Source organism: Electrona antarctica (assembly GCF_951216825.1).
Source record: "Electrona antarctica genome assembly, chromosome: 10".
NCBI lineage: Eukaryota > Metazoa > Chordata > Actinopteri > Myctophiformes > Myctophidae > Electrona > Electrona antarctica.
This window is the reverse complement of record NC_136791.1, coordinates 335,872-407,960: the sequence shown is the minus strand read 5'-3', so window position 1 is coordinate 407,960 and position 72,089 is coordinate 335,872. Positions and strand designations below refer to the sequence as shown.

General features: G+C 45.9%; 2 protein-coding genes across 5 annotated transcripts in view; both read right to left on the bottom strand.

The window, feature by feature from the left end:
* lrrc73 (leucine rich repeat containing 73) overlaps positions 1 to 8,794 on the bottom strand; it is a 13,339-nt gene extending 4,545 nt beyond the window's left edge. Inside the window, exons 1-5 of the mRNA XM_079512354.1 lie at positions 8,625 to 8,794; positions 7,136 to 7,315; positions 6,721 to 6,881; positions 3,828 to 3,950; positions 3,520 to 3,620 (exon numbers count right to left, since the gene is read on the bottom strand). Of these exons, the coding sequence (XP_079368480.1) occupies positions 3,520 to 3,620; positions 3,828 to 3,950; positions 6,721 to 6,881; positions 7,136 to 7,315; positions 8,625 to 8,716 (657 nt within the window). The 5' untranslated portion in view covers positions 8,717 to 8,794. The remainder of the gene's footprint in view (positions 1 to 3,519; positions 3,621 to 3,827; positions 3,951 to 6,720; positions 6,882 to 7,135; positions 7,316 to 8,624) is intronic.
* Positions 8,795 to 16,689: 7,895 nt separating this feature from the next.
* Positions 16,690 to 69,108, bottom strand: yipf3 (Yip1 domain family, member 3). 4 transcript variants are annotated; one of them, XR_013791000.1, is made up of 11 exons: positions 68,818 to 69,108; positions 67,004 to 67,096; positions 64,931 to 65,071; positions 62,798 to 62,904; positions 59,139 to 59,184; positions 52,234 to 52,326; positions 38,343 to 38,474; positions 36,687 to 36,800; positions 33,222 to 33,345; positions 19,335 to 19,760; positions 16,690 to 19,282 (listed from the first exon to the last, which is right to left on the bottom strand). XR_013791000.1 is itself a non-coding variant. In XM_079512615.1 (10 exons), the coding sequence occupies exons 1-10, from the start codon at positions 68,890 to 68,892 to the stop codon at positions 19,624 to 19,626; spliced, it is 1,062 nt and encodes a 353-aa protein (XP_079368741.1). In that variant the 5' UTR covers positions 68,893 to 69,108; the 3' UTR covers positions 16,690 to 19,623. The 4 variants fall into 4 exon arrangements, 3 of the variants coding, with proteins under 3 accessions (XP_079368741.1, XP_079368743.1, XP_079368742.1); XM_079512615.1 differs by having other exon boundaries at positions 16,690 to 19,760; XM_079512617.1 differs by lacking the exon at positions 68,818 to 69,108 and adding an exon at positions 68,763 to 68,792 and having other exon boundaries at positions 16,690 to 19,760.
* Between the last annotated feature and the right edge of the window lie 2,981 nt (positions 69,109 to 72,089).

Sequence of the window (72,089 nt, the reverse complement as noted above, 5' to 3'; positions counted from 1 at the left end):
ATTCCATAGGGTAGGAGCTACCACAGCGAAAGCCCGGCGGTCACCCTTCGTTTTCAACTTGGACACGGGTATTTTCTAGCAGACCTTTGTTGGAGGATCTGAGGGGTCTGACATTGGTTTTAGGAGGTAGTAGGTTGGAGGATCTGAGAGGTCTGACATTGGTTTTAGGAGGTAGTAGGTTGGAGGATCTGAGAGGTCTGACATTGGTTTTAGGAGGTAGTAGGTTGGAGGATCTGAGAGGTCTGACATTGGTTTTAGGAGGTAGTAGGTTGGAGGATCTGAGAGGTCTGACATTGGTTTTAGGAGGTAGTAGGTTGGAGGACCTGAGAGGTCTGACATTGGTTTTAGGAGGTAGTAGGTTGGAGGATCTGAGAGGTCTGACATTGGTTTTAGGAGGTAGTAGGTTGGAGGATCTGAGAGGTCTGACATTGGTTTTAGGAGGTAGTAGGTTGGAGGATCTGAGAGGTCTGACATTGGTTTTAGGAGGTAGTAGGTTGGAGGATCTGAGAGGTCTGACATTGGTTTTAGGAGGTAGTAGGTCGATGATATACAGCGGGGCCAGCCCATGTAGAGCTTTAAAAGTAATTAAAAGTATTTTAAAATCAATTCTGGCTTTAATAGGGAGCCAGTGTAGTGCGGCTAGTACTGGAGTTATATGTGCCCTGATAGAGACTGATCTGGCGTGAAGCTCCCCCCCCCCCCCCCCCCCCCAGTGGAAGTTGCTCAGTGGCGTTTTGAAGCACCCGGAAGGACCGTCTACTTCCGCCTTTTTTCGATTTGGGCACCAACATTTGGTGCCCAAAATGCGGAAGTGCAAACGTGCTCAACGTTAAAGCCCAGCTGCACGGGGTTTCCTCGCCATACTTCCACGGGTCCGCCTGCAGTCCCTCCTCTTACCGCTAGGGCCGAGCGCCTCAACGTTAAAGCCCAGCTGCTGCACGGGGTTTCCTCGCCATACTTCCACGGGTCCGCCTGCAGTCCCTCCTCTTACCACTAGGGCCGAGCGCCTCAACGTTAAAGCCCAGCTGCACGGGGTTTCCTCGCCATACTTCCACGGGTCCGCCTGCAGTCCCTCCTCTTACCACTAGGGCCGCCTGCAGTCCCTCCTCTTACCGCTAGGGCCGAGCGCCTCAACGTTAAAGCCCAGCTGCACGGGGTTTCCTCGTCATACTTCCACGGGTCCGCCTGCAGTCCCTCCTCTTACCGCTAGGGCCGAGCGCCTCAACGTTAAAGCCCAGCTGCACGGGGTTTCCTCGCCTGCAGTCCCTCCTCTTACCACTAGGGCCGAGCGCCTCAACGTTGGAAAGCCTCACTGGCCCCTTGATGTAAACTTATGTTGTCTCATGCCAATAAAGCTGTGGTAGGATTAGAAGTAGTAGTAAGATCAATTAGGAGCCACAGTGCCATCTAGTGGCCAGACTAACACACTGCTGCTCAGCCTTTATTTGACCTGCTGAGGGGGAAGGGGAGTGAGACATAAGGACAGAGAGACGTGCTGATTGGTCAGCCGCCGTATAACCCCCAAGGGCCGATAAGGCATCTAAACCAATCGACAACAAGCTAAAGCCATATCTTTCCCTATGACAGACAGCTGACAAATCGGTGCTCGATGAGGTCATTGGTTTGTGAACTGTCCAGGGCCGGATCTACCATATGGGCACTTTGGGCACGTGCCCAGGGGCCCTTGGGCTCCAGGGGCCCTTGGGCACAAAAATTGTCCCCGCTAATCCAAATGAAATAAATGGTGTCTAAAAAAGATTAGTGTTTTATTGTTGGTGAGAAGGCAGCTGAAAAGTGCAATTGTGTGTAAAGCAGCAACAATGCGTTAGATTGGCTGTTGTTCAAGGTGGGCGGGCCCACTGGGCTGTGTGAGGTCAGGTGATTGGCTGTTGTTCAAGGTGGGCTGTGTGAGGTCAGGTGATTGGCTGTTGTTCAAGGTGGGCTGTGTGAGGTCAGGTGATTGGCTGTTGTTCAAGGTGGGCTGTGTGAGGTCAGGTGATTGGCTGTTGTTCAAGGTGTGCTGTGTGAGGTCAGGTGATTGGCTGTTGTTCAAGGTGGGCTGTTTGAGGTCAGGTGATTGGCTGTTGTTCAAGGTGGGCTGTGTGAGGTCAGGTGGAGAGGTGGGCGGGCCCACTGGGCTGTGTGAGGTCAGGTGATTGGCTGTTGTTCAAGGTGGGCTGTGTGAGGTCAGGTGGAGAGGTGGGCGGGCCCACTGGGCTGTGTGAGGTCAGGTGGGGAGGTGGGCGGGCCCACTGGGCGAGTGATCTCCAGAGGAGGCGAGACGCACGTTTCCGCCACACAGAAGCATGGCTTCCGCCTGGTCACAGAAGGGGGCGTTCAGTCGGCCAATCAGAGGCAGGTTTCCTCATGCCAATAAAGCTCCCTTGGAAGTCCCGGAAAAGACGCGCTGTGATTGGCCAGTAGTCACTTGAGTTTTTGTCTTTAGAAGACATTTGTAAAGAATCTGCCTCAAAGTGGGTTAAGAACTTTGATTGGTTGCTAGGTGGTTGCTATGGGGTGTATCTACCTGTCCTGATTGGTTGCTAGGTGGTTGCTAGGGGGTGTATCTACCTGTCCTGATTGGTTGCTAGGTGGTTGCTAGGGGGTGTATCTACCTGTCCTGATTGGTTGCTAGGTGGTTGCTAGGGGGTGTATATACCTGTCCTGATTGGTTGCTAGGGGGTGTATATACCTGTGCTGATTGGTTGCTAGGTGGTTGCTAGGGGGTGTATATACCTGTGCTGATTGGTTGCTAGGGGCTGTATATACCTGTGCTGATTGGTTGCTAGGGGGTGTATATACCTGTGCTGATTGGTTGCTAGGGGGTGTATATACCTGTGCTGATTGGTTGCTAGGGGGTGTATATACCTGTGCTGATTGGTTGCTAGGTGGTTGCTAGGGGGTGTATCTACCTGTGCTGATTGGTTGCTAGGGGGTGTATCTACCTGTCCTGATTGGTTGCTAGGTGGTTGCTAGGGGGTGTATATACCTGTCCTGATTGGTTGCTAGGGGGTGTATATACCTGTGCTGATTGGTTGCTAGGTGGTTGCTAGGGGGTGTATATACCTGTGCTGATTGGTTGCTAGGGGCTGTATATACCTGTGCTGATTGGTTGCTAGGGGGTGTATATACCTGTGCTGATTGGTTGCTAGGGGGTGTATATACCTGTGCTGATTGGTTGCTAGGGGGTGTATCTACCTGTGCTGATTGGTTGCTAGGGGGTGTATATACCTGTGCTGATTGGTTGCTAGGTGGTTGCTAGGGGGTGTATCTACCTGTGCTGATTGGTTGCTAGGGGGTGTATATACACCTGTGCTGATTGGTTGCTAGGTGGTTGCTAGGGGGTGTATATACCTGTGCTGATTGGTTGCTAGGGGGTGTATATACCTGTGCTGATTGGTTGCCAGGTGGTTGCTAGGGGGTGTATCTACCTGTGCTGAGTGGTTGCTAGGTGGTTGCTAGGGGGTGTATATACCTGTGCTGATTGGTTGCTAGGTGGTTGCTAGGGGGTGTATCTACCTGTGCTGATTGGTTAGTGAGTCCGGTCCCCTCCAGGTCCAACACCTCCAGGGTTCTGCTGGACGCCACGGCAACCGCCAGCATCCCTGCTATCTGGTCTCCTAGCAACCATATAAACAATACAATCATCTACCTAGCAACCATATAAACAATACAATCATCTACCTAGCAACCATATAAACAATACAATCATCTACCTAGCAACCATATAAACAATGTTACAGTCAAACCAAACCACAGGTAAAGACGCACGCGTGCACGCGCACACACACACACACACACACACACACACACACACACACTCTTACCCAGTGGGTTGTAGTCCAGGTTGAGCACTCGGAGCTGGGAGCTGTGAGCCACGGCAATGGCGAGGCGAGCCCAGCCTTTGGTGCTGATTCCTGGGTTAGCGCTGAGGGTCAGCTCCCTGAGCCCTGGAACACACAGTTAGCACAGAGTTAGCTCCCTGAGCCCTGGAGCACACAGTTAGCACAGAGTTAGCACAGAGTTAGCCTGTTAGCGCTGAGGGTCAGCTCCCTGAGCCCTGGAACACACAGTTAGCACACAGTTAGCACAGAGTTAGCCTGTTAGCGCTGAGGGTCAGCTCCCTGAGCCCTGGAACACACAGTTAGCACACAGTTAGCACAGAGTTAGCCTGTTAGCGCTGAGGGTCAGCTCCCTGAGCCCTGGAACACAGAGTTAGCACACAGTTAGCACAGAGTTAGACTGTTAGCGCTGAGGGTCAGCTCCCTGAGCCCTGGAGCACAGAGTTAGCACACAGTTAGCACACAGTTAGCCTGTTAGCGCTGAGGGTCAGCTCCCTGAGCCCTGGAACACACAGTTAGCACACAGTTAGCACACAGTTAGCCTGTTAGCGCTGAGGGTCAGCTCCCTGAGCCCTGGAACACACAGTTAGCACACAGTTAGCACACAGTTAGCCTGTTAGCGCTGAGGGTCAGCTCCCTGAGCCCTGGAACACACAGTTAGCACAGAGTTAGCACAGAGTTAGCCTGTTAGCGCTGAGGGTCAGCTCCCTGAGCCCTGGAACACACAGTTAGCACACAGTTAGCACAGAGTTAGCCTGTTAGCGCTGAGGGTCAGCTCCCTGAGCCCTGGAACACACAGTTAGCACACAGTTAGCACAGAGTTAGCCTGTTAGCGCTGAGGGTCAGCTCCCTGAGCCCTGGAACACACAGTTAGCACACAGTTAGCCTGTTAGCGCTGAGGGTCAGCTCCCTGAGCCCTGGAACACACAGTTAGCACACAGTTAGCCTGTTAGCGCTGAGGGTCAGCTCCCTGAGCCCTGGAACACACAGTTAGCACACAGTTAGCCTGTTAGCGCTGAGGGTCAGCTCCCTGAGCCCTGGAACACACAGTTAGCACACAGTTAGCCTGTTAGCGCTGAGGGTCAGCTCCCTGAGCCCTGGAACACACAGTTAGCACACAGTTAGCCTGTTAGCGCTGAGGGTCAGCTCCCTGAGCCCTGGAACACACAGTTAGCACAGAGTTAGCCTGTTAGCGCTGAGGGTCAGCTCCCTGAGCCCTGGAACACACAGTTAGCACAGAGTTAGCCTGTTAGCGCTGAGGGTCAGCTCCCTGAGCCCTGGAACACACAGTTAGCACAGAGTTAGCCTGTTAGCGCTGAGGGTCAGCTCCCTGAGCCCTGGAACACACAGTTAGCACACAGTTAGCCTGTTAGCGCTGAGGGTCAGCTCCCTGAGCCCTGGAACACACAGTTAGCACACAGTTAGCCTGTTAGCGCTGAGGGTCAGCTCCCTGAGCCCTGGAACACACAGTTAGCACACAGTTAGCCTGTTAGCGCTGAGGGTCAGCTCCCTGAGCCCTGGAACACACAGTTAGCACAGAGTTAGCCTGTTAGCGCTGAGGGTCAGCTCCCTGAGCCCTGGAACACACAGTTAGCACACAGTTAGCCTGTTAGCGCTGAGGGTCAGCTCCCTGAGCCCTGGAACACACAGTTAGCACACAGTTAGCCTGTTAGCGCTGAGGGTCAGACATACTATTGGTCCGACTGTCATTAGACCGACAACCTATACCTCAGACCCTAACCTAACCAGAACCGCAGCACGGGAGCAGCGCCTGGAACCACACAGAGTGTTAAAGATGCTGCAAGGGCTCTGCTTTGGTTGAAACTACATGTTTTGGTTGAAGAAGCATTAGCTAAAGCTCTATATTCATTAGCTAAAGCTCTATATTCAGGTAGTAATCATTAGCTAAAGCTCTATATTCAGGTAGTAATAATTAGCTAAAGCTCTATATTCAGGTAGTAATCATTAGCTAAAGCTCTATATTCAGGTAGTAATCATTAGCTAAAGCTCTATATTCAGGTAGTAATCATTAGCTAAAGCTCTATATTCAGGTAGTAATCATTAGCTAAAGCTCTATATTCAGGTAGTAATCATTAGCTAAAGCTCTATATTCAGGTAGTAATAATTAGCTAAAGCTCTATATTCAGGTAGTAATCATTAGCTAAAGCTCTATATTCAGGTAGTAATCATTAGCTAAAGCTCTATATTCAGGTAATAATCATTAGCTAAAGCTCTATATTCAGGTAATAATCATTAGCTAAAGCTCTATATTCAGGTAGTAATCATTAGCTAAAGCTCTATATTCAGGTAGTAATCATTAGCTAAAGCTCTATATTCAGGTAGTAATCATTGCTACATATAGAATTTAGAGTCTCCCAGTCTCTCCTGCTCTTCAGTGAACAAAAAGTACATTCACAGGTGGATCACCAACTTCAATTACAACCGCCTGTTAGTACAGTATATAGCAATGACACCATCAGATTATAGTGATATTTAACACATGTTTCAGGTGTGTCTCTGATAACGTGTCGGGTCTACCCAGCAGTAGTAGTAGTTCTATCGACTTAGCTCCATCGGGCGGTAACATCCCACAGATGTATACGTACCAGACTTGGCCCCTTCGGGCGGTAACATCCCACAGACCAGACTCAGGGCCTGGTCTCCCAGTACGTACCAGACTTGGCTCCATCGGGAGGCAGCATCCCACAGACCAGACTCAGGGCCTGGTCTCCCAGTACGTACCAGACTTGGCTCCATCGGGAGGCAGCATCCCACAGACCAGACTCAGGGCCTGGTCTCCCAGTACGTACCAGACTTGGCCCCGTCGGGCGGTAACATCCCACAGACCAGACTCAGGGCCTGGTCTCCCAGTACGTACCAGACTTGGCTCCATCGGGAGGCAGCATCCCACAGATGAGGCCGAGGGCCTGGTCTCCCAGCATGCAGTCCCCCAGGTCCAGACTGACCAGGGACGGATGGGACGACAGGGACACGTTGAGACTGACCAGACCAGCGTCCAGCAGAGGACTGCCATGAAGACTGAGAGAGAGACAGAGAGACAGAGAGACAGAGAGACAGAGAGAGAGAGTCCCTTATTGGCCGGTGGAAACACCGACATGCATACGGTTGACAACACCGACATGCATACCCAGCCGATCGCAGTACTTGTGCGCTCTGCTTGCGCTAGTAATACGTGTGAACTTACAACAGGGTCTGCAGTGACCGGTTGGCCTGTAGGGTACAGTGTACAGTGTAGTGTACAGTGTGTAGTGTACAGTGTACAGTGAACTTACAACAGGGTCTGCAGTGACCTGTTGGCCTGTAGGGCGTCGGCCAGGTGTTTGGTCCTGCTGATGTTGTTGACCACGCCCAGGTTGAGGTTGAGCTGGACCAGGCTCTGGCACTCTGCCAAGCCCCGACACACCCTGCCAAAGTCACGGTCCGACAGCTGGCAGCCGCGCACCGACAGCAGCCTGGCACACAAGACAAGGAGGCAGGGGTCATTTAGTCTGGCACACAAGACAAGACAAGACAAGACAAGACCAGGAGGCTGGGGTCATTTAGTCTGGAACACAAGACAAGACAAGACCAGGAGGCTGGGGTCATTTAGTCTGGCAGCAGCCTGGCACACAAGACAAGACAAGACAACACAACACAAGACAAGAAGGCAGGGGTCATTTATTTAGTAGACTAAAATTGTGATGAAAATGTTTTCGTCTACTAACATTTATCACTGACAAAAACGAAATAACAAGTAAATAAAAACAAAGCTACGATGACAAAAACTAAGACTAAATATATTGTCAATTTCGTCAACAAATAAAAAGTTAAAAACTACAGTAAAATGTCAGGGAGGTCCAGTAGAACCGACAAGACAAGTCATGTTGTGTTTGCTTGGCTCGGCTGTTGAACTCTGAAAATGTGTTGTGAGCTTGAAGATCGGTTATTTTCAGCATGCAAACCAGTTTTAACCCATAAAGACCTGTGTTACTTTAGCTTTTAACCATTTTAACTAGAGATGTCCCGATACTGTGTCGGTATCGGAAAAGTATCGGATCGGCCCTTATTTGGTCATATCGGTATCGGTGAATATGCCAGTCTAACCAGATCCCACACAGGGGTAAGGGGTTGACACTATGGCAGGTAAATAAAATGTTGGGACATGTGGAGTTTGCTTTGGAGTTGCCCCAAACTGCAAGTGTACATTTGAGTGAGGAGTCTGCTATAAACACAACACCAGATATATAGCTAGATAGCTATAAACACAACATGAGATATATAGCTAGAAAGCTATGAACACTATTCCTGGTCGGTGGATTTCAAAATAAGATCTTTTTTCTTTTTGTATTATTATAAATATTATTCTCTGGTATTCGGTATCGGTATCAGCTAACACAGAAATTGTGGATCGGGATCGGATCGGAAACGAAAAAAGGGACATCCCTAATTTTAACCATTCTTTTAAACTCCATCTATTGAAAATAGCAGATCTACAAGCACATAGTGCTTGCTACGAGTGCCGCGCTATGAACTTGCTGTTTTTGAAAAATCTTGAAAATGTGGCGCAAATCTTTGAATATATATATTCTTTCACACTCATATCTGCTCCTGGGAGGTCCTGGAACAACATATTTTGAGATGGGGTCGGCAGCCAAGTAGGCTACATATAATTATTGGAGTTCTTGACATAGAAACATTTCAGAAAACTGCAAGGATTCAAGAAAACATTTGTAGGAAAACCACAGAATGAAGTATTATTTGAGTAAATGAATGTAGTTTTACCTGACACCGTGTTCCTTCAGGCTCTCACAGATGTCCTTGATCTCTGCCCCGGACAGGGTCTCCCCTGTGATCTGGATGGAGCCAGGAAGCATGGTAGCGCCGATACCCCCCCGATACACTATCAATAATCAATCAATAACTTAGATCTGGATGGAGCCAGGAAGCATGGTAGCACCGATACCCCCCCGATAGACTATCAATAATCAATCAATAACTTAGATCTGGGTGGACCCAGGAAGCATGATGGTGCCACCGATACCGACCCGATAAACTATCAATAATCAATCAATAACTTAGATCTGGGTGGACCCAGGAAACATGCTGGTACCACCGATACCGACCCGATAAACTATCAATAATCAATCAATAACTTAGATCTGGATGGAGCCCCCATACAGCCGATACCGACCCAATAAACAGTCAATAGCCTTTAGGAGCAGCCAACTACTGATCAATATCTCCCATAATCTCAGAGTCTGTACAGCTAAACTCTGGACTGTAATCATACATTATTAATAACAATAAACTCTGGATCTGATGTCTCTCTTAATTGCATTGACTTGTTATTGGCGCCGCTGTTCTATTAATAAATACAATCAATCAACCTAATAATCAATTAATAGTCAATCAATCAGCGGTCCAGTTGAGGTAGTCTGCATCATATTACATTCCATGAGCTGCGCGTCATTAATAAACAACACAATTTAAAATGTCATTAGGTGCATATAGTGCGTTTTAACTAATTGATCATTTATTTATATTTATAAGTTATTGATCAATCAAGCTCGACTAAAGAAAGAAAGGGCGCACGCGCACGCTCCAGACGATCCGTGCATGCACGCACGCACTGAACTGACGTCATTATTAATCCTCCTTCGCTCGGCAGCAAGCTACGCGGGCGTGCACGCGCCTCCGTACGGATATTATGGATACAAAGTAGCCATGCATGCGTGCACGCGCGGCTGGTCACTTCTTCTGTCAAGCGATTGATTGATTGATTGATTGATCTCTTATTGGGTCAATCAACGGGTGGAACGGATCGATCGGGTGGTCCGTTGATAGTCCGGTCTGTCTGTCTGTTGTTGTCGGTTGCTATGGACACCACCGGGACACACAGCCGGTGTCACGCGCCATCGTGTCCGCGGAACGGGACGGTGTTTCATTCAAAGAGGTCCGGACAGGCTTATAGGACGGGTGGTCCGTCCATGGTGGTCCGCTCCTGGTTGGGTTGGGTTGGGTTGGTTCGATCCCCGGCCCGGTGGGTGGATGTTTGGGTCCCGCTAGGCTAGCGGTGTCTGAGAGGCTGAGGTGTCTGAACTGTCCAACTACATCCGTCAAGGCAGCTGTTTTAGAGACACCTTGTGGCTTCCGGTCACTCACTTCAAAATAAAACCGATCACCTGCTTTAGGGCAACCTAACCGAGCCTTCTAGAACTAGACAGTAGTTCAACCTTGTTCATCATCATTGATTGATTTGATTGAATATTTTATTAGACAACATATAAATGCAAACAGCGCAGTGTACAGTCAGGCATTTTGTCAAGGTCCTTGTAATGGAATAAAATTATGGACTTGAGCCACGGATCACCATCAGCATTATGATGACATTTATTTTAGCCTCTCACTCAGACCCAAAACTAAAGAATATTTTGTTTAATCGCTGGAACTTAATTGGATAAGATTTTGTCCACAATTCCATGCTATATTGATGTTGGTACCATTAGGAGAGATAACAGGCAAATTAACGTTGACCAAAATAACAATTCTTCTAATCTACGTTCTCTAATTGTGTAGACTTCTTTGTAAATTAACTTAAGTAATGCAGATGTTTAACAATTATTTAACTCTTGAATGGTGTAGACTTCTTGTAAATGAAGCAGATGTTTAACACTTTAGCTCTTGAGTGTAAAATAACCAAATGGACCCGTAGATATAATTAGGGATTTGATTTGGTTACCTACTCTCCATCATTTAGCTGGGGACCACCTGGAGCCGTACCTCAAGGACCACTGAAGGCTCTGGGGACCACCTGGAGCCACCTCAAGGACCACTGAAGGCTCTGGGGAACACCTGGAGCCACCTCAAGGACCACTGAAGGCTCTGGGGAACACCTGGAACCACCTCAAGGACCACTGAAGGCTCTGGGGAACACCTGGAACCACCTCAAGGACCACTGAAGGCTCTGGGGACCACCTGGAACCACCTCAAGGACCACTGAAGGCTCTGGGGACCACCTGGAACCACCTCAAGGACCACTGAAGGCTCTGGGGAACACCTGGAACCACCTCAAGGACCAATGAAGCCTCTGGGGAACACCTGGAACCACCTCAAGGACCACTGAAGGCTCTGGGGACCACCTGGAACCACCTCAAGGACCACTGAAGGCTCTGGGGACCACCTGGAACCACCTCAAGGACCACTGAAGGCTCTGGGGAACACCTGGAACCACCTCAAGGACCACTGAAGGCTCTGGGAAACACCTGGAACCACCTCAAGGACCACTGAAGGCTCTGGGGACCACCTGGAGCCACCTCAAGGACCACTGAAGGCTCTGGGGACCACCTGGAACCACCTCAAGGACCACTGAAGGCTCTGGGGAACACCTGGAACCACCTCAAGGACCACTGAAGGCTCTGGGGACCACCTGGAGCCACCTCAAGGACCACTGAAGGCTCTGGGGACCACCTTGAGCCACCTCAAGGACCACTGAAGGCTCTGGGGAACACCTGGAACCACCTCAAGGACCACTGAAGGCTCTGGGGACCACCTGGAACCACCTCAAGGACCACTGAAGGCTCTGGGGACCACCTGGAGCCACCTCAAGGACCACTGAAGGCTCTGGGGAACACCTGGAGCCGTACCTCAAGGACCACTGAAGGCTCTGGGGACCACCTGGAGCCACCTCAAGGACCACTGAAGGCTCTGGGAAACACCTGGAACCACCTCAAGGACCACTGAAGGCTCTGGGGAACACCTGGAACCACCTCAAGGACCACTGAAGGCTCTGGGGACCACCTGGAGCCACCTCAAGGACCACTGAAGGCTCTGGGAAACACCTGGAACCACCTCAAGGACCACTGAAGGCTCTGGGGAACACCTGGAACCACCTCAAGGACCACTGAAGGCTCTGGGGAACACCTGGAACCACCTCAAGGACCACTGAAGGCTCTGGGGAACACCTGGAACCACCTCAAGGACCACTGAAGGCTCTGGGGAACACCTGGAACCACCTCAAGGACCACTGAAGGCTCTGGGGAACACCTGGAACCACCTCAAGGACCACTGAAGGCTCTGGGGAACACCTGGAACCACCTCAAGGACCACTGAAGGCTCTGGGAAACACCTGGAACCACCTCAAGGACCACTGAAGGCTCTGGGGAACACCTGGAACCACCTCAAGGACCACTGAAGGCTCTGGGGACCACCTGGAGCCACCTCAAGGACCACTGAAGGCTCTGGGAAACACCTGGAACCACCTCAAGGACCACTGAAGGCTCTGGGGAACACCTGGAACCACCTCAAGGACCACTGAAGGCTCTGGGGAACACCTGGAACCACCTCAAGGACCACTGAAGGCTCTGGGGAACACCTGGAACCACCTCAAGGACCACTGAAGGCTCTGGGGAACACCTGGAACCACCTCAAGGACCACTGAAGGCTCTGGGGAACACCTGGAACCACCTCAAGGACCACTGAAGGCTCTGGGGACCACCTGGAACCACCTCAAGGACCACTGAAGGCTCTGGGGAACACCTGGAACCACCTCAAGGACCACTGAAGGCTCTGGGGACCACCTGGAACCACCTCAAGGACCACTGAAGGCTCTGGGGAACACCTGGAACCACCTCAAGGACCACTGAAGGCTCTGGGGACCACCTGGAACCACCTCAAGGACCACTGAAGGCTCTGGGGCTACTCTTTTATAGGCAGAGTGAATTCATCATGATAGCATCTACAATACTTATAGATTCTATTATTAATATCATCATTTGTATCATTATTATTTACTGTGTTTAATTTGATTATGTAAAGTAAAGTAGCCTATACTCTACACCAGGGGTGCCCAAAAGGTAGATCGTGATCTACCAGTAGATCACAAAGGCCGTGCAGGTAGACCACATGATATGCCCTAAAGGCCTAAAATATATATTATTTAAATGCAAAATAAAAAAGGCATCTGCCACTTGAATTAAGGTGACTTGATTGACTTGATCAAAAATGGCCTCAGTTCAAACCCACAATGCAATACTTTGTTTCCAAGTATTGTATCACAAACATCAGTATCAGTTCAAAGTTTTCTCCCTGTATTTCCCATTCCAAGTGCGTTAGTATGTAATGCCATTGCCGCTATTCCAAAGACCCCTCAGGTACATTGTTTAACTATTTTCAGCAATTCGATATTATTTTTTTGGTGGGTAGATCTTGTTGAGTTTGTCATTTTGAAAGTAGTTCTCAAGTCAAAAAAGTGTGGGCACCCCTGCTCTACACGGTAGGCTGAGCTTGTATAGTTATGTAAAGTAGCCTATACTCTACACGGTAGGCTGAGCTTGTATAGTTATGTAAAGTAGCCTATACTCTACACGGTAGGCTGAGCTTGTATAGTTATGTAAAGTAGCCTATACTCTACACGGTAGGCTGAGCTTGTATAGTTATGTAAAGTAGCCTATACTCTACACGGTAGGCTGAGCTTGTATAGTTATGTAAAGTAGCCTATACTCTACACGGTAGGCTGAGCTTGTATAGTTATGTAAAGTAGCCTATACACGGTAGGCTGAGCTTGTATAGTTATGTAAAGTAGCCTATACTCTACACGGTAGGCTGAGCTTGTATAGTTATGTAAAGTAGCCTATACTCTACACGGTAGGCTTAGCTTGTATAGTTATGTAAAGTAGCCTATACTCTACACGGTAGGCTTAGCTTGTATAGTTATGTAAAGTAGCCTATACTCTACACGGTAGGCTGAGCTTGTATAGTTATGTAAAGTAGCCTATACTCTACACGGTAGGCCTAGCTTGTATAGTTATGTAAAGTAGCCTATACTCTACACGGTAGGCTTAGCTTGTATAGTTATGTAAAGTAGCCTATACTCTACACGGTAGTAAAGTAGCCTATAGTAGCCTATACTCTACACGGTAGGTGATTATGTAAAGTAGCCTATAGTAGCCTATACTCTACACGGTAGGTGATTATGTAAAGTAGCCTATACTCTACACGGTAGGTGATGATGTAAAGTAGCCTATACTCTACACGGTAGGCTTAGGGTTAGGGTATGTAAAGTAAAGTATCCTATACTCTACACGGTAGGTGATGATGTAAAGTAGCCTATACTCTACACGGTAGGCTTAGGGTTAGGGTATGTAAAGTAAAGTATCCTATACTCTACACGGTAGGTGATGATGTAAAGTAGCCTATACTCTACACGGTAGGCTTAGGGTTAGGGTATGTAAAGTAAAGTAGCCTATACTCTACACGGTAGGTGATGATGTAAAGTAGCCTATACTCTACACGGTAGGCTTAGGGTTAGGGTATGTAAAGTAAAGTAGCCTATACTCTACACGGTAGGTGATGATGTAAAGTAGCCTATACTCTACACGGTAGGCTTAGGGTTAGGGTATGTAAAGTAAAGTATCCTATACTCTACACGGTAGGTGATGATGTAAAGTAGCCTATACTCTACACGGTAGGCTTAGGGTTAGGGTATGTAAAGTAAAGTATCCTATACTCTACACGGTAGGTGATGATGTAAAGTAGCCTATACTCTACACGGTAGGCTTAGGGTTAGGGTATGTAAAGTAAAGTAGCCTATACTCTACACGGTAGGTGATGATGTAAAGTAGCCTATACTCTACACGGTAGGCTTAGGGTTAGGGTATGTAAAGTAAAGTAGCCTATACTCTACACGGTAGGTGATTATGTAAAGTATCCTATACTCTACACGGTAGGCTTAGGGTTAGGGTATGTAAAGTAAAGTAGCCTATACTCTACACGGTAGGTGATTATGTAAAGTATCCTATACTCTACACGGTAGGCTTAGCTTGTATAGTTATGTAAAGTAGCCTATACTCTACACGGTAGGCTTAGGGTTAGGGTATGTAATGTAAAGTAAAGTAGCCTATACTCTACACGGTAGGCTTAGCTTGTATAGTTAAAGTATCCTATACTCTACACGGTAGGTGATTATGTAAAGTATCCTATACTCTACACGGTAGGCTGAGCTTGTATAGTTCGATCAGCGAACAAATATACAGAACAAAAACTGTTACTTGATTTTTCTGTCATTATGAAAACACAACTTTTAATTTAATGTACATTTTTAACTCAAGCCGACATGGTGGAAAGCATGAGCAGCAGTACCTTTGGAAAACCTAGTTGCTTTTATTGTGAAAGGAAACGGTCGGCTGGTTGCTCACAGCTGTTTACTGAGTTTAGGAGCCACGCCCCCCCCCCCCCCCCCCCCCCCGTCAGTGGTCACGTGTTTAATCCATGCTCACACCTGAGAAGCTTATTGGTTTTCAACCAGTGGTCCTTGAGGGGTCCCCCCCCCCACTCCCCCCCGGGTCCCCTCCCCCCCCCCTCCCTCCCCCCCCCCCCCCCCCCCGGTCCCCCCCCCAGCTAAATGATGTTGAGTTCAAGATACCCATGTACCTGTCTAGATACTTCCTTAATGTTAACGAAGTCCACACCCACAACACCAGAGGGAGTGCAACGAACCATGTAGGCCTACAACCCAGATTCGGCACAAACGAGTCACTAAATTATTTTCGCTCCTATGCCACCAAAATGTGGAACGCCCTACCAACAGTCATTAAGACATGCGAATCCCTTGACTCCTTCAAAACTCAAGCTCTCAAAGGGCACCTACGGACGGCTGCAATTCAAAACTACAGCGCCGAAACAGCGGTAAAATCTCAACTGCTCAGTAATGGAGTTAAGAGTACAATACTTTAATTTGCCTCCGAGATGCAGTGCAGTGGAAGTATCATAATTTGCGTCCGACATTTTTTAGTCGACTAAATCTACAGTTGATTTAGTCGACTAAAGGGTATTTTGGCAGGGCTTGATGCCATCGTAATTACGGCATCACTTGCTGAAAATAGCAGATCTACAGTGCGATGCATTGTGAGCTTGTAGATCTGCTATTTTCAGCATGCAACCAAGTGTAAAATGACTTATACTGGATCTCTTGTCCACTAGTCCCTAACATTTTAGTCCTAACATTTTATTTGTTGACAAAATTGTCAGTATATTTAGTCTTTGTTTTAGTCATCATTGCTTAGTTTCCATTTAGTTTTCGTCAGCGAAAAAAGGTAGTCGACGAACATTTTTCGTCTTAGTTTTAGTCGACACAAACAAGTGGAAGTATCATAATCTGCCTCTGAGATGCAGTGGAAGTATCATAATCTGCCCCAGAGATGCAGTGGAAGTATCATAATCTGCCTCAGAGATGCAGTGGAAGTATCATAATCTGCCTCAGAGATGCAGTGGAAGTATCATAATCTGCCTCCGAGATGCAGTGGAAGTATCATAATCTGCCTCTGAGATGCAGTGGAAGTATCATAATCTGCCTCAGAGATGCACTGGAAGTATCATAATCTGCCTCAGAGATGCAGTGGAAGTATCATAATCTGCCTCAGAGATGCAGTGGAAGTATCATAATCTGCCTCAGAGATGCAGTGGAAGTATCATAATCTGCCTCAGAGATGCAGTGGAAGTATCATAATCTGCCTCCGAGATGCAGTGGAAGTATCATAATCTGCCTCAGAGATGCAGTGGAAGTATCATAATCTGCCTCAGAGATGCAGTGGAAGTATCATAATCTGCCTCAGAGATGCAGTGGAAGTATCATAATCTGCCTCAGAGATGCAGTGGAAGTACCATAATCTGCCTCAGAGATGCAGTGGAAGTATCATAATCTGCCTCAGAGATGCAGTGGAAGTACCATAATCTGCCTCAGAGATGCAGTGGAAGTATCATAATCTGATTTGCAGTTCTTGACATGTTTGGTTTGAGAACCCGAGCTACGGGAATCAAACCTGTGGCGTTTTGGTTACAACGTACACCAGTATACAGTTTAAACCAGCTGTTTTATTTCATAATGCTCACACCAACACCACTGTAATGGTCCATGACGTTTATTTTCTGCTTTCTGTACAGCAATAACTCTATAAATACAAAGGAATAAACAGAAACAACAAAGAACATTATAGAGACGAATAAAAACAAATAAATGTACAAACATCTCCTCCTGGTTACCAACAACTTAAAAAAGAAAGAATTGGATTTCACCCCACCTGTTAATAATTAAACACCCGGGATAGACTTGACTGAAAACTATTGGCGTGTGTGTGTGTGTGTACGTGTATGTGTGTGTACGTGTGTGTGTACGTGAGTGTGTGTGTACATGTATGTGTGTGTGTGTGTACGTGTGTGTGTGTGTGTACGTGTATATGTGTGTGTGTGTACGTGTATGTGTGTGTGTGTGTACGTGTATGTGTGTGTGTGTGTGTGTGTGTGTACGACTGTACGTGTGTGCGTGTATGTGTGTGTGTGTGTGTGTGTGTGTGTGTGTACGACTGTACGACTGTACGTGTGTGTGTGTGTTTGTGTGTGTGTGTGCAACCTCAAAGGGCTTCACTTTCTTTGTACTGCTGTGATCTTGTAGATCTTGTAGATCTTGTAGATTTGTGAAAATCTCAGGAAAATATACAGTATATTAAACATTTTAAATCTCAAATCTTTGGGCCCAACATTTTATTGTGGGAGGGTCTGCTGTCTGCAGTGATACATTATCCATTTGGGGGTCCTTGACATGGAACCAGTTTGAGAACCATTTGGGGGTCCTTGACATGGAACGAGTTTTAGAACCATTTGGGGGTCCTTGACATGGAACCAGTTTGAGAACCATTTGGGGGTCCTTGACATGGAACCAGTTTGAGAACCATTTGGGGGTCCTTGACATGGAACCAGTTTTAGAACCATTTGGGGGTCCTTGACATGGAACCAGTTTGAGGAGCATTTGGGGGTCCTTGACATGGAACCAGTTTGAGAACCATTTGGGGGTCCTTGACATGGAACCAGTTTGAGAACCATTTGGGGGTCCTTGACATGGAACCAGTTTGAGAACCATTTGGGGGTCCTTGACATGGAACCAGTTTGAGAACCATTTGGGGGTCCTTGACATGGAACCAGTTTGAGAACCATTTGGGGGTCCTTGACATGGAACCAGTTTTAGAACCAACAAATGAATCAAACAATCTATGGATAGACTTGAGTGAAAACTATTCTCTATGTTAAAATGTATCACCACATGACAGAAAAAACACCCACTGTTTAAAAGGCCTATTCAGACTCCCGTTTTAGGTGATAAGGTGACCACCATAAAACTACAACATGACCGCTCAGCCCCATACTTGTCTCTCTGTTTTTACTAACCACCGTTTGGGTGGTCACCTCATCACGTAAAACAGGAGTATGAACAGGCCTTAAGACGACAACACAGACCGGTAGAGGTTCTGACGTATGGGGTCAATAATAGTTGCACTTCGTGCCATTATTTATGTGGCTTAGAGATGCCGATACGGCACACTGACATTTTCAAAATGTGTTTGTTTTGATACTGATGACGAATGTTAATTATCCGATCTGTGTAAATCTACATGCATCATCAATGCAGACGTTATACTTGGTCTGACTATATGCTCTTCTAATGACACATTAGGATCCTGTGGTCTTGCAGTGACATCTACTGGTTTACAAGTGGTACTGCATTATAAGCTCAAAACCATTTCTAGCTCTGTCCAAATGGACTTTCTGTCATCAGCTTAACCCATTCTGGGCAGGAACCCCTGTTGGTGTTTTAGGCATTATGTTATACTTTAGCTATTGAAAAATAGCAGATCTACAAGCTTGTAGGTCTGCTATTTTTGAAAAATCGCAAAAATGTGGTTCAAATCTTTGAATATATATTCTTTCAGAGCGAACATTTATTATTAACTCAAATCTTTGCTTCGGCACTACATATTTTGAGATGGGTGTCGGCAGCCAATTACATATAATTCTAGGGCTCCTTGACATGAAATATTGAGCACCACTGACATAGAAACATAGGTATTTCAGAAAACTGTCATGTTTTAAATTTTGACATCAGGCCAAATGGGTTAAGGGGAGACATTTCAGCACTTGTGTCAGAGGGCATGGATATTATGGATGCATTCATCCTTAATTATGTTGTACTATTTATTTCATTAATAAATCAATTGAAGTCGGGCCTTCTTGTTCTAAAACAGGGGTGGGCAACTGGCGGCCCCCACCTTCACTTAATGCGGCCCGCGTGTTAATATCAGAATACTGATATATTATTGATTTCAGCTGTTTCAGCTTTAATTACTTCATGACTAGAATTAAACGACTAGTACTTAATGACTAGTATTAAACTGTTGTTGTCTTTTTGTGTCCAATGTAGTTATGGACACAAAACAGTTAACATAACTAAATGCATTTAGTTATGCAACATAACTAAATGCATTTAGTTATGCAACATAACTAAATGCATTTCAAATTCAATAAAAAGGTTACTTTAGAGGATTCTAATTCAAAAATAGCAAAAAAATATTCAGGTTTTCAATCACAAATAATAGCAAAAATAGCTGATCTACAAGCTCAAAACTGCGACGCGTTTTGAGCTTGTAGATCAGCTGTTTTTGCTACGACAGTAATATGCACTGTGGCCCCTCTGGAGTGAGTGTGGAAATATATTGGCCCTCGCCATCGTCAAAGTTGCCGACCCCTGATCTAAAACAATAACACCTGAATTGGTTATCGGCCTTAATTGGAAAGTCCATATATATCCATATGTAAATGTATCAGAAGTTGAGACTATTAGCTGTACAGTGTACACCTTCACCAGGAAAACACAAACACACACACAGATGATGTCACGTGACTTCCTGTCACGCTCAGCGGGACAGCAGCAGGGCGTTGATGTCACTTCCTGTCACGCTCAGTGGGACAGGGCGACGCCCAGCGTTCTGACGGTGGCGTTGACGGCGGCGCTGACGACGGCCTGGAGGTCAGGCACGTCTCTGGCCACCCGCTGGAAGGGAGGCACGTTGGGTCCTTCCAGAGTGTCCAGCAGGCCTGAGGAACACACACAACACTTAACACCACGGACGCCGACGCAGGGAAGCTGGAAGTACCTTCGCTAAAAACAACCATTACAACGCACCACACGTCGCAAACTCTTCTCCCTTCTGGCTCCTAAACTATATGAATGCACTTCCTATTGTAATCAGAACTGCAGCCTCACTCCCAATCTTCCCCCGTAGTCTGAAAACCCACCTCTTCAGACTCCATCTTAGCCCGTAGCCCCTCCCCTAGCCTCCACGACCTTACAGGCGTATGCAAAGGCTCAACCTAGCACTTTATGTAGACGTGGCACTCTATAGTGCATAATAGTTTTGTTTTATAGATATTCCACTGGTTCTTAAAACACTTTAACTGCCACCACTGAACTCCAGCGCGGTCCCTTCCCTGCCGGCCGGATGCATGAATCTTTTATTTTGAAAACCCCAAAATTCACACCGGAAGCAAAATGGCCTAAAGCTAATTAGCTTTAGGTGGTAAGTTTAAAAAGCCAGGCTTCTGCACACCTACAGGCGAGGTGCGTAGGAGGACAGCCAGGCTTCTGCACACCTACAGGCGAGGTGCGTAGGAGGACAGCCAGGCTTCTGCACACCTACAGGCGAGGTGCGTAGGAGGACAGCCAGGCGCCTGCACACCTACAGGCGAGGTGCGTAGGAGGACAGCCAGGCTTCTGCACACCTACAGGCGAGGTGTGTAGGAGGACAGCCAGGCTTCTGCACACCTACAGGCGAGGTGTGTAGGAGGACAGCCAGGCTTCTGCACACCTACAGGCGAGGTGCGTAGGAGGACAGCCAGGCGCCTGCACACCTACAGGCGAGGTGTGTAGGAGGACAGCCAGGCGCCTGCACACCTACAGGCGAGGTGCGTAGGAGGACAGCCAGGCTTCTGCACACCTACAGGCGAGGTGTGTAGGAGGACAGCCAGGCTTCTGCACACCTACAGGCGAGGTGTGTAGGAGGACAGCCAGGCTTCTGCACACCTACAGGCGAGGTGCGTAGGAGGACAGCCAGGCGCCTGCACACCTACAGGCGAGGTGCGTAGGAGGACAGCCAGGCGCCTGCACACCTACAGGCGAGGTGCGTAGGAGGACAGCCAGGCTTCTGCACACCTACAGGCGAGGTGCGTAGGAGGACAGCCAGGCTTCTGCACACCTACAGGCGAGGTGCGTAGGAGGACAGCCAGGCGCCTGCACACCTACAGGCGAGGTGTGTAGGAGGACAGCCAGGCGCCTGCACACCTACAGGCGAGGTGTGTAGGAGGACAGCCAGGCTTCTGCACACCTACAGGCGAGGTGTGTAGGAGGACAGCCAGGCTTCTGCACACCTACAGGCGAGGTGTGTAGGAGGACAGCCAGGCTTCTGCACACCTACAGGCGAGGTGCGTAGGAGGACAGCCAGGCGCCTGACGTACTGAAAAAGGAAAGAAAAACTCCCGCCCACCGTCTTCAAATGCAGTAGAAAAGGTCTATCTTTATTACAACATAAAGACAGACTGATGAAGGTCCAATAAGACCAAAACATTGCTGTTCAATGTAATATGCCAGCGACCTGTAGGTGTGCAGAAGCCTGGCTGTCCTCCTACGCACCTCGCCTGTAGGTGTGCAGAAGCCTGGCTTTTTAAACTTACCACCTAAAGCTAATTAGCTTTAGGCCATTTTGCTTCCGGTGTGAATTTTGGGGTTTTCAAAATAAAAGATTCATGCATCCGGCCGGCAGGGAAGGGACCGCGCTGGAGTTCAGTGGTGGCAGTTAAAGTGGAATATCTATAAAACAAAACTATTATGCACTATAGTGTGCCACGTCTACATAAAGTGCTAGGTTGAGCCTTTGCATACGACCCCCCATCTGAAAATATGTTGTTCCAGGAACCTCTCAGAAGCAAAGATTGAGTTAAAAACGTTCTGAAAGAATGTATATTCAAAGATGTGCGGCACATTTTCTAGATTTTTCAAAAATAGCAGACCTACAAGCTCGTATGAGCTTGTAGGTCTGCTATTTTTCAATAGCTAAAGTATAACATAATGCTTAAAACACCAAAAGGGGTTCCCGCCCAGAATGGATTAATACATGTTTCTACTGCATGTGAAGACAGTGTGCAGGAGTTGTTTCCTTTTTCCTTCAGTACGGTTCAGTACGGTTCAGTACGGTTCAGTACGGTTCAGTACGGTTCAGTACGGTTCAGTACGGTTCAGTGCGGTTCAGTACGGTTCAGTACGGTTCAGTACGGTTCAGTACGGTTCAGTACGGTTCAGTACGGTTCAGGTTCAGTACGGTTCAGTACGGTTCAGTACGGTCCAGTACGGTTCAGTACGGTTCAGTATGGTTCAGTACGGTTCAGTACGGTTCAGTACGGTTCAGTATGGTTCAGTACGGTTCAGTACGGTTCAGTACGGTCCAGTACGGTTCAGTACGGTTCAGTACGGTTCAGTACGGTTCAGTACGGTTCAGTACGGTTCAGTACGGTTCAGTACGGTTCAGTACGGTTCAGTACGGTTCAGTACGGTCCTAACTTTACGGGTCATCACACTATCTCTGATGGTAGGTTAGGGTTAGGGAGGGTTAAAATAATACCTGCTACTATGATATGGTAGGTTAGGGAGGGTTAAAATAATACCTTCTACTATGATATGGTAGGTTAGGGAGGGTTAAAATAATACCTGCTACTATGATATGGTAGGTTAGGGAGGGTTAAAATAATACCTGCTACTATGATATGGTAGGTTAGGGTTAGGGAGGGTTAAAATAATACCTGCTACTATGATATGGTAGGTTAGGGTTAGGGAGGGTTAAAATAATACCTCCTACTATGATATGGTAGGTTAGGGTTAGGGAGGGTTAAAATAATACCTGCTACTATGATATGGTAGGTTAGGGTTAGGGAGGGTTAAAATAATACCTGCTACTATGATATGGTAGGTTAGGGTTAGGGAGGGTTAAAATAATACCTGCTACTATGATATGGTAGGTTAGGGTTAGGGAGGGTTAAAATAATACCTGCTACTATGATATGGTAGGTTAGGGAGGGTTAAAATAATACCTGCTACTATGATATGGTAGGTTAGGGTTAGGGAGGGTTAAAATAATACCTCCTACTATGACATGGTAGGTTAGGGTTAGGGAGGGTTAAAATAATACCTTCTACTATGACATGGTAGGTTAGGGTTAGGGAGGGTTAAAATAATACCTTCTACTATGATATGGTAGGTTAGGGTTAGGGAGGGTTAAAATAATACCTCCTACTATGATATGGTAGGTTAGGGTTAGGGAGGGTTAAAATAATACCTCCTACTATGATATGGTAGGTTAGGGTTAGGGAGGGTTAAAATAATACCTGCTACTATGATATGGTAGGTTAGGGTTAGGGAGGGTTAAAATAATACCTCCTACTATGATATGGTAGGTTAGGGTTAGGGAGGGTTAAAATAATACCTTCTACTATGATATGGTAGGTTAGGGTTAGGGAGGGTTAAAATAATACCTTCTACTATGATATGGTAGGTTAGGGTTAGGGAGGGTTAAAATAATATCTCCTACTATGATATGGTAGGTTAGGGTTAGGGAGGGTTAAGATAATACCTTCTACTATGATATGGTAGGTTAGGGTTAGGGAGGGTTAAAATAATACCTGCTACTATGATATGGTAGGTTAGGGAGGGTTAAAATAATACCTGCTACTATGATATGGTAGGTTAGGGTTAGGGAGGGTTAAAATAATACCTGCTACTATGATATGGTAGGTTAGGGTTAGGGAGGGTTAAAATAATACCTCCTACTATGATATGGTAGGTTAGGGTTAGGGAGGGTTAAAATAATACCTGCTACTATGATATGGTAGGTTAGGGTTAGGGAGGGTTAAAATAATACCTGCTACTATGATATGGTAGGTTAGGGTTAGGGAGGGTTAAAATAATACCTGCTACTATGATATGGTAGGTTAGGGTTAGGGAGGGTTAAAATAATACCTGCTACTATGATATGGTAGGTTAGGGAGGGTTAAAATAATACCTGCTACTATGATATGGTAGGTTAGGGTTAGGGAGGGTTAAAATAATACCTCCTACTATGACATGGTAGGTTAGGGTTAGGGAGGGTTAAAATAATACCTTCTACTATGACATGGTAGGTTAGGGTTAGGGAGGGTTAAAATAATACCTTCTACTATGATATGGTAGGTTAGGGTTAGGGAGGGTTAAAATAATACCTCCTACTATGATATGGTAGGTTAGGGTTAGGGAGGGTTAAAATAATACCTCCTACTATGATATGGTAGGTTAGGGTTAGGGAGGGTTAAAATAATACCTGCTACTATGATATGGTAGGTTAGGGTTAGGGAGGGTTAAAATAATACCTCCTACTATGATATGGTAGGTTAGGGTTAGGGAGGGTTAAAATAATACCTTCTACTATGATATGGTAGGTTAGGGTTAGGGAGGGTTAAAATAATACCTTCTACTATGATATGGTAGGTTAGGGTTAGGGAGGGTTAAAATAATATCTCCTACTATGATATGGTAGGTTAGGGTTAGGGAGGGTTAAGATAATACCTTCTACTATGATATGGTAGGTTAGGGTTAGGGAGGGTTAAAATAATACCTGCTACTATGATATGGTAGGTTAGGGAGGGTTAAAATAATACCTGCTACTATGATATGGTAGGTTAGGGTTAGGGAGGGTTAAAATAATACCTGCTACTATGATATGGTAGGTTAGGGTTAGGGAGGGTTAAAATAATACCTGCTACTATGATATGGTAGGTTAGGGTTAGGGAGGGTTAAAATAATACCTGCTACTATGATATGGTAGGTTAGGGTTAGAGAGGGTTAAAATAATACCTGCTACTATGATATGGTAGGTTAGGGTTAGAGAGGGTTAAAATAATACCTTCCACTATCTTGTGGTAGGTATCAGGGTTAAATCAGTACCTTCCACTATCTTATGGTAGGTATCAGGGTTAAATCAGTACCTTCTACTATCTTGTGGTAGGTATCAGGGTTACATCAGTACCTTCTACTATCTTGTGGTAGGTATCAGGGTTACATCAGTACCTTCTACTATCTTGTGGTAGGTATCAGGGTTAAATCAGTACCTTCTACTATCTTGTGGTAGGTATCAGGGTTACATCAGTACCTTCTACTATCTTATGGTAGGTATCAGGGTTACATCAGTACCTTCTACTATCTTGTGGTAGGTATCAGGGTTACATCAGTACCTTCCACTATAATGTGGTAGGTATCAGGGTTACATCAGTACCTTCCACTATAATGTGTTAGGTATCAGGGTTAAATCAGTACCTTCTACTGTGACAGTAGCACATTGTTATGTTATTCTGCTTTGTTTATCCTGTGCATGTTATTTATTTTGAAATTAAATGTAACGTGTGGTGCTGAGTTTGAATATTATTATTATTATCTCCATTCACGAGTAAGGTAATGGGCCTTGTACCTGGGGTGATTGACAGGTGACAGAGATTGATGTCGCCACCCATCCAAGGTTATATGTAGAGGAAGTGACACACAGGGAACAGGGGGACAATTGTAAACAGAGTGTAGGCCTACACAGAGGGGAAGAGGAGCTCCAGGCGCCAGATCACGTCCGATTTGAAGTTAAAGTTTAATCGAGTGCGTCTGCAGCCATTGTGAAGAACTGTCAAACTGTCGGGTCCAATGGGGGAATTAAGCAACTGCTTAATTGTCGTTGCCGTCGGAGCGATCAGTGTTGGGATCTAAAACTGTCGGTGTTTGCTGCTCGGAGGCTACGTACCGGTGAGATCGATCCTGAACTGTTCTTGTGGATTATAAACATTTCGGGGTACCCCATTCTTATTTTCATTTAACCGTTTTGAGCGGAGGAGCGCTGCGTTTCTTTGGAACTGCTATAGACTTGTGCGTGCGCGGCGCTTGATTGGAGAAGAGGACGGACGCGGACTTTATTATTTATTTAACATTGAGCGCGGTTTTGCATAGTTGACTTTGGGGGGGGTTATTGTTCATTGTCTGTAGTTGACGTCGTGACGCAAAGCGTTGCAGAGAGCGTCGGGATTTGTTTGGGGCGTGAGGGGTTTTGAAAGTGTATTATGGTTTGTTGATGAAGTTCGTTTGCCTGTTTATTTCTTTCATAGGGAGAGAGACAGGGACAGACGCACTGTGCCAAGTGCACTGGTTCAACTGAACACCGCTGTTTATGATAATCTCATTTCTTGACAACTCTATATAAATACTACAAATATAACCCTACGATTCCGCTTAATTTTTCCTTAGTTAATGATTTGCCGTAATGCACAAAGGGCGATTGTTACACTACTATCTTGTGGTAGGTATCAGGGTTAAATCAATACCTTCCACTATCTTGTGGTAGGTATCAGGGTTAAATCAGTACCTTCCACTATAATGTGGTAGGTATCAGGGTTAAATCAGTACCTTCTACTATCTTGTGGTAGGTATCAGGGTTAAATCAGTACCTTCTACTATCTTGTGGTAGGTATCAGGGTTAAATCAATACCTTCCACTATCTTGTGGTAGGTATCAGGGTTAAATCAGTACCTTCTACTATCTAGTGGTAGGTATCAGGGTTACATCAGTACCTTCTACTATCTTGTGGTAGGTATCAGGGTTACATCAGTACCTTCTACTATCTTGTGGTAGGTATCAGGGTTACATCAGTACCTTCTACTATCTTATGGTAGGTATCAGGGTTAAATCAGTACCTTCTACTATCTTATGGTAGGTATCAGGGTATAATCAGTACCTTCTACTATCTTGTGGTAGGTATCAGGGTTAAATCAGTACCTTCTACTATCTAGTGGTAGGTATCAGGGTTAAATCAGTACCTTCCACTATCTTATGGTAGGTATCAGGGTTACATCAGTACCTTCCACTATCTTGTGGTAGGTATCAGGGTTACATCAGTACCTTCTACTATCTTGTGGTAGGTATCAGGGTTAAATCAGTACCTTCTACTATCTTATGGTAGGTATCAGGGTTAAATCAGTACCTTCTACTATCTTGTGGTAGGTATCAGGGTTAAATCAGTACCTTCCACTATCTTGTGGTAGGTATCAGGGTTACATCAGTACCTTCTACTATCTTATGGTAGGTATCAGGGTTAAATCAGTACCTTCTACTATCTTATGGTAGGTATCAGGGTTAAATCAGTACCTTCCACTATCTTATGGTAGGTATCAGGGTTACATCAGTACCTTCTACTATCTTATGGTAGGTATCAGGGTTACATCAGTACCTTCCACTATCTTATGGTAGGTATCAGGGTTAAATCAGTACCTTCTACTATCTTGTGGTAGGTATCAGGGTTACATCAGTACCTTCTACTATCTTGTGGTAGGTATCAGGGTTACATCAGTACCTTCCACTATCTTATGGTAGGTATCAGGGTTAAATCAGTACCTTCTACTATCTTGTGGTAGGTATCAGGGTTAAATCAGTACCTTCTACTATCTTGTGGTAGGTATCAGGGTTACATCAGTACCTTCCACTATCTTATGGTAGGTATCAGGGTTAAATCAGTACCTTCTACTATCTTGTGGTAGGTATCAGGGTTAAATCAGTACCTTCTACTATCTTATGGTAGGTATCAGGGTTAAATCAGTACCTTCCACTATCTTATGGTAGGTATCAGGGTTACATCAGTACCTTCTACTATCTTGTGGTAGGTATCAGGGTATAATCAGTACCTTCTACTATCTTGTGGTAGGTATCAGGGTTAAATCAGTACCTTCCACTATCTTATGGTAGGTATCAGGGTTAAATCAGTACCTTCTACTATCTTATGGTAGGTATCAGGGTTACATCAGTACCTTCTACTATCTTGTGGTAGGTATCAGGGTATAATCAGTACCTTCTACTATCTTGTGGTAGGTATCAGGGTTAAATCAGTACCTTCCACTATCTTATGGTAGGTATCAGGGTTAAATCAGTACCTTCCACTATCTTATGGTAGGTATCAGGGTTAAATCAGTACCTTCTACTATCTTGTGGTAGGTATCAGGGTTACATCAGTACCTTCTACTATCTTGTGGTAGGTATCAGGGTTACATCAGTACCTTCTACTATCTAGTGGTAGGTATCAGGGTTAAATCAGTACCTTCTACTATCTTGTGGTAGGTATCAGGGTTAAATCAGTACCTTCTACTATCTTGTGGTAGGTATCAGGGTTAAATCAGTACCTTCTACTATCTAGTGGTAGGTATCAGGGTTAAATCAGTACCTTCTACTATCTTGTGGTAGGTATCAGGGTTACATCAGTACCTTCTACTATCTTGTGGTAGGTATCAGGGTTACATCAGTACCTTCTACTATCTTGTGGTAGGTATCAGGGTTACATCAGTACCTTCTACTATCTTGTGGTAGGTATCAGGGTTACATCAGTACCTTCTACTATCTTATGGTAGGTATCAGGGTTAAATCAGTACCTTCTACTATCTTGTGGTAGGTATCAGGGTTACATCAGTACCTTCTACTATCTTGTGGTAGGTATCAGGGTTACATCAGTACCTTCTACTATCTTGTGGTAGGTATCAGGGTTAAATCAGTACCTTCTACTATCTTATGGTAGGTATCAGGGTTACATCAGTACCTTCTACTATCTTATGGTAGGTATCAGGGTTAAATCAGTACCTTCTACTATCTTATGGTAGGTATCAGGGTTACATCAGTACCTTCTACTATCTTGTGGTAGGTATCAGGGTTAAATCAGTACCTTCTACTATCTTATGGTAGGTATCAGGGTTAAATCAGTACCTTCTACTATCTTATGGTAGGTATCAGGGTTACATCAGTACCTTCTACTATCTTGTGGTAGGTATCAGGGTTAAATCAGTACCTTCTACTATCTTATGGTAGGTATCAGGGTTACATCAGTACCTTCTACTATCTTGTGGTAGGTATCAGGGTTAAAATAATACCTTCTACTATCTTATGGTAGGTATCAGGGTTACATCAGTACCTTCTACTATCTTGTGGTAGGTATCAGGGTTACATCAGTACCTTCCACTATCTTATGGTAGGTATCAGGGTTAAATCAGTACCTTCCACTATCTAGTGGTAGGTATCAGGGTTACATCAGTACCTTCTACTAGATTGTGGTAGGTATCAGGGTTACATCAGTACCTTCTACTATCTTGTGGTAGGTATCAGGGTTAAATCAGTACCTTCTACTATCTTGTGGTAGGTATCAGGGTTAAATCAGTACCTTCTACTATCTTGTGGTAGGTATCAGGGTTAAATCAGTACCTTCTACTATCTTGTGGTAGGTATCAGGGTTAAATCAGTACCTTCCACTATCTTGTGGTAGGTATCAGGGTTAAATCAGTACCTTCTACTATCTTGTGGTAGGTATCAGGGTTAAATCAGTACCTTCTACTATCTTGTGGTAGGTATCAGGGTTAAATCAGTACCTTCTACTATCTTGTGGTAGGTATCAGGGTTAAATCAGTACCTTCCACTATCTTGTGGTAGGTATCAGGGTTACATCAGTACCTTCTACTATCTTGTGGTAGGTATCAGGGTTAAATCAGTACCTTCTACTATCTAGTGGTAGGTATCAGGGTTACATCAGTACCTTCTACTATCTAGTGGTAGGTATCAGGGTTAAATCAGTACCTTCTACTATCTTATGGTAGGTATCAGGGTTACATCAGTACCTTCCACTATCTTATGGTAGGTATCAGGGTTAAATCAGTACCTTCTACTATCTTATGGTAGGTATCAGGGTTAAATCAGTACCTTCTACTATCTAGTGGTAGGTATCAGGGTTAAATCAGTACCTTCTACTATCTTATGGTAGGTATCAGGGTTAAATCAGTACCTTCTACTATCTAGTGGTAGGTATCAGGGTTAAATCAGTACCTTCTACTATCTTATGGTAGGTATCAGGGTTAAATCAGTACCTTCTACTATCTAGTGGTAGGTATCAGGGTTAAATCAGTACCTTCCACTATCTTGTGGTAGGTATCAGGGTTAAATCAGTACCTTCCACTATCTTGTGGTAGGTATCAGGGTTAAATCAGTACCTTCTACTATCTTGTGGTAGGTATCAGGGTTAAATCAGTACCTTCTACTATCTAGTGGTAGGTATCAGGGTTAAATCAGTACCTTCCACTATCTTGTGGTAGGTATCAGGGTTAAATCAGTACCTTCTACTATCTTGTGGTAGGTATCAGGGTTACATCAGTACCTTCTACTATCTTATGGTAGGTATCAGGGTTAAATCAGTACTTTCTACTATCTAGTGGTAGGTATCAGGGTTACATCAGTACCTTCTACTATCTTATGGTAGGTATCAGGGTTAAATCAGTACCTTCTACTATCTAGTGGTAGGTATCAGGGTTAAATCAGTACCTTCTACTATCTTGTGGTAGGTATCAGGGTTAAATCAGTACCTTCTACTATCTAGTGGTAGGTATCAGGGTTAAATCAGTACCTTCTACTATCTTGTGGTAGGTATCAGGGTTAAATCAGTACCTTCTACTATCTTATGGTAGGTATCAGGGTTAAATCAGTACCTTCTACTATCTTGTGGTAGGTATCAGGGTTAAATCAGTACCTTCTACTATCTTATGGTAGGTATCAGGGTTAAATCAGTACCTTCTACTATCTAGTGGTAGGTATCAGGGTTAAATCAGTACCTTCTACTATCTTGTGGTAGGTATCAGGGTTAAATCAGTACCTTCTACTATCTAGTGGTAGGTATCAGGGTTAAATCAGTACCTTCTACTATCTTGTGGTAGGTATCAGGGTTAAATCAGTACCTTCTACTATCTTATGGTAGGTATCAGGGTTAAATCAGTACCTTCTACTATCTTATGGTAGGTATCAGGGTTACATCAGTACCTTCTACTATCTAGTGGTAGGTATCAGGGTTAAATCAGTACCTTCTACTATCTTATGGTAGGTATCAGGGTTAAATCAGTACCTTCTACTATCTTGTGGTAGGTATCAGGGTTAAATCAGTACCTTCTACTATCTTATGGTAGGTATCAGGGTTAAATCAGTACCTTCTACTATCTTATGGTAGGTATCAGGGTTAAAACAGTACCTTCTACTATCTTATGGTAGGTATCAGGGTTAAAACAGTACCTTCTACTATCTTGTGGTAGGTATCAGGGTTAAATCAGTACCTTCCACTATCTTGTGGTAGGTATCAGGGTTACATCAGTACCTTCTACTATCTTATGGTAGGTATCAGGGTTACATCAGTACCTTCTACTATCTTATGGTAGGTATCAGGGTTAAATCAGTACCTTCTACTATCTTATGGTAGGTATCAGGGTTAAATCAGTACCTTCTACTATCTTATGGTAGGTATCAGGGTTAAAACAGTACCTTCTACTATCTTATGGTAGGTATCAGGGTTAAAACAGTACCTTCTACTATCTTGTGGTAGGTATCAGGGTTAAATCAGTACCTTCCACTATCTTGTGGTAGGTATCAGGGTTACATCAGTACCTTCTACTATCTTATGGTAGGTATCAGGGTTACATCAGTACCTTCTACTATCTTATGGTAGGTATCAGGGTTAAATCAGTACCTTCTACTATCTTATGGTAGGTATCAGGGTTAAAACAGTACCTTCTACTATCTTATGGTAGGTATCAGGGTTACATCAGTACCTTCTACTATCTTATGGTAGGTATCAGGGTATAATCAGTACCTTCTACTATCTTATGGTAGGTATCAGGGTTACATCAGTACCTTCTACTATCTTATGGTAGGTATCAGGGTTAAATCAGTACCTTCTACTATCTTATGGTAGGTATCAGGGTTAAATCAGTACCTTCTACTATCTTATGGTAGGTATCAGGGTTAAATCAGTACCTTTTACTATCTTATGGTAGGTATCAGGGTTAAATCAGTACCTTTTACTATCTTATGGTAGGTATCAGGGTTAAATCAGTACCTTGCACTATCTTATGGTAGGTATCAGGGTTACATCAGTACCTTCTACTATCTTATGGTAGGTATCAGGGTTAAATCAGTACCTTTTACTATCTTATGGTAGGTATCAGGGTTAAATCAGTACCTTGCACTATCTTATGGTAGGTATCAGGGTTAAATCAGTACCTTCCACTATCTTGTGGTAGGTATCAGGGTTAAATCAGTACCTTCTACTATCTTGTGGTAGGTATCAGGGTTAAATCAGTACCTTCTACTATCTAGTGGTAGGTATCAGGGTTACATCAGTACCTTCTACTATCTTGTGGTAGGTATCAGGGTTACATCAATACCTTCTACTATCTTATGGTAGGTATCAGGGTTAAATCAGTACCTTCTACTATCTTATGGTAGGTATCAGGGTTAAATCAGTACCTTCTACTATCTTATGGTAGGTATCAGGGTTACATCAGTACCTTCTACTATCTTATGGTAGGTATCAGGGTTAAATCAGTACCTTCTACTATCTTGTGGTAGGTATCAGGGTTACATCAGTACCTTCTACTATCTAGTGGTAGGTATCAGGGTTACATCAGTACCTTCTACTATCTAGTGGTAGGTATCAGGGTTAAATCAGTACCTTCTACTATCTTATGGTAGGTATCAGGGTTACATCAGTACCTTCTACTATCTTGTGGTAGGTATCAGGGTTAAATCAGTACCTTCTACTATCTTATGGTAGGTATCAGGGTTACATCAGTACCTTCTACTATCTTGTGGTAGGTATCAGGGTTAAATCAGTACCTTCTACTATCTTGTGGTAGGTATCAGGGTTAAATCAGTACCTTCTACTATCTTGTGGTAGGTATCAGGGTTAAATCAGTACCTTCCACTATCTTGTGGTAGGTATCAGGGTTAAATCAGTACCTTCCACTATCTTGTGGTAGGTATCAGGGTTACATCAGTACCTTCCACTATCTTGTGGTAGGTATCAGGGTTAAATCAGTACCTTCCACTATCTTGTGGTAGGTATCAGGGTTACATCAGTACCTTCTATCTTATGGTAGGTATCAGGGTTAAATCAGTACCTTCTACTATCTTGTGGTAGGTATCAGGGTTAAATCAGTACCTTCTATCTTGTGGTAGGTATCAGGGTTAAATCAGTACCTTCTATCTTGTGGTAGGTATCAGGGTTAAATCAGTACCTTCTATCTTGTGGTAGGTATCAGGGTTACATCAGTACCTTCTACTATCTTATGGTAGGTATCAGGGTTACATCAGTACCTTCTACTATCTTATGGTAGGTATCAGGGTTACATCAGTACCTTCTACTATCTTATGGTAGGTATCAGGGTTACATCAGTACCTTCCACTATCTTGTGGTAGGTATCAGGGTTAAATCAGTACCTTCTACTATCTTGTGGTAGGTATCAGGGTTACATCAGTACCTTCTACTATCTTATGGTAGGTATCAGGGTTACATCAGTACCTTCTACTATCTTATGGTAGGTATCAGGGTTAAATCAGTACCTTCTACTATCTAGTGGTAGGTATCAGGGTTAAATCAGTACCTTCTACTATCTTGTGGTAGGCGAAGTGAAGGTACAGCAGGAACATCATGTGTAGAGCTGCCAGAGAGCCACAGATGACCAGCCGGGGCGTCTGGCCCACGGTACGAGACAGCATCACCGCCACCTGCAGGCCGGGAGGATCAGAAAGGAGACGTTGTCTTTTATTCAACGTCAGTGATCATTTTGACAGAAAATGTAAACGTTTTTAGTTTTTAGTCCTTTTTTGAATAACATTCCATTTAGTTTGAGTCAAATGGAATGTTTTTGTTTCAGTCTAGTTTTAGTCGACTTCATAATCATAAGACTTAGTTGACTAAATCTACAGTTTACTTATATTTACAAACATGCCTTTTTGGCGGTCCATGATGGCATCGTAATGCATGATTTATACCAAAAAATAGCAGATCTACAAGCTCACAATTCTGAGTTTACACGTCATTCGAAACTCTACACGGCTTCACTTGTGCAAGGACACTTCCGCAGGGACGTGCACACATAGACATCAAAGGGGGCTTCAGCCCCTGCCCTTTTACCCATCTGTAAAACAACTGCCCTCTGCAGACCACAAATGCAGCATTTATTATTAACACTTTAATTGCCCGGGGTTATTTAATCCATTACATTATAGCGCCCATTCGATTTATAAACACGAACCCCTTTTCCGGACGGACTGGCGGAAGTTGTTGATGTGTGTGTAGCAGCTAACAATAGCCACACCACTCTAGAGTCGATCGACAACAACGGGAGACAAGAATAAATCTATCGCGACTAGCGACTGGACCGCGGAGCGCCGTCTAACACAGGATCTTTTCATAATTAGACGGGATGATTTAGATCGCGAGTTATGAACGTTTTAAGATTTTTGTTTATCAGCTAAACAGGGGAGGGAGTTTTTCGATGACGTCTCACTCTTGAGTGAGACGTCAAGAGTGACAATACTTTTGGACAATACTTCGTCCTGTGCGTCGGGCGTTACTAATAGAAAGGACAAAGAACTTCGTCCTGGGCGATGGGAGTGTTAAATAAATGCACATGCCACTCCTCTCCTTTCCGGAAGGAAGGCAGCAAGTCTCCTGAACTTGGAACGCAGCATTTTGCGTTGAACAAATGTGTTTCTAAATCCAATGTCGTACGTCGCATCTCAACTAGCTAAAGAGTGCTGGGCTGCGCCCCGAAAATAGCTGCTATTTTCCCTATTTTTGTCCAAAAATGCTCCTCTTACGGGATTTCAGCCCCTGCCTCTCTAACACTCTCTGCACTTCCGCGTTGGCCACAGAAGTGTTCCACGTTGGCCACAGAAGTGTTCCACGTTGGCCACAGAAGTGTTCCACGTTGGCCACAGAAGTGTTCCACGTTGGCCACAGAAGTGTTCCACGTTGGCCACAGAAGTGTTCCACGTTGGCCACAGAAGTGTTCCACGTTGGCCACAGAAGTGTTCCACGTTGGCCACAGAAGTGTTCCACGTTGGCCACAGAAGTGTTCCACGTTGGCCACAGAAGTGTTCCACGTTGGCCACAGAAGTGTTCCACGTTGGCCACAGAAGTGTTCCACGTTGGCCACAGAAGTGTTCCACGTTGGCCACAGAAGTGTTCCACGTTGGCCACAGAAGTGTTCCACGTTGGCCACAGAAGTGTTCCACGTTGGCCACAGAAGCGGGCTGAGGCTGTACCGGGTTAGCAACTTACTACTTGAGTTGCTATTAATGTCTTGATGTCATATTGGACAATAGGCCTATTGGCTATCATTTATAAACTCCTCTGGTGTCTCACATTTTGTTTTAAAATCATGCTTTATTTTTATTTTAACAGGCTTAAAAACACATCTTGCGAGAGACACTGAGAGAGCTTTACAACAGAAGGCCAACTAACTAACTATTAGGGCATTTGAACACTGATGCAATTGCCTGCCAGTCACAATGTGGGACAGGGTCTCAATTTGTGGGACGCCTGAAAAGTCTTGGAAATGAGGGACTGTCCCACGCAAAGAGGGACATCTGGTCACCCTAGATGAAATGCGTAGTGTCACTCATATTGAAATGATTGAACTATACAGTGGAAATCCATTGCATCATGGTGTGTTGTTGTTGGTGGTGGTGCCCAGGCAGGGTGGCTGATGGGTAACGTAGTTATTCTTACCATGCGCAGGGTAGACAGCCGCTGCATGGTGGTTAATGTAGTTCTTAGGGTAGGGTATATGTAGGGTATAGACAGCCCCCCCCCCCCCCCCACTCTGTGAGCCACAGTAAGTAGAACAGAGAGTGGAAGCAGTGCAGTATGGGTAGTGTAGTTCTTACCATGGGTAGCGTAGAAAGGCCTCCCACCAGCAGCCACAGTAAGTAGAACAGAGAGTGGAAGCAGTGCAGTATGGGTAGTGTAGTTCTTACCATGCGTAGCGTGGAAAGGCCTCCCACCAGCAGCCACAGTAAGTAGAACAGAGAGTGGAAGCAGTGCAGTATGGGTAGTGTAGTTCTTACCATGGGTAGCGTAGAAAGGCCTCCCACCAGCAGCCACAGTAAGTAGAACAGGGAGTGGAAGCAGTGCAGTATGGGTAGTGTAGTTCTTACCATGCGTAGCGTGGAAAGGCCTCCCACCAGCAGCCACAGTAAGTAGAACAGAGAGTGGAAGCAGTGCAGTATGGGTAGTGTAGTTCTTACCATGCGTAGCGTGGAAAGGCCTCCCACCAGCAGCCACAGTAAGTAGAACAGAGAGTGGAAGCAGTGCAGTATGGGTAGTGTAGTTCTTACCATGCGTAGCGTGGAAAGGCCTCCCACCAGCAGCCACAGTAAGTAGAACAGAGAGTGGAAGCAGTGCAGTATGGGTAGTGTAGTTCTTACCATGCGTAGCGTAGAAAGGCCTCCCACCAGCAGCCACAGTAAGTAGAACAGAGAGTGGAAGCAGTGCAGTATGGGTAGTGTAGTTCTTACCATGGGTAGCGTAGAAAGGCCTCCCACCAGCAGCCACAGTAGGTAGAACAGAGAGTGGAAGCAGTGCAGTATGGGTAGTGTAGTTCTTACCATGCGTAGCGTGGAAAGGCCTCCCACCAGCAGCCACAGTAAGTAGAACAGAGAGTGGAAGCAGTGCAGTATGGGTAGTGTAGTTCTCTTACCATGCATAGCGTAGAAAGGCCTCCCACCAGCAGCCACAGTAAGTAGAACAGAGAGTGGAAGCAGTGCAGTATGGGTAGTGTAGTTCTTACCATGCGTAGCGTAGAAAGGCATCCCACCAGCAGCCACAGTAAGTAGAACAGGGAGTGGAAGCAGTGCAGTATGGGTAGTGTAGTTCTTACCATGCGTAGCGTGGAAAGGCCTCCCACCAGCAGCCACAGTAAGTAGAACAGAGAGTGGAAGCAGTGCAGTATGGGTAGTGTAGTTCTTACCATGCGTAGCGTGGAAAGGCCTCCCACCAGCAGCCACAGTAAGTGGAACAGAGAGTGGAAGCAGTGCAGTATGGGTAGTGTAGTTCTTACCATGCGTAGCGTGGAAAGGCCTCCCACCAGCAGCCACAGTAAGTAGAACAGAGAGTGGAAGTGGACGTTGTAGGTGATGAAGAGAACGGCGCAGTGTCCGAACAGACCGTAACCCTGGCAACAACAACAACAAAACATTGTATCAGTATCAGGGAGCTTTTGCTGAGGCAGGCGTCACCTAGCAACCGGGCCGCTGCTAAGGAAATACATCGGGTGTAAAAGAAAAGACACTCGTATTTGGCAGCAAATGTGTTAACCCATTTAGACCTAGAGTAAGTTCAATTCTACAAAAATTAATTAAAAAAACATGTTTCTGTGTCAGTCGTTCTCAAACATTTTCATGTCAAGGACCCCACAATTATATGTAATTGGCCACCGACCCCCATCTGAAAGTATGTGGTTCCAGGGACCTCCCAAAAACAAATATCTGAGTTAAAAACGTTCGCTCTGAAAGAATATTATATTGAATGATTTGCGCCATGATTTTTCAAAAAATAGCAGATCTACATTTTACAAGCTCGTAGCGCGGCACTCGGTGCCACGCTACGAGCTTGTAGATCTGCTATTTTTCAACAGCTGAAGTTTAAAATAATGGTTAAAGTGGTTAAAAGCTATGAGGCGACACCGATGCGTCCTCAGGTGTAAGGCTATGAGGCGACACCGATGCGTCCTCAGGTGTAAAGCTATGAGGCGACACCGATGCGTCCTCAGGTGTAAAGCTATGAGGCGACACCGATGCGTCCTCAGGTGTAAAGCTATGAGGAGACACCGATGCGTCCTCAGGTGTAAAGCTATGAGGCGACACCGATGCGTCCTCAGGTGTAAAGCTATGAGGCGACACCGATGCGTCCTCAGGTGTAAAGCTATGAGGCGACACCGATGCGTCCTCAGGTGTAAAGCTATGAGGAGACACCGATGCGTCCTCAGGTGTAAAGCTATGAGGCGACACCGATGCGTCCTCAGGTGTAAAGCTATGAGGCGACACCGATGCGTCCTCAGGTGTAAGGCTATGAGGAGACACCGATGCGTCCTCAGGTGTAAAGCTATGAGGAGACACCGATGCGTCCTCAGGTGTAAAGCTATGAGGCGACACCGATGCGTCCTCAGGTGTAAAGCTATGAGGCGACACCGATGCGTCCTCAGGTGTAAGGCTATGAGGCGACACCGATGCGTCCTCAGGTGTAAAGCTATGAGGAGACACCGATGCGTCCTCAGGTGTAAAGCTATGAGGCGACACCGATGCGTCCTCAGGCGTAAAGCTATGAGGCGACACCGATGCGTCCTCAGGCGTAAAGCTATGAGGAGACACCGATGCGTCCTCAGGCGTAAAGCTATGAGGAGACACCGATGCGTCCTCAGGTGTAAAGCTATGAGGCGACACCGATGCGTCCTCAGGTGTAAAGCTATGAGGCGACACCGATGCGTCCTCAGGTGTAAAGCTATGAGGCGACACCGATGCGTCCTCAGGTGTAAAGCTATGAGGCGACACCGATGCGTCCTCAGGTGTAAAGCTATGAGGCGACACCGATGCGTCCTCAGGTGTAAAGCTATGAGGCGACACCGATGCGTCCTCAGGTGTAAAGCTATGAGGCGACACCGATGCGTCCTCGGGTGTAAATGGTTTAAAGCATATATGGTGTAGTACATAGGACTGACCAGCAGGGACATCATCTGCAGCATGGTGATCTGGGAGTTCACCAGGTAGGCCAGGAAGTAGATGAACGAGGACACGCCCAGCCAGTACCCGAAACACGTCCCGATGGCGGTGCCCATCAGGGTGCCCTCTCTCTGTGCACGCACACACACACACACACACACACACACACACACACACACACACACGTGCATGCACGCACACACACACACACAGTCACCATAGCACAGACAGTTTGACAATTTAAACCACATATCGTTGTTGTCGGGCAGAAACCTCTATTTAAACTGTTTGTGTTGTCTTTGACCAGACCCTCCAATATGTTTTTGAGGGGCGCCAGACCCTCCAATATGTCTTTGAGGGGCGCCAGACCCTCCAATATGTTTTTGAGGGGTGCCAGACCCTCCAATATGTTTTTGAGGGGTGCCAGACCCTCCAATATGTCTTTGAGGGGCGCCAGACCCTCCAATATGTCTTTGAGGGGCGCCAGACCCTCCAATATGTCTTTGAGGCGCCAGACCCTCCAATATGTCTTTGAGGCGCCAGACCCTCCAATATGTCTTTGAGGGGCGCCAGACCCTCCAATATGTCTTTGAGGCGCCAGACCCTCCAATATGTCTTTGAGGGGCGCCAGACCCTCCAATATGTTTTTGAGGGGCGCCAGACCCTCCAATATCCAGCTCTTAAATGCATGTTCACAAACGTGTCTTACACAAATTCCCATGGACAATGAATGTACAATCATATCTTATCATCGTACAAAAAGCTGTTTTGTTGCAAGGAGTTGCATTGGTGTGACACCAGAGCCCAACCCCTTGCATCTAGCAGCCCAGTACTCTGAGCGGCAGTCATCTAGCAGCCCAGTACTCTGAGAGGCAGTCATCTAGCAGCCCAGTAGTACTCTGAGAGGCAGTCATCTAGCAGCCCAGTAGTACTCTGAGAGGCAGTCATCTAGCAGCCTGACCCAGTACTCTGAGAGGCAGTCATCTAGCAGCCCAGTAGTACTCTGAGAGGCAGTCATCTAGCAGCCCAGTACTCTGAGTGGCAGTCATCTAGCAGCCCAGTACTCTGAGTGGCAGTCATCTAGCAGCCCAGTACTCTGAGAGGCAGTCATCTAGCAGCCTGACCCAGTACTCTGAGAGGCAGTCATCTAGCAGCCCAGTACTCTGAGAGGCAGTCATCTAGCAGCCTGACCCAGTACTCTGAGTGGCAGTCATCTAGCAGCCCAGTACTCTGAGTAGCAGTCATCTAGCAGCCCAGTACTCTGAGTGGCAGTCATCTAGCAGCCTGACCCAGTACTCTGAGAGGCAGTCATCTAGCAGCCCAGTACTCTGAGAGGCAGTCATCTAGCAGCCTGACCCAGTACTCTGAGTGGCAGTCATCTAGCAGCCCAGTACTCTGAGAGGCAGTCATCTAGCAGCCCAGTACTCTGAGTAGCAGTCATCTAGCAGCCTGACCCAGTACTCTGAGTGGCAGTCATCTAGCAGCCCAGTAGGGGGCAGTCATCTAGCAGCCCAGTACTCTGAGTGGCAGTCATCTAGCAGCCCAGTACTCTGAGAGGCAGTCATCTAGCAGCCCAGTACTCTGAGAGGCAGTCATCTAGCAGCCCAGTACTCTGAGAGGCAGTCATCTAGCAGCCCAGTAGGGGGCAGTCATCTAGCAGCCCAGTACTCTGAGTGGCAGTCATCTAGCAGCCCAGTAGGGGGCAGTCATCTAGCAGCCCAGTACTCTGAGTAGCAGTCATCTAGCAGCCCAGTAGGGGGCAGTCATCTAGCAGCCCAGTACTCTGAGTGGCAGTCATCTAGCAGCCCAGTAGGGGGCAGTCATCTAGCAGCCCAGTACTCTGAGTGGCAGTCATCTAGCAGCCCAGTAGGGGGCAGTCATCTAGCAGCCCAGTAGGGGGCAGTCATCTAGCAGCCCAGTACTCTGAGTGGCAGTCATCTAGCAGCCCAGTACTCTGAGAGGCAGTCATCTAGCAGCCCAGTACTCTGAGAGGCAGTCATCTAGCAGCCCAGTACTCTGAGAGGCAGTCATCTAGCAGCCCAGTAGGGGGCAGTCATCTAGCAGCCCAGTACTCTGAGTGGCAGTCATCTAGCAGCCCAGTAGGGGGCAGTCATCTAGCAGCCCAGTACTCTGAGTAGCAGTCATCTAGCAGCCCAGTAGGGGGCAGTCATCTAGCAGCCCAGTACTCTGAGTGGCAGTCATCTAGCAGCCCAGTAGGGGGCAGTCATCTAGCAGCCCAGTACTCTGAGTGGCAGTCATCTAGCAGCCCAGTAGGGGGCAGTCATCTAGCAGCCCAGTAGGGGGCAGTCATCTAGCAGCCCAGTACTCTGAGAGGCAGTCATCTAGCAGCCCAGTAGGGGGCAGTCATCTAGCAGCCCAGTACTCTGAGTAGCAGTCATCTAGCAGCCCAGTAGGGGGCAGTCATCTAGCAGCCCAGTACTCTGAGTAGCAGTCATCTAGCAGCCCAGTAGGGGGCAGTCATCTAGCAGCCCAGTACTCTGAGAGGCAGTCATCTAGCAGCCCAGTAGGGGGCAGTCATCTAGCAGCCCAGTACTCTGAGTGGCAGTCATCTAGCAGCCCAGTACTCTGAGTGGCAGTCATCTAGCAGCCCAGTAGGGGGCAGTCATCTAGCAGCCCAGTACTCTGAGTGGCAGTCATCTAGCAGCCCAGTACTCTGAGTGGCAGTCATCTAGCAGCCCAGTACTCTGAGTAGCAGTCATCTAGCAGCCCAGTAGGGGGCAGTCATCTAGCAGCCCAGTAGGGGCAGTCATCTAGCAGCCCAGTACTCTGAGTAGCAGTCATCTAGCAGCCCAGTAGGGGGCAGTCATCTAGCAGCCCAGTAGGGGCAGTCATCTAGCAGCCCAGTACTCTGAGTAGCAGTCATCTAGCAGCCCAGTAGGGGGCAGTCATCTAGCAGCCCAGTAGGGGCAGTCATCTAGCAGCCCAGTACTCTGAGTAGCAGTCATCTAGCAGCCCAGTAGGGGGCAGTCATCTAGCAGCCCAGTAGGGGCAGTCATCTAGCAGCCCAGTACTCTGAGTAGCAGTCATCTAGCAGCCCAGTAGGGGGCAGTCATCTAGCAGCCCAGTAGGGGCAGTCATCTAGCAGCCCAGTACTCTGAGTGGCAGTCATCTAGCAGCCCAGTAGGGGCAGTCATCTAGCAGCCCAGTAGGGGCAGTCATCTAGCAGCCCAGTACTCTGAGTGGCAGTCATCTAGCAGCCCAGTAGGGGCAGTCATCTAGCAGCCCAGTAGGGGCAGTCATCTAGCAGCCCAGTACTCTGAGTGGCAGTCATCTAGCAGCCCAGTAGGGGCAGTCATCTAGCAGCCCAGTAGGGGCAGTCATCTAGCAGCCCAGTACTCTGAGTGGCAGTCATCTAGCAGCCCAGTAGGGGCAGTCATCTAGCAGCCCAGTACTCTGAGTGGCAGTCATCTAGCAGCCCAGTAGGGGCAGTCATCTAGCAGCCCAGTAGGGGCAGTCATCTAGCAGCCCAGTAGGGGCAGTCATCTAGCAGCCCAGTACTCTGAGTGGCAGTCATCTAGCAGCCCAGTACTCTGAGTGGCAGTCATCTAGCAGCCCAGTAGGGGCAGTCATCTAGCAGCCCAGTAGGGGCAGTCATCTAGCAGCCCAGTACTCTGAGTGGCAGTCATCTAGCAGCCCAGTAGGGGCAGTCATCTAGCAGCCCAGTAGGGGCAGTCATCTAGCAGCCCAGTACTCTGAGTAGCAGTCATCTAGCAGCCCAGTAGGGGGCAGTCATCTAGCAGCCCAGTAGGGGCAGTCATCTAGCAGCCCAGTACTCTGAGTAGCAGTCATCTAGCAGCCCAGTAGGGGGCAGTCATCTAGCAGCCCAGTAGGGGCAGTCATCTAGCAGCCCAGTACTCTGAGTAGCAGTCATCTAGCAGCCCAGTAGGGGGCAGTCATCTAGCAGCCCAGTAGGGGCAGTCATCTAGCAGCCCAGTACTCTGAGTAGCAGTCATCTAGCAGCCCAGTAGGGGGCAGTCATCTAGCAGCCCAGTAGGGGCAGTCATCTAGCAGCCCAGTACTCTGAGTGGCAGTCATCTAGCAGCCCAGTAGGGGGCAGTCATCTAGCAGCCCAGTAGGGGCAGTCATCTAGCAGCCCAGTACTCTGAGTGGCAGTCATCTAGCAGCCCAGTAGGGGCAGTCATCTAGCAGCCCAGTAGGGGCAGTCATCTAGCAGCCCAGTACTCTGAGTAGCAGTCATCTAGCAGCCCAGTAGGGGGCAGTCATCTAGCAGCCCAGTAGGGGCAGTCATCTAGCAGCCCAGTACTCTGAGTAGCAGTCATCTAGCAGCCCAGTAGGGGGCAGTCATCTAGCAGCCCAGTAGGGGCAGTCATCTAGCAGCCCAGTACTCTGAGTAGCAGTCATCTAGCAGCCCAGTAGGGGGCAGTCATCTAGCAGCCCAGTAGGGGCAGTCATCTAGCAGCCCAGTACTCTGAGTAGCAGTCATCTAGCAGCCCAGTAGGGGGCAGTCATCTAGCAGCCCAGTAGGGGCAGTCATCTAGCAGCCCAGTACTCTGAGTGGCAGTCATCTAGCAGCCCAGTAGGGGGCAGTCATCTAGCAGCCCAGTAGGGGCAGTCATCTAGCAGCCCAGTACTCTGAGTGGCAGTCATCTAGCAGCCCAGTAGGGGCAGTCATCTAGCAGCCCAGTAGGGGCAGTCATCTAGCAGCCCAGTACTCTGAGTGGCAGTCATCTAGCAGCCCAGTAGGGGCAGTCATCTAGCAGCCCAGTAGGGGCAGTCATCTAGCAGCCCAGTACTCTGAGTGGCAGTCATCTAGCAGCCCAGTAGGGGCAGTCATCTAGCAGCCCAGTAGGGGCAGTCATCTAGCAGCCCAGTACTCTGAGTGGCAGTCATCTAGCAGCCCAGTAGGGGCAGTCATCTAGCAGCCCAGTAGGGGCAGTCATCTAGCAGCCCAGTACTCTGAGTGGCAGTCATCTAGCAGCCCAGTAGGGGCAGTCATCTAGCAGCCCAGTAGGGGCAGTCATCTAGCAGCCCAGTACTCTGAGTGGCAGTCATCTAGCAGCCCAGTAGGGGGCAGTCATCTAGCAGCCCAGTACTCTGAGTGGCAGTCATCTAGCAGCCCAGTAGGGGCAGTCATCTAGCAGCCCAGTAGGGGGCAGTCATCTAGCAGCCCAGTACTCTGAGAGGCAGTCATCTAGCAGCCTGACCCAGTACTCTGAGTGGCAGTCATCTAGCAGCCCAGTACTCTGAGAGGCAGTCATCTAGCAGCCCAGTAGGGGGCAGTCATCTAGCAGCCCAGTACTCTGAGTGGCAGTCATCTAGCAGCCCAGTACTCTGAGAGGCAGTCATCTAGCAGCCCAGTAGGGGGCAGTCATCTAGCAGCCCAGTACTCTGAGTGGCAGTCATCTAGCAGCCCAGTACTCTGAGAGGCAGTCATCTAGCAGCCCAGTACTCTGAGAGGCAGTCATCTAGCAGCCCAGTACTCTGAGTGGCAGTCATCTAGCAGCCTGACCCAGTACTCTGAGTGGCAGTCATCTAGCAGCCCAGTACTCTGAGTGGCAGTCATCTAGCAGCCTGACCCAGTACTCTGAGTGGCAGTCATCTAGCAGCCCAGTAGGGGGCAGTCATCTAGCAGCCCAGTACTCTGAGTGGCAGTCATCTAGCAGCCTGACCCAGTACTCTGAGTGGCAGTCATCTAGCAGCCTGACCCAGTACTCTGAGTGGCAGTCAGGGGGAAAGCGCTCCCCACAACATGATCTACTATTCCGCGCCTATTGCGACATAACTCGCTAAACAGTGTTGTTTTTGGCAGCACATTTCTATTTTAGTTTTAGTCATAGTCTCTTGAATAGTTTTCATTTAGTTTAGTCACATTTTAGTCACCTGGAATGTTTTAGTGTGTAAGATTTAGTCGAACAAAATGTATTTTGTTCGGCCTTGATGCCGTCGTAATGACTGATTTTTTCACTTGCTGAAAATAGCAGATCTACACGCACACAACGCGTCGCACTGTCTGCGACACGTTGTGAGCTTGTAGATCGGCTATTTTCAGCATGCAACCAAGTGTAAAATGACTTTTACTGGATCTCTTGTCCACTAGTCCCTTCCTAACATTTTAGTCTAGTTTTTATATGTTGACGAAATTGTCAGTATATTTTGTCTTAGTTTTAGTCATCATAGCTTAGTTTTCATTTAGTTTCCGTCTGTGAAAAAAGGTAGTCGACGAACATTTTTCGTCTTGGTTTTAGTCGACGAAAACAACACTGACGCTGAGTCTGTGCCTATCGGGGCAGAACTCAAACAGCGCTGAGTCTGTGCCTATCGGGGCAGAACTCAAACAGCGCTGAGTCTGTGCCTATCTGGGCAGAACTCAAACAGCGCTGAGTCTGTGCCTATCGGGGCAGAACTCAAACAGCGCTGAGTCTGTGCCTATCGGGGCAGAACTCAAACAGCGCTGAGTCTGTGCCTATCGGGGCATAACTCAAACAGCGCTGAGTCTGTGCCTATCGGGGCAGAACTCAAACGGCGCTGAGTCTGTGCCTATCGGGGCATAACTCAAACAGCGCTGAGTCTGTGCCTATCGGGGCAGAACTCAAACGGCGCTGAGTCTGTGCCTATCGGGGCAGAACTCAAACAGCGCTGAGTCTGTGCCTATCGGGGCAGAACTCAAACAGCGCTGAGTCTGTGCCTATCGGGGCATAACTCAAACAGCGCTGAGTCTGTGCCTATCGGGGCATAACTCAAACAGCGCTGAGTCTGTGCCTATCGGGGCAGAACTCAAACAGCGCTGAGTCTGTGCCTATCGGGGCATAACTCAAACAGCGCTGAGTCTGTGCCTATCGGGGCATAACTCAAACAGCGCTGAGTCTGTGCCTATCGGGGCAGAACTCAAACAGCGCTGAGTCTGTGCCTATCGGGGCATAACTCAAACAGCGCTGAGTCTGTGCCTATCGGGGCAGAACTCAAACAGCGCTGAGTCTGTGCCTATCGGGGCATAACTCAAACAGCGCTGAGTCTGTGCCTATCGGGGCATAACTCAAACAGCGCTGAGTCTGTGCCTATCGGGGCAGAACTCAAACAGCGCTGAGTCTGTGCCTATCGGGGCATAACTCAAACAGCGCTGAGTCTGTGCCTATCGGGGCAGAACTCAAACAGCGCTGAGTCTGTGCCTATCTGGGCAGAACTCAAACAGCGCTGAGTCTGTGCCTATCGGGGCAGAACTCAAACAGCGCTGAGTCTGTGCCTATCGGGGCATAACTCAAACAGCGCTGAGTCTGTGCCTATCGGGGCAGAACTCAAACAGCGCTGAGTCTGTGCCTATCGGGGCAGAACTCAAACAGCGCTGAGTCGGCTCAAGCGAACTTCACTAAAGCTCGGCACGGCAACTCGCTCGCTTTAGCTCGCTGGGCGGTGACTCTCGTGGCTCAAGTTGGCTCTGAGACTCTGAGACACGGTCTATAAACTGTACTTTATGTTAGCTCTGAGACTCTGAGTCACGGTCTATAAACTGTACTTTATGTTGGCTCTGAGACTCTGAGTCACGGTCTATAAACTGTACTTTATGTTAGCTCTGAGACTCTGAGTCACGGTCTATAAACTGTACTTTATGTTGGCTCTGAGACTCTGAGTCACGGTCTATAAAACTGTACTTTATGTTAGCTCTGAGACTCTGAGTCACGGTCTATAAACTGTACTTTATGTTGGCTCTGAGACTCTGAGTCACGGTCTATAAACTGTACTTTATGTTAGCTCTGAGACTCTGAGTCACGGTCTATAAAACTGTACTTTATGTTAGCTCTGAGACTCTGAGTCACGGTCTATAAAACTGTACTTTATGTTAGCTCTGAGACTCTGAGTCACGGTCTATAAACTGTACTTTATGTTAGCTCTGAGACTCTGAGTCACGGTCTATAAACTGTACTTTATGTTGGCTCTGAGACTCTGAGTCACGGTCTATAAACTGTACTTTATGTTGGCTCTGAGACTCTGAGTCACGGTCTATAAACTGTACTTTATGTTGGCTCTGAGACTCTGAGTCACGGTCTATAAACTGTACTTTATGTTGGCTCTGAGACTCTGAGTCACGGTCTATAAACTGTACTTTATGTTAGCTCTGAGACTCTGAGTCACGGTCTATAAACTGTACTTTATGTTGGCTCTGAGACTCTGAGTCACGGTCTATAAAACTGTACTTTATGTTGGCTCTGAGACTCTGAGTCACGGTCTATAAACTGTACTTTATGTTAGCTCTGAGACTCTGAGTCACGGTCTATAAACTGTACTTTATGTTAGCTCTGAGACTCTGAGTCACGGTCTATAAACTGTACTTTATGTTAGCTCTGAGACTCTGAGTCACGGTCTATAAACTGTACTTTATGTTGGCTCTGAGACTCTGAGTCACGGTCTATAAACTGTACTTTATGTTAGCTCTGAGACTCTGAGTCACGGTCTATAAAACTGTACTTTATGTTAGCTCTGAGACTCTGAGTCACGGTCTATAAAACTGTACTTTATGTTAGCTCTGAGACTCTGAGTCACGGTCTATAAAACTGTACTTTATGTTAGCTCTGAGACACGGTCTATAAACTGTACTTTATGTTGGCTCTGAGACTGAGTCACGGTCTATAAAACTGTACTTTATGTTAGCTCTGAGACTCTGAGTCACGGTCTATAAACTGTACTTTATGTTAGCTCTGAGACTCTGAGTCACGGTCTATAAAACTGTACTTTATGTTAGCTCTGAGACTCTGAGTCACGGTCTATAAAACTGTACTTTATGTTAGCTCTGAGTCACGGTCTATAAACTGTACTTTATGTTAGCTCTGAGACTCTGAGTCACGGTCTATAAACTGTACTTTATGTTAGCTCTGAGACTCTGAGTCACGGTCTATAAACTGTACTTTATGTTAGCTCTGAGACTCTGAGTCACGGTCTATAAAACTGTACTTTATGTTAGCTCTGAGACTCTGAGTCACGGTCTATAAAACTGTACTTTATGTTAGCTCTGAGCCTCTGAGTCACGGTCTATAAAACTGTACTTTATGTTAGCTCTGAGACTCTGAGTCACGGTCTATAAAACTGTACTTTATGTTGGCTCTGAGACTCTGAGTCACGGTCTATAAAACTGTACTTTATGTTAGCTCTGAGACTCTGAGTCACGGTCTATAAACTGTACTTTATGTTGGCTCTGAGACTCTGAGTCACGGTCTATAAAACTGTACTTTATGTTAGCTCTGAGACTCTGAGTCACGGTCTATAAACTGTACTTTATGTTAGCTCTGAGACTCTGAGTCACGGTCTATAAAACTGTACTTTATGTTAGCTCTGAGACTCTGAGTCACGGTCTATAAAACTGTACTTTATGTTAGCTCTGAGACTCTGAGTCACGGTCTATAAAACTGTACTTTATGTTAGCTCTGAGACTCTGAGTCACGGTCTATAAAACTGTACTTTATGTTAGCTCTGAGACTCTGAGTCACGGTCTATAAAACTGTACTTTATGTTAGCTCTGAGACTCTGAGTCACGGTCTATAAACTGTACTTTATGTTGGCTCTGAGACTCTGAGTCACGGTCTATAAACTGTACTTTATGTTAGCTCTGAGACTCTGAGTCACGGTCTATAAACTGTACTTTATGTTAGCTCTGAGACTCTGAGTCACGGTCTATAAAACTGTACTTTATGTTAGCTCTGAGTCACGGTCTATAAACTGTACTTTATGTTAGCTCTGAGACTCTGAGTCACGGTCTATAAACTGTACTTTATGTTAGCTCTGAGACTCTGAGTCACGGTCTATAAACTGTACTTTATGTTAGCTCTGAGACTCTGAGTCACGGTCTATAAAACTGTACTTTATGTTAGCTCTGAGACTCTGAGTCACGGTCTATAAAACTGTACTTTATGTTAGCTCTGAGCCTCTGAGTCACGGTCTATAAAACTGTACTTTATGTTAGCTCTGAGACTCTGAGTCACGGTCTATAAAACTGTACTTTATGTTGGCTCTGAGACTCTGAGTCACGGTCTATAAAACTGTACTTTATGTTAGCTCTGAGACTCTGAGTCACGGTCTATAAACTGTACTTTATGTTGGCTCTGAGACTCTGAGTCACGGTCTATAAAACTGTACTTTATGTTAGCTCTGAGACTCTGAGTCACGGTCTATAAACTGTACTTTATGTTAGCTCTGAGACTCTGAGTCACGGTCTATAAAACTGTACTTTATGTTAGCTCTGAGACTCTGAGTCACGGTCTATAAAACTGTACTTTATGTTAGCTCTGAGACTCTGAGTCACGGTCTATAAAACTGTACTTTATGTTAGCTCTGAGACTCTGAGTCACGGTCTATAAAACTGTACTTTATGTTAGCTCTGAGACTCTGAGTCACGGTCTATAAAACTGTACTTTATGTTAGCTCTGAGACTCTGAGTCACGGTCTATAAACTGTACTTTATGTTGGCTCTGAGACTCTGAGTCACGGTCTATAAACTGTACTTTATGTTAGCTCTGAGACTCTGAGTCACGGTCTATAAACTGTACTTTATGTTAGCTCTGAGACTCTGAGTCACGGTCTATAAACTGTACTTTATGTTAGCTCTGAGACTCTGAGTCACGGTCTATAAACTGTACTTTATGTTGGCTCTGAGACTCTGAGTCACGGTCTATAAACTGTACTTTATGTTAGCTCTGAGACTCTGAGTCACGGTCTATAAACTGTACTTTATGTTGGCTCTGAGACTCTGAGTCACGGTCTATAAAACTGTACTTTATGTTAGCTCTGAGACTCTGAGTCACGGTCTATAAACTGTACTTTATGTTGGCTCTGAGACTCTGAGTCACGGTCTATAAACTGTACTTTATGTTAGCTCTGAGACTCTGAGTCACGGTCTATAAAACTGTACTTTATGTTAGCTCTGAGACTCTGAGTCACGGTCTATAAAACTGTACTTTATGTTAGCTCTGAGACTCTGAGTCACGGTCTATAAACTGTACTTTATGTTAGCTCTGAGACTCTGAGTCACGGTCTATAAACTGTACTTTATGTTGGCTCTGAGACTCTGAGTCACGGTCTATAAACTGTACTTTATGTTGGCTCTGAGACTCTGAGTCACGGTCTATAAACTGTACTTTATGTTGGCTCTGAGACTCTGAGTCACGGTCTATAAACTGTACTTTATGTTGGCTCTGAGACTCTGAGTCACGGTCTATAAACTGTACTTTATGTTAGCTCTGAGACTCTGAGTCACGGTCTATAAACTGTACTTTATGTTGGCTCTGAGACTCTGAGTCACGGTCTATAAAACTGTACTTTATGTTGGCTCTGAGACTCTGAGTCACGGTCTATAAACTGTACTTTATGTTAGCTCTGAGACTCTGAGTCACGGTCTATAAACTGTACTTTATGTTAGCTCTGAGACTCTGAGTCACGGTCTATAAACTGTACTTTATGTTAGCTCTGAGACTCTGAGTCACGGTCTATAAACTGTACTTTATGTTGGCTCTGAGACTCTGAGTCACGGTCTATAAACTGTACTTTATGTTAGCTCTGAGACTCTGAGTCACGGTCTATAAAACTGTACTTTATGTTAGCTCTGAGACTCTGAGTCACGGTCTATAAAACTGTACTTTATGTTAGCTCTGAGACTCTGAGTCACGGTCTATAAAACTGTACTTTATGTTAGCTCTGAGACACGGTCTATAAACTGTACTTTATGTTGGCTCTGAGACTGAGTCACGGTCTATAAAACTGTACTTTATGTTAGCTCTGAGACTCTGAGTCACGGTCTATAAACTGTACTTTATGTTAGCTCTGAGACTCTGAGTCACGGTCTATAAAACTGTACTTTATGTTAGCTCTGAGACTCTGAGTCACGGTCTATAAAACTGTACTTTATGTTAGCTCTGAGTCACGGTCTATAAACTGTACTTTATGTTAGCTCTGAGACTCTGAGTCACGGTCTATAAACTGTACTTTATGTTAGCTCTGAGACTCTGAGTCACGGTCTATAAACTGTACTTTATGTTAGCTCTGAGACTCTGAGTCACGGTCTATAAAACTGTACTTTATGTTAGCTCTGAGACTCTGAGTCACGGTCTATAAAACTGTACTTTATGTTAGCTCTGAGCCTCTGAGTCACGGTCTATAAAACTGTACTTTATGTTAGCTCTGAGACTCTGAGTCACGGTCTATAAAACTGTACTTTATGTTGGCTCTGAGACTCTGAGTCACGGTCTATAAAACTGTACTTTATGTTAGCTCTGAGACTCTGAGTCACGGTCTATAAACTGTACTTTATGTTGGCTCTGAGACTCTGAGTCACGGTCTATAAAACTGTACTTTATGTTAGCTCTGAGACTCTGAGTCACGGTCTATAAACTGTACTTTATGTTAGCTCTGAGACTCTGAGTCACGGTCTATAAAACTGTACTTTATGTTAGCTCTGAGACTCTGAGTCACGGTCTATAAAACTGTACTTTATGTTAGCTCTGAGACTCTGAGTCACGGTCTATAAAACTGTACTTTATGTTAGCTCTGAGACTCTGAGTCACGGTCTATAAAACTGTACTTTATGTTAGCTCTGAGACTCTGAGTCACGGTCTATAAAACTGTACTTTATGTTAGCTCTGAGACTCTGAGTCACGGTCTATAAACTGTACTTTATGTTGGCTCTGAGACTCTGAGTCACGGTCTATAAACTGTACTTTATGTTAGCTCTGAGACTCTGAGTCACGGTCTATAAACTGTACTTTATGTTAGCTCTGAGACTCTGAGTCACGGTCTATAAAACTGTACTTTATGTTAGCTTTGAGTCACGGTCTATAAACTGTACTTTATGTTAGCTCTGAGACTCTGAGTCACGGTCTATAAACTGTACTTTATGTTAGCTCTGAGACTCTGAGTCACGGTCTATAAACTGTACTTTATGTTAGCTCTGAGACTCTGAGTCACGGTCTATAAAACTGTACTTTATGTTAGCTCTGAGACTCTGAGTCACGGTCTATAAAACTGTACTTTATGTTAGCTCTGAGCCTCTGAGTCACGGTCTATAAAACTGTACTTTATGTTAGCTCTGAGACTCTGAGTCACGGTCTATAAAACTGTACTTTATGTTGGCTCTGAGACTCTGAGTCACGGTCTATAAAACTGTACTTTATGTTAGCTCTGAGACTCTGAGTCACGGTCTATAAACTGTACTTTATGTTGGCTCTGAGACTCTGAGTCACGGTCTATAAAACTGTACTTTATGTTAGCTCTGAGACTCTGAGTCACGGTCTATAAACTGTACTTTATGTTAGCTCTGAGACTCTGAGTCACGGTCTATAAAACTGTACTTTATGTTAGCTCTGAGACTCTGAGTCACGGTCTATAAAACTGTACTTTATGTTAGCTCTGAGACTCTGAGTCACGGTCTATAAAACTGTACTTTATGTTAGCTCTGAGACTCTGAGTCACGGTCTATAAAACTGTACTTTATGTTAGCTCTGAGACTCTGAGTCACGGTCTATAAAACTGTACTTTATGTTAGCTCTGAGACTCTGAGTCACGGTCTATAAACTGTACTTTATGTTGGCTCTGAGACTCTGAGTCACGGTCTATAAACTGTACTTTATGTTAGCTCTGAGACTCTGAGTCACGGTCTATAAACTGTACTTTATGTTAGCTCTGAGACTCTGAGTCACGGTCTATAAAACTGTACTTTATGTTAGCTCTGAGACTCTGAGTCACGGTCTATAAACTGTACTTTATGTTGGCTCTGAGACTCTGAGTCACGGTCTATAAAACTGTACTTTATGTTAGCTCTGAGACTCTGAGTCACGGTCTATAAAACTGTACTTTATGTTGGCTCTGAGACTCTGAGTCACGGTCTATAAAACTGTACTTTATCGGCAAAAACAATGTGTCTTCATGTCTTACAATGACGGTCCCAGACGTCTTCATGCCGTGAAGGAGGATGGCCACCAGGGTGAACACCAGCATCATGGGTCCATACAGCTCCCCCGCTACCTTCTACACACACATACACACGCACACACACACGCACGCACGGGAGATGAGAACACATGGAATAAAGCAAAAATAAGTGATCAAGACTGAAAATGTGATGATGTTTTAGTCCGACCCAGCTGAAGAAATCATACCATTTAACTGAGACTGTTCGTGTTTCTGTATTCTTCTTGTTATTCTTATTGTTCTTATTGCTAGTTTTGATCACTTCAAATACTACTGTATTTCATCTTAAAATAACAAAATGAACGAAAATAGCCGATTTACAAGCTCACAACAGCTTGTAGGTCTGCTATTTTCGGTGTGCAGCATGCTTTCACAGAAAGGTTTCTATGGAATCCAAATGAGTGAAATCAGTCGTGGTGACATTATGTACATCTACTGATCCTGGATCAGATCTCACACCACAATGAGAACATTATGTACACTGTTACTGATCCTGGATCAGATCTCACCACAATGCTCCTACATGTTGTTAAAGGGGAAAACCACCCATTTTCAACATTTTACTATGTCATTAATATACCTTAGAGCTGTTGTGTGGAAATAATAAAAAAGTCCCCCCATTCTGTGTTTCCTAGAACTGTAAGTATGAAAAAAATCATTAACATGGTGAAACACATCTTGATGATGTCATCAAGATGCGTTTCACCATGTTAATGATTTTTTTCAGACCTCTAGTTCTAGGAAACACAAAATCGGGGGGACTTTTTTATTATTTCCACACAACAGCTCTAAGGTATATTAACCCTTAGAAGATGAAAGACGCCAATTGGCGTCTTCATCAGAATTCCGTAAATGATCAATGACGCCAATTGGCGTCTTCAGCTTTTCTTATTAATCTAACCATATTAACATCCTCCGGAGCGCTGTTTAAACTCCTGAGCTTATATTCCAACTACATTACCCATAAAACCCGTGTCACGTGACACACCTGCATCCTTTGCTATAAAACCTGGCCACCCCCCCGGGATCTGCGTGGGGAAGACAGTTTTGGAGTAGTCTATGGTGCGTGTCGAAAGTGAGTGAGTAGTATTGTATTGATTGAGCGAGTTTTGTAGCAGTAGTAGTAGTAGTAGTAATAGTAGTAGTAGTAGTAGTAATATTAGTAGTTAGTTGTAGTAATTTAGGTTTATATTTAGTTTAGATTCTTTAGTTAGTAGTCTGTTGTCTGTGTCTGTCTTTGTCTGTCAAAAAAAAAACAAAAAAAAACCAAAAAAAAGTGTCCGCGTCTTACCGTCTTATCTGTGTATAGTATAGCTTTAGATCGTTAGTTTAGTGTGTTTATTTTTACCTGTTTAGTGTGTGTCTGTCTGTTGGTTGAGTGTTGGTTTGTCTGTACGTCTTGTTAGTTTATATAGTAGATTACGAGTGTAGTCGGTCAGTAGTCAGTGACTGAGTGTAGTTCGACATGGCGCCAAAAAAACGCTCCAAGCGTCCATCTCCCCTTCCCTCTACCTCCACTGGTGGTGTGCGCCAAACAACCATGGAGGAACATCTCCGCATGGTCTTCGTCGGGAAGAAGGGCCGGCCCCGTAATCCGGATCCTCTTCCACCTCAGACCGACGAGGAGTTGTCTGGTAGCGACGGAGAGAAGCCAGGAGATGCGGTGGTGCCTCTTGTCCCCCCCGGGCCTGATGCTAAGCCCCTTGTCCCCGATGTCGAGCCTACTGTCGTCCCCGATGTGAAGCTCTTGTCCCCCGTCAAGAAGAAGAGCAGGCAAGCGGCTTCGCCCGGTCCCCAGCCCGGTCCCCAGCCCGGTGGCAGCGGGTTGCAGGATCGCGGCCTTCTTGCATCTACTAGCCCCATGCCTGCGCCCAGTGTTAGCGGTCCCTCTCCCCGGCCTGGCTCGAGCGACGACACCGTGCTCCGCCGATCTACACGGGTTACGAGGTTTTCCAAGGGGTTTGTCGCCCCCCCCCCCCCCCAATCTTCCTCCGAAGAGGACTTTGAGCCGTTTCGAGACAGCGATGGAGCCGAACCGTCCCCCGATGAGCTCGATGGTAAGAATCTTATTGTCTGAAACATTGTTACGAAAAATGCCAACACATTGTAGCCAACACACATCAAAGCAAAGCAAAGTGTCCATCGTTGTATCCCCCCCCCCCACTGCTACAGCGGTGGAGTCCTAAGCGAACCAATGGGGCTTTCAAATAGATCTGTATTGAGCTTGCATGATGATCAAATGAACGTATTGTACCGTGGTTTATATGCTATATATTATGAGAAATGTTCCATTACTTTTTTCCCCATCTATTCAGTATTGTTTTATCGTTTATTATGATCCCTGTTTTTTTGTATTACTTTTCCGCGCCGCTGGGGGAAGGGTGGTGTAATGCAGGCCGCAAAGCTAAGCTAATTCATTATACTACTAAATCTATATAATATTGCGCTTGCATGATAATCAAAATAGTGTATTGTACCGTGGCTTATAGGCAAAATCATATAAGATGATCGCTAGAAATAAATGATTTGGATTATGTAGCATGCACGATAAAACTATCATATAAAAAATGTATTTTGACGATGACTAAGGTTTTCAGGAGGAGGCCGCCATCATGCGGCATGCCGCATGATGGCGGCACCTTCGTCAAACCTTCGTCATCGTCAAAATACATTTTTTATATGATAGTTTTATCGTGCATGCTACATAATCCAAATCATTTATTTCTAGCGATCATCTTATATGATTTTGCCTATAAGCCACGGTACAATACACTATTTTGATTATCATGCAAGCGCAATATTATATAGATTTAGTAGTATAATGAATTAGCTTAGCTTTGCGGCCTGCATTACACCACCCTTCCCCCAGCGGCGCGGAAAAGTAATACAAAAAAACAGGGATCATAATAAACGATAAAACAATACTGAATAGATGGGGAAAAAAGTAATGGAACATTTCTCATAATATATAGCATATAAACCACGGTACAATACGTTCATTTGATCATCATGCAAGCTCAATACAGATCTATTTGAAAGCCCCATTGGTTCGCTTAGGACTCCACCGCTGTAGCAGTGGGGGGGGGGGATACAACGATGGACACTTTGCTTTGCTTTGATGTGTGTTGGCTACAATGTGTTGGCTGAAATGGATCAACACTGAATAGATGGATGTGTTGGCCACAATTCGTATGTGATTGGCTACATTTTTGTATGAAGGAATGTAATTGTAGCGTGCACTCCAGCTAAATGATTATTTATTTGTACATATTTAGAACCGGGTGATGAGGAGTGGCACGATGATGAGGTGAACAGTGATGTGGATGGAGGTGAGTAACTAGAGAGCTAAATAACTTGTGGATGTGGCTAAAGTCTGTCTGCATTTGGCACTATGGAGAACGCTACACCATGCCTCTAATTGATTGAAATGGTTGTTGTTTTACAGATGATGAACAGCCCATCATCTCGACAGCTGCAGATGCTGCCCCTGTGCCCATGGAAGCAGGTATAAATACAATGCACAGAACAAAATCATGTATATCATTTTATAGTCTCATCACATGTTACAGCTCCACCAGATGTATTCTACATGAATAAAAACAATGTTTTTTATGCTAATAATTGTGTATTCCTGTAATTTAGGTGATGCCAACTCAACGGCTTCGCCAGGGTGGTCTGCTGGTGGGTGGGAGCCACAGGACATCCCGTTTACTGGAGAGCCGGGTGTTCACTGTGTCCTCAGTGCAGAGAGTGATCCAGTGGACTTCTTTGAGCTGTTGCTGACCGATGAGCTGCTCCAGTATATTTGCGATGAGACCAACAGATATGCAGCGCAGTCCATCGCAATGGTGTGTATTGTGTATATTCCACATTGATGTTTTCCCAAATTGATGACTTTGTTGTAATTTCTGCAAATAAATCTAACTTATATATCTATCTATCTAGATCCAGGACCCACTCCCACACTCCACAGTGAAGAAATGGAAGGATGTCTCTGTGATAGAGTTGAAGAATTTCTTCGGGCTCTTTTTCCTGACGGGCCTTGTGAGGAAGCCAACCCTTGTGTCATACTGGTCCCGGCGTAAGGCTAATGAGACACAGCAGTTCAGGCGCACCATGAGCCTGACCCGGTTTCTGCTGCTCAAGCGGTTCCTTCACTTCAGTGACCAGGAGACTCCAGACACAGCGGACCGCATGTACAAAGTCAGATATCTTGTGAACTATCTTCTGGCCCGGTTTCAGTCCATGTACACCCCAGAGAAGAACATATCCATCGACGAAGGTGTTATGCTATGGAAGGGAAGACTGGCTTGGAAGTGCTATAATCCGTTGAAGCCGGTGAAATGGGGGATTAAATCCTACTGCCTAGCCGATTCAGCGACGGGCTACCTCTGGAACATGAAGCCATATACCGGAGTAGGCTGTGGGCTGGACACGACCGTGATGGAGCTTCTCGGACCGTTGTCCAACAAAGGCTACCATTTGTACATGGACAATCTGTACAACTCAGTGAACAGGTGTATTATGCTACTGTCTTTGGGAACCCATGTATGTGGGACGATGAGGAAGAACAGGGGGGAACCACCGGAGATGAAGCGGCTTAGCAAACCAGGCGACATGAAGCTGGGCGAGACTCTGATGCGCCACAACAACGACGGGGTGATGCTGTTGGCTTGGCGGGACAAGAAGGTTGTCAAAATGTGCAGCACCATCCACCCACACACGATGGTCACAGTCACTGAGAGGCGTAAGAAAGCCAGAGTGACGCCAGGCGAGCCAGTCAGGGATAAAAAAATTAAGCCACATTGTGTCAACGAGTACAACAAGTACATGAATGGTGTGGACAAACTAGACCAACATATCTCCTACTACCCGTTTGCCCGTAAGTCCTACAAGTGGCCTGTGAAGTTTGTCTTTTACATGTTTCAGATGGTGATGTACAATGCGTTCGTGTTGCACAAACTCAAACAGGGCAGGACAAAAACTCTCCTGGACTATATCATGTTGGTGGTGGAGAGGTGGACATCACTGAGACCAGGGAGGCCGGAGGAGGAGGAGGAGGAGGAGGAGGAGGAGGCGGCGGAGGGGGCAGTGGGGGGTGATCGTCCATATAGGGCAAGAGCAGGTGACGAGAATAGGAGACTTGAGGTGCATTTGCGTGGCCATGTGCCAGTGAGAATTGACAAGAGAACCTGCAGGCTCCACCTGCTCAGTAACGGTCCCAATGGTAGACCACTCCGGCATATGACCCTGTATTACTGCCCTGATTGTGAGGTGCCCTTGTGTTTGTTCCCATGCTTCTTCGTTTACCACAAGGACAAGAATATCAAGCACTACTTTGAATAACTGTTCTCTTTTTTTCTTCTTTTTTTCTGTCTTATTTTGAAAGTCTACACCCTCAACGTCAATAGAACTGTAACTTTACCCTGTATACCCTACACACACACTGTCAACGTCAAATAGAACTGTACCCTGTATAGCCTACACATACAATGTCAACGTCAAAATAGTGTAACAGTGCGGCTAAGCTGCTTCATCTCCGGTGGTTCAGGGGGGGAGGGGGGGTGGGTGTCCTACACACACACTGTCAACGTCAAATAGAACTGTACCCTGTATAGCCTACACATACAATGTCAACGTCAAAATAGTGTAAGTGTAACAGTGCGGCTAAGCTGCTTCATCTCCGGTGGTTCAGGGGGGGAGGGGGGGTCAGTGTCCTACACACACACTGTCAACGTCAAATAGAACTGTACCCTGTATAGCCTACACATACAATGTCAACGTCAAAATAGTGTACAGTATGTACACTATGTATTGCATTAGTATTTATTTATTTTCTGTAATTATTTAAAATTATAATGTTTATGTTCTGGTTGTGTTGTTCTGAAGAAATAAAAGTGCACTTTTCCAATTTGAGATACCTGTCGGGCTATTTTTACACTATTCAGAGGTTTATGGTTTGACTAAGCGAGTTTCAACTGTGATTTACTCTGTAATTGTAGATGGTAAGAACCCAATTTTTTTTTTATAATGCAGTATACATTCAAGTCTATATTTTGATACATATCATGGGCACCAAGTCATATCAAAACAATGTCCTTGGATGTGTTTTTTATCAAAACTGTGTTTCTTCGTAACAGGTTTTTGAGATTCATGCATGAATATACAAGGTACTGGTAAGACTATGTAGACATGGTATATATCAAAATGTGCGTTAGAATGTCTACATTTACCCAAAAAAGAATTTGAGTTTCTATCACGTTCCAATGCAGAGCTATGGGAACTTTTAGCTGGATAGGTCAGATTGGTCCTGACTGACCATGCTATTTATAGATGGCAAAATATCTACAGTGGTACATGTGTGAAACTTTTTTCTTTTTCTTTTTTTAACTAGACAACTCACCCTTTAAAATGAGATATGGCATGGGTGTGTACGCCCAGCAGAAAAAAAGTTCTTTAGAAAATAAAACTTCAACTGGTCATAACTTTTTTTGGTTGTCCTAGAAACAGAAAACAGTGTAAATGCAGGCTCTTTTAAATGGCTTCCAACACAAGAACTAAACATTTTATCAACTCAGTTCATTTTTTTCCTGGAAGCAGACAAGTCAAGCTTTCTCTGAAGGTCTTTCGTTGTCACACATTCACAACAGAGAATTTTCAATAAATCATTCAAAAACGCCATTTTTCCATAGAGAAGTCTACAAACTGTATAGAAATCCTTGAAACTCTCAAAGAGTTAATGTCATAGTAAAATGTTGAAAATGAGTGGAATGCCCCTTTAATGCTACTGGTCCTGGATCAGATCTCACCACAATGCTCCTACATGTTGTTAATGCTACTGGTCCTGGATCAGATCATGTTTTACGTACCTGTGGGAAGTTGATCATCCGTACAGGAATCATAGACTCCATCAACCTGAAACGACACAATAAGAGTCTTGTTATAAAACACAGACGCAATTAAGACAACATAACATTTGCACACCCGTGAAACCACTGAAAGCTGTGGCCGGCTTGTGTCTGCTATTTCTGGAATCATTTTGAAACATGTTGTTATGTCGCATTCACACCAGGCATGCTATCCTGCGATTAAAGTCAATCCTGCTGCGTATTGTCAGAAAGTGTGCTCCGTTTGGCAGGTGTGAAGGCTCAATCAAACTCTGATACGGGTGTGAAGGCTCAATCAAACTCTGATACGGGTGTGAAGGCTCAATAAAACTCTGATACGGATCAGGTGTGAAGGCTCAATCAAACTCTGATACGGGTGTGAAGGCTCAATCAAACTCTGATACGGATCAGGTGTGAAGGCTCAATCAAACTCTGATACGGATCAGGTGTGAAGGCTCAATCAAACTCTGATACGGGTGTGAAGGCTCAATCAAACTCTGATACGGATCAAAGTGTGAAGGCTCAATCAAACTCTGATACGGATCAAAGCGTGAAGGCTCAATCAAACTCTGATACGGATCAAAGTGTGAAGGCTCAATCAAACTCTGATACGGATCAAAGTGTGAAGGCTCAATCAAACTCTGATACGGGTGTGAAGGCTCAATCAAACTCTGATACGGATCAAAGTGTGAAGGCTCAATCAAACTCTGATACGGATCAAAGTGTGAAGGCTCAATCAAACTCTGATACGGATCAAAGTGTGAAGGCTCAATCAAACTCTGATACGGATCAAAGTGTGAAGGCTCAATCAAACTCTGATACGGATCAAAGTATGAAGGCTCAATCAAACTCTGATACGGATCAAAGTGTGATGGCTCAATCAAACTCTGATACGGATCAAAGTGTGAAGGCTCAATCAAACTCTGATACGGATCAAACAACAGGTGTGAAGGCTCAATCAAACTCTGATACGGATCAGGTGTGAAGGCTCAATCAAACTCTGATACGGATCAAACAACAGGTGTGAAGGCTCAATCAAACTCTGATACGGATCAGGTGTGAAGGCTCAATCAAACTCTGATACGGATCAAACAACAGGTGTGAAGGCTCAATCAAACTCTGATACGGATCAGGTGTGAAGGCTCAATCAAACTCTGATACGGATCAAACCATCGCATTCTACTACACCAAAACAACGGGGGTTTTCGTGTTGGATTCACTGCAGGTGTGAATGCAACATCAAATAAAGGAAATGAACAAACAATGTGGCGGATGAATGAGGAGGAAACACCGTTGGAGACGGAGACGGCATATTTTACGCAGCGCAAAGATGATAGGCGTGGTCGAATGAGGAGACCGAAGCCCTCACCGAAGTATGAGGACGAGTACATTAATCAATTGCTTAAGGAAACACATAAAAACACTGCAGTGTACAGAATATTCTGTCTGTCCGTCTGTGCGTAAACATGGAGTGCTGTCACTGTGGCCCCTTTTCCACCGGTTGGTTCCAGTTCAGTTCTTTTTGGTTTTTAGTCCATGAGCCAGAGCTCCAAAATTGAAACGTTAATTATGAATCGAGTGGGCAAAACCATACCTATATTAGATTGTTATCACCATTAAACTTCCCCAATTGAGTACTTACATAAAAACAATGATTTATTGTATTACAAATTTTACATTTTTAAATATGCAAATGAGGCATTATGTAGGAAAATATGCAAAATAATCGAAAATATGAAAAAGCTACTACTGTGGAAGGGTTATCATGTATTAATTTACTTGTATTGATCATATAAACAATCTAATATAGGGTATAGTTTGCCCACCAATTTTGGAGCTCTGGCTCAAGGACTAAAAACCAAAAAGAACTGAACGGGTTCCCATTGGGAACCAACCGGTGGAAAAGAACTGAACCGGTTCCCATTGGGAACCAACCGGTGGGAAAGAACTGAACCGGTTCCCATTGGGAACCAACCGGTGGGAAAGAACTGAACCGGTTCCCATTGGGAACCAACCGGTGGAAAAGAACTGAACCGGTTCCCATTGGGAACCAACCGGTGGAAAAGAACTGAACCGGTTCCTATTGGGAACCAACCGGTGGAAAAGAACTGAACCGGTTCCCATTGAGAACCAACCGGTGGAAAAGAACTGAACCGGTTCCCATTGGGAACCAACCGGTGGAAAAGAACTGAACCGGTTCCCATTGGGAACCAACCGGTGGAAAAGAACTGAACCGGTTCCCATTGGGAACCAACCGGTGGAAAAGAACTGAACGGGTTCCCATTGGGAACCAACCGGTGGAAAAGAACTGAACGGGTTCCCATTGGGAACCAACCGGTGGAAAAGAACTGAACGGGTTCCCATTGGGAACCAACCGGTGGAAAAGAACTGAACGGGTTCCCATTGGGAACCAACCGGTGGAAAAGAACTGAACGGGTTCCCATTGGGAACCAACCGGTGGAAAAGGGGTCTGTGTGGGGACCTTCTTCACGTCGATGAACTTGTAAAGGTCGGAGGTCGGGTCGGGTTCATTTTGTGTGAACTGAACCGGTTCCTATTGGGAACCAACCGGTGGAAAAGAACTGAACCGGTTCCCATTGAGAACCAACCGGTGGAAAAGAACTGAACCGGTTCCCATTGGGAACCAACCGGTGGAAAAGAACTGAACGGGTTCCCATTGGGAACCAACCGGTGGAAAAGAACTGAACGGGTTCCCATTGGGAACCAACCGGTGGAAAAGGGGTCTGTGTGGGGACCTTCTTCACGTCGATGAACTTGTAAAGGTCGGAGGTCGGGTCGGGTTCATTTTGTGCTGTCTGTCTCAGTGCATTGTGCCTCCATGCCCAAAAGAACATGGGTAAATTATTACTCAAAGTATAATTTTACCACCATAGATTTCACGGTGTAGTTCTGCTTATGAATTGAACACATTGATTGATAAAGTTCCCTGCTGCGTTTCCAATTTACTTACTTTACTTACTTACTAACTAAACGGTGGACCCTATTGTAAACAAGTGTAATGCTTTATGGTGTCGTCCACTCAAAGGTTTTGTATTGAGTTGTGCTTGTAATTCTTCAAACTGTTAATAAATACTTCAATAAATCAATCAAATTGCTGCGGATGACAGCGCAGTGTGAAGGCAAACGCAGCAAATTAAATATGCAAGAATGATGCAACTTCTCCACCCAATCGCATGGAGTCTACCAAAGTACAGGTGAGAAGGCGACCAATCGCATCAAGTCTACCAAAGTACAGGTGGGAATGCGCCCAATCGCATGGAGTCGATGCGGTCTATGCAGATGATAGTTTGGGGTTTGGCCTGCAGGGCTTAAAGCCAAAAAAATCCCAAGACTGAAAATGATTTTTTTGCACATCTGCATTCTGCACTGATCTCATCTAATGACCCCCTATGAAATCCTCAGGACTGAAATCCGTCCCCAGGACTGAGAACTTTAAGCCCTGGGTTTGGGTCAACCAATCAGATGATAGTTTGGGGTTTGGGTCAACCAATCAGATGATAGTTTAGGGTTTGGGTCAACCAATCAGATGATAGTTTAGGGTTTGGGTCAACCAATCAGATGATAGTTTAGGGTTTGGGTCAACCAATCAGATAACCAGTAGACGCTAGACGGAAACTCACCGGTTCCGAACCTGCACCGGCTCCACGTCGAAGTACGGCCTCAGGATGTCGATGTTACCGTACAGGTTGAAGGCTTTGGACGCCTGACGCTTCCCCGCCTGCCACACCTGTTAACAACCACACACACACACACCAGTTCAATCTCAACGGGCCTGAAAAGAGCTGGCCCGACAAAATGAGAGGACAATAATATCACCAGAAACACAAAGAGACAGCCCTGAATGACCACAACAGGTCTGTGACTCTGAGAGTGTAACACATGGAACCAAATGGACCCTTACGGGTCTGTGACTCTGAGAGTGTAACACATGGAACCAAATGGACCCTTACAGGTCTGTGACTCTGAGAGTGTAACACATGGAACCAAATGGACCCTTACAGGTCTGTGACTCTGAGAGTGTAACACATGGAACCAAATGGACCCTTACAGGTCTGTGACTCTGAGAGTGTAACACATGGAACCAAATGGACCCTTACAGGTCTGTGACTCTGAGAGTGTAACACATGGAACCAAATGGACCCTTACAGGTCTGTGACTCTGAGAGTGTAACACATGGAACCAAATGGACCCTTACGGGTCTGTGACTCTGAGAGTGTAACACATGGAACCAAATGGACCCTTACGGGTCTGTGACTCTGAGAGTGTAACACATGGAACCAAATGGACCCTTATGGGTCTGTGACTCTGAGAGTGTAACACATGGAACCAAATGGACCCTTACAGGTCTGTGGCTCTGAGAGTGTAACACATGGAACCAAATGGACCCTTACAGGTCTGTGACTCTGAGAGTGTAACACATGGAACCAAATGGACCCTTACGGGTCTGTGACTCTGAGAGTGTAACACATGGAACCAAATGGACCCTTACGGGTCTGTGACTCTGAGAGTGTAACACATGGAACCAAATGGACCCTTATGGGTCTGTGACTCTGAGAGTGTAACACATGGAACCAAATGGACCCTTACAGGTCTGTGGCTCTGAGAGTGTAACACATGGAACCAAATGGACCCTTACAGGTCTGTGACTCTGAGAGTGTAACACATGGAACCAAATGGACCCTTACGGGTCTGTGGCTCTGAGAGTGTAACACATGGAACCAAATGGACCCTTACGGGTCTGTAACTCTGAGAGTGTAACACATGGAACCAAATGGACCCTTACGGGTCTGTGACTCTGAGAGTGTAACACATGGAACCAAATGGACACTTACGGGTCTGTAACTCTAAGAGTGTAACACATGGAACCAAATGGACCCTCACAGGTCTGTAACTCTGGGAGTGTAACACATGGAACCAAATGGACCCTTACAGGTCTGTAACTCTGAGAGTGTAACACATGGAACCAAATGGACCCTTACAGGTCTGTGACTCTGAGAGTGTAACACATGGAACCAAATGGACCCTTACAGGTCTGTAACTCTGAGAGTGTAACACATGGAACCAAATGGACCCTTACAGGTCTGTAACTCTGAGAGTGTAACACATGGAACCAAATGGACCCTTACAGGTCTGTGACTCTGAGAGTGTAACACATGGAACCAAATGGACCCTTACAGGTCTGTGACTCTGAGAGTGTAACACATGGAACCAAATGGACCCTTACGGGTCTGTAACTCTGAGAGTGTAACACCGGCATACATAGTGTCATAATGTACCATACATAGTGTCATAATGTACCATACATAGTGTCATAATGTACCATACATAGTGTCCTAGTAAATCAGTATCATACATATATTCATATTCCTACCCAGTGGAGTAGGGCCCAGTCAGGGCCCAGTCGGGGCCCAGTCAGGGCCCAGTCAGGGCCCAGTAGGGCCCAGTCAGGGCCCAGTCGGGGCCCAGTCGGGGCCCAGTCAGGGCCCAGTCAGGGCCCAGTCGGGGCCCAGTCGGGGCCCAGTCAGGGCCCAGTCAGGGCCCAGTCAGGGCACAGTAGGGCCCAGTCAGGGCACAGTAGGGCCCAGTCAGGGCCCTGTAGGGCCCAGTCAGGGCCCAATAGGGCCCAGTCAGGGCCCAGTCAGGGCCCTGTAGGGCCCAGTCAGGGCCCAGTCAGGGCCGAGTCAGGGCCCTGTAGGGCCCAGTCAGGGCCGTGCCTTCATTAGCAGGCCCATTGAGAACTCTGGTTTCCTCACCTCGTCAGCCACCTGTCTCCCCAGCTGCCCCTTGATGCCCTTCATGCCCAGGAACTCTCCGTCCTCGGGGATGCCCCCCCCCTCCCCCTCCTCTTCCTCCTCCTCGGTGGCGGCAGCCTCCGCAGATACTTCCTCTTCCTCCTTCACAATAAGACAAAGAAAACATTTAACTTCCTCTTCCTCCTTCACAATAAGACAAAGAAAACATTTAACTTCCTCTTCCTCCTTCACAATAAGACAGGACGACAACATTTAACTTCCTCTTGTTCCTTCACAATAAAACAAAGAAAACATTTATCTTCCTCTTTCACAGAGAAAGAAAAGAAGAGATTTAATTTAGTGATGCACCGATGCATCGTGGCCGCATATCGGTATCAGCCGATATTTGCCGTTATCGGTCAATATCGGTATCTGCACATTTAAACTGACATTAACCGACGGGAGTAGCCGATTGTAAATGGGGGTAAATGGGGCTAGTGTAAATGGGGCCCAAATGACGGAAATCAGGCGTGGAGACCGTAGGACTTTAATCCACGCAGTGCATTGTGGGATGTAGTCCTCTGGTGGATGTAGTGCAGTGCATTGTGGGATATGTAGTCTATGTTCAGGGCTGCACACAACTTTTTTGGTCTAGTACTCAGAGGAGTACCTGGAGGAGTTACTTGGTGCTCCTAAAATGCGGCGACCCGTCTCGCCGGATGGATAAAAGAGGGATGCATGAATAACTTAGCAAAACAATATTTATAAATAAATAAAGATGAATTAACAAATGATGGTGTGTGTTAGTCTGTAGAATCAGTAGTGTAGGTGAGTGGATGTGTGCAAATATAGTGGGAGGGTGTTGGATGCAAAACAAAAGAAACAAGTGAAAAATCGAATTACTGCTTTTCTCTTTAAGCATGAAAGTCTGTTCTTTAAACACACTGAAACTACTGACTGCTCTTTGAGCTCAGTTTGCTTAAAGCTACAACCTAAACATTTATGCTACAAGCTGGCCATCATCATCATCACTGCTCTTGACTGCTGTCATCACTGTCCTCAATTTCAACCATGGCAGATGATGATGCAGGCCTAGTCCTCTTCCCCTGGTTGAGCCTGCGATCAGCTGTTTGCATCCACAAGTCAACAGCTGGTTTTGGGTCAAAAGTCTCTGATGTCATCTTAGACAGGTGGATGTGCATCAGGGATGACAGGCGAGAATCTGACAGGCAGAATCTGTACTTGTTTTTTATTATGTTGAGGTGTGAAAATCCTCTCTCACATGCAGCACTGCTCAAGGGCAGTGTAAGGGACAACACAAGGACTTTCTGAATGTTGGAGTAATTCTCTGGATTGTTTGTTTTCACTATTTTGACCAAGTCATACATTGATTGCGACAACAACTGGCCAGTGCATGGCCACTCTGAGTGGCAGTCGTTTGGGAAATGCTCTCGCCACAGAATGTACTAGTATTCTGGCCATAATAATCATTCTGGGCGGCGCCAGCTGTTGGTACGGAGAAGCTCTTCCCGGCGCTTGATTGACAGAGCAGAATTAATTTTGACGACGCATGCACACTGGCGTACCGCCTGTGTTCAGCCCTGTCTATGTTTACCTTCATCCTCTGGTGGATGTAGTGCAGTGCATTGTGGGACATGTAGTCCTCTGGTGGATGTAGTCCAGTGCATTGTGGGATATGCGGTCCATGTTTACCTTCATCCTCTGGTGGATGTAGTGCAGTGCATTGTGGGACATGTAGTCCATGTTACCTTCATCCTCTGGTGGATGTAGTGCAGTGCATGGTGGGATATGTAGTCCATGTTACCTTCATCCTCTGGTGGATGTAGTGCAGTGCATTGTGGGATATGTAGTCCTCTGGTGGATGTAGTGCAGTGCATGGTGGGATATGCGGTCCATGTTTACCTTCATCCTCTGGTGGATGTAGTGCAGTGCATTGTGGGATATGTAGTCCATGTTTACCTTCATCCTCTGGTGGATGTAGTGCAGTGCATTGTGGGACATGTGGTCCATGTTTACCTTCATCCTCTGGTGGATGTAGTGCAGTGCATTGTGGGATATGTAGTCCATGTTTACCTTCATCCTCTGGTGGATGTCCCCCATGTCCTCGAAGCTGGACCCAGACGTGTCATCCATGTTCTCCATGTCAATCACAGCAGAGCCACTCCCCTATGGGGGCGGAGCGACAACAACATGTCAATCACAGCAGAGCCACTCCCCTATGGGGGCGGAGCGACAACATGTCAATCACAGCAGAGCCACTCCCCTACGGGGGCGGAGCAACAACATGTCAATCACAGCAGAGCCACTCCCCTATGGGGTGGAGCAACATGTCACTCACAACAGAGCCACTCCCCTATGGGGCGGAGCAACATGTCAATCACAGCAGAGCCACTCCCCTATGGGGGCGGAGCGACAACAACATGTCAATCACAGCAGAGCCACTCCTCTATGGGGCGGAGCAACACCATGTCAATCACAGCAGAGCCACTCCCCTATGGGGCGGAGCAACAACATGTCAATCACAGCAGAGCCACTCCCCTTTTTTAATAATATAATGGGATGAATCTAGAGTTGCAATACCCTCCATTGACTCCCCACTCATCCAATTTTCATCTGCGATCTGCTTGTATTAAACAACGTTAAACTCACCAACATTGCAGCTCTAGGACAAGCTTGAATTATCCTCTTTCAATCTGCCGATCTTTTGTTTCATAAAAATCCACCGTAGACATGTTATGAGCTACTTTCTGTCCAAAATATTGAAGCATAGTTCCGCGCTCCAAGTGTGCGAGCAGCCGTCAAACAATGCGTGTGTGAGAGCGCTTGTTTAATGTGCCTCCAGCACCGACACTGGCTACATGCGCGTCCCTACGTTCCTGCCTCTGATCGCTCTGTCGCAGGTAGCCAGTGTCGGTGCTGGAGGCGGTAATCAAGGATAGTCTAAGAAGGATGAGACACGAAGACCGTACGGGCGACGCCATGTTGCTTTGGAAGGAAAGAAACATGCGCAGTTGAGACCAAGGAAGCTGAACGCGGAAGTGTTGGCTGCATATAGCCCATTGCGCATGTTTCTTTCCTTCCAAAGCAACATGGCGTCGCCCGTACGGTCTTCGCGTCTCATCCTTCTTAGACTATCCTTGGCGGTAATAAGGAAGTCAAGGAAGGAAGGAAGAGAGAATTTCAGAGCTGCCAAAACGGTCAAACAAAGTTTAAAAATACTTAACGGCTTCTGCGCCAAAGGAGAATTCTCTGACGTTTCCGTTGTCTCCTATAGCTCCTATATGCTTCTTTTGAAACATCTAACCCCCATCAAAAAAGCGCAGCACGGCCGCAACGGAGGTTATGTACAGCTGCGTCCTATTGTGGGCTTACGAACTGGAGAGGGACCCTCCGTAAAGACATAAACATCCAAATGTCAGAAACCTTTACGGGGGTCCCGAGAGGGGCTAGAGGGTATTGCAACTCTAGATTCATCCCATTATTTAAAATAAAAATCTAGAGTTGCAAATTGCAGCTATACTGTAGTGTGTTTGTTCATTAACACAGCTCTTCCATAAAGAGAAACTACATGTTTAAGGTCTGGATACCAATTTTATCCAGTCAGGGAGAAAAACCCACACATATTTCCTGTTATCCTATCCTGTTTCTCTTGTTTAACCACCACCTATATTATATATGCACAGTCTATGTTCTCTTCTGTTATGTTGCTATTCTGTTGCTGCACTGCATGTCTGACACTCACTGGATCAACTATCACACTTTTACACCGCGATTACTATTTACTACTACTGTAGTTAACAGAACACATTACAACGGTAACAAGACAACTCACCCTTTTCAACACATGCAGTGTGTGTGTGTGTGTGTGTGTGTGTGTGTGTGTGTACCTGTATGATGTTGTCATCAAATCCTCCCCATGGCTCAGTGGTGTGTAGCTTGTCTCCTCCAGCAGCAGCAGACATGTTTGTTTGTTGTAATTATTGTTGTTTTAACAACAACAAGCTAAATAAACCTTATAAACACAAACCGGTTGATACAGAGCTGTGTGTGGAAGCACAGAGTTATAAACATCTGCGTTATGTTATTCATCTACAGAAAGAAGACATTAATGTGTTTATTTATCTGTTCTTCTGTTGTTGTTCTTCTGCTGTTCTTCCTCTGACTGGTGTCCGCGTCACGTGACTGACGTGCTACGTACACACCGACGCAGCGACGTCACACGACGACGTGGCTGCGTCGGGGTTGCCAGGTTCGTCGAGAGGAATAAGCAAAATCTGGACCAGGTATTATTATTATGAAAACAAGCCAAAAATAAGCATTTTCTTTCTTTCTTTCTTTCAATATTGATTGCATATTTTATAAACAGTTTAATTTGAGGGTCCATGACAAAAATATTTTAGAACCACTGGTTTAAAAATATAATATGGAAACAAGACAAAAATATTTACAAGGAACATAAACGAGGAAAAAAAACGAGCCCAATGTCGCTTATATATACGCAGACATGGCAACAGTGCTGCGTCACATATTCACATTCTACGTGCACTGTCACGTCGCCGTGTGAAATCTCGCGAGACGCCGGCTCTCCTCTCGAGAAGCGTGCTGTCGGCGCCCCCTGTAGGTTCAGAGACCGACCTGCACCCTATAGACCAGTAGTCAGAATGGGACGGGTACATTTCAAACGATTACGAAAGTACAGGTCAATACAGAAACTGACAAGTCTAAATACTATTTAGACTTGTCTAAATGCTATGTCTCACAGTCCCAGACTTTTCAGGCGTCCCACAAATTGAGACCCTGTCTGTCCCACATTGTGACTGACAGACATCAATGTTTAAATTGAGACCCTGTCTGTCCCACATTGTGACCGACAGGCATCAGTGTTTAAATTGAGACCCTGTCTGTCCCACATTGTGACTGGGAGGCATCAGTGTTTAAATTGAGATCCTGTCTGTCCCACATTGTGACTGGCAGGCATCAGTGTTTAAATTGAGACCCTGTCTGTCCCACATTGTGACTGACAGGCATCAGTGTTTAAATTGAGACCCTGTCTGTCCCACATTGTGACTGACAGGCATCAGTGTTTAAATTGAGACCCTGTCTGTCCCACATTGTGACTGACAGGCATCAGTGTTTAAATTGAGACCCTGTCTGTCCCACATTGTGACTGACATGCATCAGTGTTTAAATTGAGACCCTGTCTGTCCCACATTGTGACTGACAGGCATCAGTGTTTAAATTGAGACCCTGTCTGTCCCACATTGTGACTGGCAGGCATCAGTGTTTAAATTGAGACCCTGTCTGTCCCACATTGTGACTGACAGACATCAGTGTTTAAATTGAGACCCTGTCTGTCCCACATTGTGACTGGCAGGCATCAGTGTTTAAATTGAGACCCTGTCTGTCCCACATTGTGACTGGCAGGCATCAGTGTTTAAATTGAGACCCTGTCTGTCCCACATTGTGACTGACAGGCATCAGTGTTTAAATTGAGACCCTGTCTGTCCCACATTGTGACTGACAGGCATCAGGGTTCAAATTGAGACCCTGTCCCACATTGTGACTGACAGGCATCAGTGTTCAAATTGAGACCCTGTCCCACATTGTGACTGACAGGCATCAGGGTTCAAATTGAGACCCTGTCCCACATTGTGACTGACAGGCATCAGGGTTCAAATTGAGACCCTGTCCCACATTGTGACTGACAGGCATCAGTGTTCAAATTGAGACCCTGTCCCACATTGTGACTGACAGGCATCAGGGTTGAAATTGAGACCCTGTCTGTCCCACATTGTGACTGACAGGCATCAGGGTTCAAATTGAGACCCTGTCCCACATTGTGACTGACAGGCATCAGGGTTCACATTGAGACCCTGTCTGTCCCACATTGTGACTGACAGACATCAGTGTTCAAATTGAGACCCTGTCTGTCCCACATTGTGACTGACAGGCATCAGGGTTCAAATTGAGACCCTGTCTGTCCCACATTGTGACTGACAGGCATCAGGGTTCAAATTGAGACCCTGTCTGTCCCACATTGTGACTGGCAGGCATCAGGGTTCAAATTGAGACCCTGTCTGTCCCACATTGTGACTGACAGGCATCAGAGTTATAATTGAGACCCTGTCTGTCCCACATTGTGACTGACAGGCATCAGTGTTTAAATGCCCTGAGGCATTTGAACTGAAGTCCTGAGGATGTATTCAATTCATCGACATACTAGTATAACAATAACAATTTACAATTTACAATTTACAATTTACAATTTAGGCATTTAGCAGACGCTCTTAATCCAGAGCGACTTACATTAAGCAATAACAAAAGCATGGCATACATCACATATATACAAAGTAGTTATCATGAATCATGCGTAGACTAAGAACGTAACAGTGGAGTATCTATGTAAACTATACATACTATACTATATAATATATTATACATGTGTACTATAAAGTGCTATGACTACATAAAGTGCAATTCTAGAGCTGTCTACGTAACAAGCTATAAGTCTGTTTAAAATACTATCTAAGTCTACATAATGTGCTATCTAAGGGGCTAGGCTACATGCTATAAACTACATGTTATCAACATATAAAACACTATCTCTGCTGTCGGGGAGAAACTGTAATTCCTGTAAAAAAAATATTTTTTTCAGGAAATAAAATGTTTTAAAACCTTATATTTCTAAAACAATGCGATACATACTTTACGTTGTGACTTTATATATTGTCAATTACTTCCATGAGAGGGGGAGAGGTGGTGGAGTTAGCTGCTTTAGCAGACAGTTTGAGAGGGGGAGAGGTGGTGGAGTTAGCTGCTTTAGAGAGGGGGAGAGGTGGTGGAGTTAGCTGCTTTAGAGAGGGGGAGAGGTGGTGGAGTTAGCTGCTTTAGCAGACAGTTTGAGGGTCCAATGGAGTTGGGTGGTTTTGTCCGAAGAAGCGCTTTTTAATACTTTGCATTGGTTCAATATTTGTGTTAAAGGGATAGTTCAGATTTTTTGAACTTAAGTTGTATGAAATACTTGCCATTAATATAGTGGTTGCAACTGTATTAATTGATTGCCCGAGTCCTGTGGTGGGAGTGCTGCTCTGGTTTTGGTGAAATATCAAGTAGTTCCGGTCATTTTGTGGGGGGCACTGGGGGCCACGCAGTAAAAGTA

Bases quoted from the DNA above. Each gene is read 5' to 3' on its own strand.
- yipf3 (XM_079512615.1), bottom strand. From the start codon at position 68,892: ATGTCTGCTGCTGCTGGAGGAGACAAGCTACACACCACTGAGCCATGG. The intron at 67,097-68,817 runs GTACACACACAC...CCGCCCCCATAG, and splicing joins TTGATGACAACATCATACAG to GGGAGTGGCTCTGCTGTGAT. The intron at 19,761-33,221 runs GTACTGATTTAA...TGTGTTCCTCAG, and splicing joins CTACCACAAGATAGTAGAAG to GCCTGCTGGACACTCTGGAA.